This window comes from Eublepharis macularius, chromosome 2 (genome assembly GCF_028583425.1).
Source record: "Eublepharis macularius isolate TG4126 chromosome 2, MPM_Emac_v1.0, whole genome shotgun sequence".
NCBI lineage: Eukaryota > Metazoa > Chordata > Lepidosauria > Squamata > Eublepharidae > Eublepharis > Eublepharis macularius.
The window spans coordinates 181,442,557-181,514,645 of NC_072791.1; positions in this window are offsets into that span (position 1 = coordinate 181,442,557).

Here is a 72,089-nt window from a genome sequence, read left to right on the forward strand (position 1 = left end):
CCTAAAGTTACTAAGGGTGTTTGGCATGACTTCTTGGGTGCATATCCCTTTAAAACAGCGGAGAAAAGGGGGCCCAAAAGCCTCTAAGATGATATTCATTGGATACCAGAGTGGCATGAAGGCCTACAGGTTTACAAATGAAAACAAAAAGGTATCGTACAGCAGGTCCGCCAGTGTATGTGAGCATGGAAGTTGGAAAAGGCTTCACGGGTATGAGAGTGAAAGCCAGATTGTGTTGCCAGTTACCGATGAAATGCCTGAAACAAGTTCAGAGGGGGACGTGAGTGTGAAAGAGGAGATTAGTTCTCCAGCCAGGCAGGTAACACAGGACGCACAGAGGTCTAGTCCTCCTATACGTGTGTCCAGTCGTCCTAATAAAGGTGTCCCACCTCAAAGGTATGGTTTTGAAGCTGCAGCAAACTGTGTGCTGGCTAAAGAGCCAGCTAATTATTCTGAGCTTCTCACTTATGAGGGGGAAGAGAAAAAGGCTTGGCTCGAGGCCATGAAGGCCGAATATCAGTCTCTAACTGACCATGAAGTGTTTACAGTTGTACCTAAGCCAAAAGACACAAATATTATTGGTTGTAGGTAGCTGTATAAGGCGAAACGACTTCCCTCAGGTAATGTGCAGAGGAAAGCTCGCTTAGTAGCCCGTGGTTTCTCTCAGGTACAATTCCACGACTATGACCAGGTATTTTCTCCTACTGTTAGGCCTGAAACAGTAAAATTAGCCTTATGTAAGGCAGGGGCTCAACACAAAAACATAGATCATTTTTGATGTCTGTACAGCCTATCTCCATGCTCCTATACAGGAATGTTTATACATGGAGCAGATACCAAGGTATGAGGTGTCAAATAAACATATGGTGCTCAAACTAAACCGAGCCTTGTATGGGTTGCGTCAATCAGCACGAGCTTGGTTTCAATACCTGTCACAATCACTAAAAGCAGCAGGTTTTGAGCAGGGCAAAGGTGATGCCTGCATTTTTACAAGAATGGTAGGAGGTTCAGAAGTCCAACTCCTTATTTTTGTAGATGACATATTGTGTACATATGAAACAGAAGAACAATTATGTTGGTTTAAACAAATAGCTAAGGATATTTGCAAAGTGAAACATTTGGGTCCTATCTCCAATTATTTGGGAGTGCAAGTGTCCAAAACTGAGGATGGATTTTTCCAACTGAATCAGAGAGATAAAATTACAAAGTTGCTCTCAGAGTATGGATTAACTGAAGCACATGGTGTGTCCACTCCTATGACTACAGGGTATATCAGGGAGCCAGATGATTTTCCCTGGGAAGATGTACAAAGATATCAGTCATTGGTGGGCAGTCTTTTGTATCTCTCATGTTGGGGCCGTCCAGATATAACACAAGCAGTAAACATGCTATGCCAAAGGTGTGCTAAGCCTTTCCATAGGGATTGGATAGCAGCAAAACGCGTCTTGAAATATCTTAAGGCTACTTTCAATTTCTCTTTGGTTCTAAAAGCCACTGAACCTATGCAGATCACTATGTTTTGTGATGCTAGTTGGGCAGATCGCCCTGACGGTAAATCCACTACAGGACTAGCCATATTTGTAGGAGGTGCTCTCATTGCACATAAGACATTAAAACAGTCTTTGTTAGCACATTCATCGTGTGAGGCCGAGTTTGCTGCCTTGAGTCAAGGTATCTTAGAGCTGGAAGTAATACAACAGCTCATGTCTGACATGAAAATGCATTGTGCAGTACCTATTGCTGTTTATGGAGATAATACAGCAGCACAACAGTTAGCCCAAGATGGTGGAACCAAAACACGCAGTAAACACATCTTAATCAGGTATTTGAACGTAAGATGTGCTGTAGAGCAAGGATTCATAAGATTGTTTAGATGTACATCTGGTGACAATATTGCAGACATGTTTACTAAAAGTCTGTATGCTGTACCATTTGAACGATTACGTGATGCCTTAAACTGCTCTCATACTGGCTTGGAGGAGTGTTGATATCTAAGTGTCAAAAGCCAGTGTGCAGAGGCTTTAGATCAGAACGATCAGTATGACAGGTAGACACATCAGGTGACATAGAGTCAGATGGTTAACATAAGGGTCAGGAGACCATGAAGTGAATGACTCAGCTAAACTCATGCATGTATCTGATTGGGTGTCTACATGTATATATAGCTACCATGTACAGTATGGTTGGGGCTTCTTGCTAGTCCAGGTGTAGGCGAAGCACTTTGTCTCTCTGGACTGTAAACTTGTATATATTGCTCTTTATCCACCTATAAATAAATTGTATTATACACCTTTGCTAAACTAACAAGGTGTGGACTCTTTGTGGATCCTCCTTAAGCTGGTGCAGTCACGCTGAATACACACCATCCAACAACCAGGAGCAATTCATATACATGGATTAATTCATAAGCATAAGATTAAAAGCAAAGGCAATTCATGGGTACATTCATGAATGCAAGAATAAAAGCAGGCTACTTCATAGGAAGTTAAAAGCAGAATTCATAGGTGAGGGAACAATTCATATAAGGTGAGAAAGTGCAAGTCAGGCATAGACCGATTCATAGAGGGTGGAGCAATTCATAGATGGTTAAAATCATAAATACATATATCTATATAGGATAAAAGCAATGATCTAGGGAGTTAAAACCAATTCATAGAGATAGCAGCAATAAAAGCAAGTGCGGGGAAACAATTCATGAGGGTAAGCGGCGGAAGGGCTCATGGGGGGGTAGAAAAATAAACTCTGCAATTAAAAGGCCAACTCATGCAGCCAGATTAAAACCAAATTCATAGAGTTTAAAATCAGGAATAAAATAACCTTTAAAAGAGACCGTTCATGAGAGGTCCCGGTTAAAACCAAATTCATAGGATGATAAACAGGCTAAAATCACTTCGGCGGAGGGAGCCAGGTTGAGAGGGCGATTCATAAGGTTAAAAGCAAATTCATGGGAAAGAAAAATTGATAGGGGATGATTAAAGGGTCCCAGTTCATGGGAAGATCATGGGTGCACTTGCAGCAAATAGAGGGAGGGACTAGTTCGGGGCTAAATTCATGGGAGTAAAATTCATAAAAAGCAATGGCAAGAAACTCATAAGACCATAAAGCAACAAAGATCACAGATGGCTCAGTCCGCAGTACAGCTGCTGGACTGGGTTGCATATTTACAGAAACAAGCAAACTTAGTCCATGTGTTCCAAAACACGCTTCCACCCCCCCTTGCTGTCTGCGTCAATCTGCAGAGCAGGGTCGGCGGGCGGCGAGAAGGGCTTCAGGCACACAGTACTAGTCCTCATGGAGGTAGTGCCGCTGGCGGTCGTTTGTAGGCGGGCCGTGGGCTGGGAGGCGGGAAAATACGTCCCCCCCTAGTCCACAAGAGGGCCTCGGAGCGGTGTCCGGCAGCAGAGCGTCCATGGGGCCGGTTTAGGATCCATACACATAATCATGAAGACACAAGCATAGTTCATAACAGCACAAGCAATAAAATAAACAAGGGCTAAAAACGGGGCACCAAGAACAACCCTTAAGGCAAGAGGAGGTCGGGATTGTAATGATCCAAATGGTAGGGCAGTTGGAGTTGCTGGAGCTGTCGGCGGCCCCAACAGCCCAAATAAAGTAGTGAGGCACACAACAAAACTTGGAAGGCCAGAATAACAACGATCGGGTGCAGAGCCAAATTGTAAATTCCAGTGGCAGTGGGGCTCCAGCCAAAGAGGGTTTCCCACCATGAGTGCTCTCCAGTGGTCTTGATCTGTTGGGCAAGATCCAAAATCTCCTTGCCGTTGTGGGACACAACCAAAGCAGTAGTATCTCCGTCCCTCTGGATGCTCTGGAGGGTGCGGTGGAGCTGCGGGTGGGCCAGGAGCTCGTGGATTAGCTCCAGACCGATGCCGAGGGAAATGGGCTTCACATAACGATAGATGGAGGGCGCCACCAGGGTCTCTTCTTGGGTCCAGACCGGTACCGTGTAGGTGAAGTCGCAGGCTGCCACCGAGGACAGGTTGCAGAAGCAGCGGTTGACTCCCGGGATCACGGGCTTGAGCTGGAACGAGTTCAGGATCACAAAGTCGCAGGCCGTTCGCATGCAGGCACATCCTTTCCCAAGGTAGACCACAGCGGAGCTGTTCTCCTGGACGACCTTGAAAGGGCATTCGTTGAGGGCGTCGACTTGCGGGGCTACACAGGGATGATGCGGTGCAAAGGCTTGGTCTTGGCAAATGAAGCCGGTCTGGTCTCGATGCTGGCACCCTTGGAGGCTGACGAGCTGCCATCTGGTCGGGGTGAAGCGGGCCCAATGGTCGGGGTGTCTGGCGTAGAGGACTTCGGTGTCACTGACTTGGAGTCCCAGAGGCACGACTGGATACACATGGAATGACTCGTGCGCACTGGCCGTTAATAAAAATAATTTAAGCTCCTGGGTGGTCGGTGAGAATGAGGAATTTACAAGAGACCACCAGGATTCAAGCTCCAGTTCTATGGGTGACAATTTGGGCATAATCAATCTTTTAATTTCCAGGGGCAAGTGCCCATCTGTGGCTTGCCGAATTAGCCCCATGGCCACAGCCTGATTTAATTGTTGGGCTTGCATACATGCCATGGCTATTGACACGTTGCGTTCAAAAGACTGTGTTCCTTTGAGCAGCAGAGAAAAATCTCTTTCAATTTGACTCTCCCAGTTAACTAAAATGGAGCTGATCTCATGTTGCCCATTCGAAATGGAATTTAGGGACTGCACCACCGGTTTACCTAAGTCGGAGATGCTAGTCGTGACATGGGCAAACTTATTAGCGAGAGTCTCAATGTTGACCGAATCCATGATTGCTAAGCCTCCGGCTGCAGGAGCAGTCCAGTCGGCAATGCTTCGTCTGGCACGCGAGAGAGAGAGAGGGAGGGATCGATCCACAGTTGTAGCCATGCATTCCAACCCTTGCTACCGGCCTCCAGATAGGGAGCGCACTGCGGCAGCCTCTGGGTTACATTTAGCTCAGCTAAGTCTATGCGGATCTCTTTTAAAGACATTTGCGGGCGGACTAGAACTCTCTCTCAAATGTCAGTTTTCAAAACATGGGAGCCCACTATATGCGTGCCGCCTTGGCTTAATTGTTCATTGCTAGCAATCAAAGGGTCAATTTGGATGGCGTGGGTCTCCTGGGTCCGGATCAGCAGGGAGTAATTGCCTGGTTCGTGAGTCAAATTTACAAAGAGCAGCCCAAGCCGGTGAAATTTCTCTACTAGGGGCTTGGTTTGGCATTCGGGCGTCTGTTGAACCAGTATCCAATCGGGTGGGCCGTGTTTGGCTAGGTCTTCCTCTTTTACAATCCAGGTCAGGTTCTCCCAGCGTTCTATAGCAAAGGAGAGAACTGCGCCTGAAGGGGGCGTGATAGTGGCTGATGCAGACTCAGTGGCAGTGGTGCCTAGTAGGATGGTCATTCTAAAGGGGTCTCCTGCCTTCCATACTGCGGCCGACACTAAAATAACTTCACAGTATGGTCCGAAAGCCTCAGTAACAAATGGCGAGGTTTCGAAATTGGTAGGGGTGGTATATTTGTCTACCACCGGGACTGCGGTGGGGGCTGGCCTGATATGGGGAAGGAACATACATGGAATTGGAGCAAGTGGTGAAACCGTATCAGTGGGCGAGTAACACACTAGTTCTTGGGACATGGTTTTGACTCCCACGCATAAAATAACAAGCTCTGGGGGTCGGATCCACTGCTCTTCGCAACTGCGGAAGTTTGTGCAATCCGTGGGGGTGGTCATATTGCTCTGCTGCACAACCTTGCAGACCATCATTTCATTCCCTGCTAGGGTATTGATACATCTCCAGTGGGGGTAGGGCATTAATTTGGACGGGCGTCCCTCTGTTAGGGTGCCTGCCAGCACGAGCAAACACAGAGTAGCCAGGTGCCTCATCTCCTGGCCTTCTTTTCCTTTCTGTAGTGAAAATATCCTGGGGAGACCTGCGGATATAAGTACAGGTCCCCTGAGTTTGTTGCAGCAAAATAAATGAAGTGAAGCGGGGGGAAAAAGAAGGAGGGTGTTTTTCTGCCAGCACAGTATATTAAGCGGGGTTCGAACGAGAAGTCCCAGGGGCACTAAGCGAGCCTTCCAACTTGTTGCTCTGGGGAACTCCTGTGCGGGGGCTTCTTCCTAAAGCATGTATATTTCAGAGGGTAACGTCTTTGCGTCGGGCAAGGGTCGTCTGTGCGTTAGGCGGGATTATGCAAACTCGCCCCAGGGGTCCCTGGGTGCTTAGACTATGTGGCCTCCAGGTGCCCCTTGCTCGGTGGCGGGCTGCTTTTATTTTGCGGGCTGAGGGCTATCGGTCCGGCTCGGCCTGGCCTTGCCGTTTTAAAAGGAAAAAAAAAACTAGAGAGCGGTTTCCATTAACTATAAGGGTTGCTGCTAAAGGAGACCTTCGTTCTATTTTTCTAAAATAATTTTTAAGTAGATGAGGTTAGGGTTGAAGGTATGTTCCATGATGGTCCGCTTCCGCCTTGCCTCTTTCCCTCCACTTTTCTGCAGGACCTCATGTATGTATTTCAGCGGACCATTTTTTCCTAGGATCAATTTTTGGAGGGACTCCCTCGGGAGGCCCCAATTTCATGTTAAAAGAAAGAAACACACAAAGCAAAAGCACACGGGCGTGGGTTACTTTCAGGTTGCCCTCACTTGGGGTGCCTGGCAGGGCTTCATTATATCTTCGATATGTCTCCCCCCCTTCTTTTCCCTTGTACGGTACGGGCAAGGGAAAAGATCACCTTAGATGGGGCGAGCGGCTGCTGGCGGAAAGGGCCGAAGTGGAGCCGAAGGTGCTCGGCGGCGTTTATCGAAAAGCGGCGGAGGCGGCCGAGATCTGCCGGCGCCACTGGGTCTGGGTTATTCGGGGGTCATCTTGGCGCGGGGGATCCTGGCTATGTAAATGAGGCACGTTGCTCCTTGTGCGTAGCGAACGCACCTCAATAACACATTCCAGAGGGCACATGTCTACAAAATACTGGCGGGTCTTTTACCTTTGCACTAAAGCGTACTAGATGGTGGCGCCGTATAGCAACTCACCATGACGAATATGAACATTAGTACAAGAGGGGCTTGACAGGCTTGACGGGGGTTTCCTTCAGGAGAGGCACGGCCCTCAAAGCCAAAGCCGACCATCATGCGAAAGCGTGGGTCTGGCAGGTGAGACCCCGAATCTACGTAGATGCGGGATCTTCACCAGCACGGCGGGTGATATATTTTCGAATACAGGGATCACCTTTTTTGGTGGTTCCACTATGTTCGAAAGAATGTATTCACCTCTGGGCTAAAGCCTCTCCAAACACTTTCACACACAGCAAATCTCTTTTGCCTGTGCAATTTTTTTCCGAACATGCGGCTTACAATCCAATTAAGAATCACTCTCGGTGGTGGTCCTATTTGGCTTTGGTTGCCGTGTTTCCCCCTAGGGTCCCAACTGTGGGGCCCGCCTAATAAAGTTAAAGAATAGAACTGGAAAAACTTTTGACATTCACATCTACATCTACATATTCTGCTGTTTCTTTTATACTAGAGCTACAAAGGTCTGGTCTAAGGGGACACAGGGTATCTCTGGCCCAGGGTAAAGGGACGTCTGGCGAATCACTGGGCAGAGGGGGGCTGGGCTGGCGGCGGCTCCCCCAGGGTCATACACAGGCGGGGCGGTTTGGAGCGGCTTCCCTTTCCATTCCTTTAATTGAGAGGCGTGGAAGTATTTTAGCCAAGTGCCTCCTGTCTTCCTCTGGATGGCTACCTGATAGACGGCTGGAGAGACTCTTTTCGTGATTGGGACGGGGCCTTGCCATTTGGCGGCTAGTGAATGCGCCTTTTGCGAGAACTTCCTATATAAAACGAGCTGTCCTTCCTCCCACTGCCTGGGGTTCCTGACCCATCCTAGTTTGCGGTCCATATCCTTCTGGGCTGTGCCTAACTTCTGGGCCACCTGCATGTGGACGGCGTGTATGGATGAGATGAGGTCCTGAACCCAGGCGTCATTAATTACTACGGGCTGCATATCAGAAGGGAGCTGCGTGTCTAGCCAGAAGGCTTCTGGGAGCTGCATTTTCCGTCCTGTCATGACCATATGGGGCGTGAGTCCATGAACTGCGGTGGTGCCTCTGATGGCCATTAGAATTATGGGGAGTTTTTCATCCCAGTCTCTCCCGGAGGAGCGAACCATCTTGCGGAGAGCCTCCTTGAGGGTCCGGTTGGTTCTTTCTATGGCGCCGGAAGCCTGGGGATGGCCGGCTATGTGAAAGCGTTGTTGGATGCCTAATGCCTTGCAAAGTTCCTGGGTTACTTCTCCAATGAAGTGTGAGCCCAAATCGGAATCCATGACTCGCACAGTGCCCCATCTCGAAAATACATTATTGAACAGTAGCTTGGCCGTGGTGGCTGCAGTGTTATGCTTACACGGGAATGCCTCGACCCATTTACTAAAGGGATCTATGACAGTGAGACAGTAGCGATTGCCACGGGGAGTGGGAGGAAGGGGACCGATAAAGTCAATCTGTATACGAGCCCAGGGTCCATCAATTCTCTGATGCTGGAGGGGAGCTCTAGGTCCAGTTGGGTCTGCATTGACCATGGCACAAGACAGACAGTTGTCCACCCATTGTGCTACTTCGGTATGCATGCTAGGCCACCAACCAACCTCTTTGACCCTCTCCAGAGTCAGATCCTTGCCTCGGTGTCCCTGCTCGTGGACAAACTGAATCAGGTCGGCCCTGACTTCCAGTGGCACTACCCAGTGGCGTTCACCGGCTGCATCTACTGCCCAAACTATGCCTTCCTCTTCTCGGATCATTAGTCTTCCTGTCTGATCTCTTCCTGCGGCTAGGAGGTCAGCTACTTCTGGGTCAGATATCTGCAGTTGTGCTAGGTCTAGTGTTCCTGCGATGCCCTGAGCCTGGCTGCGGGCTTGTGCCCGGGTGGTGACAGGGTGGAGGGGACAATCGGTGGCTGGTTCCGGTAAGGGAGCATTCTCCGTGGCGGCCGCCTTGGCTGCGAGGTCTGCCTGGTCATTCCAATAAGCGGTCTCTGAGTTTGTCTTTTGGTGTCCTTTAACATGGGTAACCTGTGTTGGGCCTGTGCGGGACTGAAGGAGTGCGGCTACTTGCTGCCATAGCTGTAGGTGGGCTACGGGTTTCCCATCACTGGCTCTCCACCCCTGATTCTGCCATATCGGGAGCCAGACCGTGGCGGCTTTGGCCGTCCAATCCGAGTCTGTGTAAATGGCAAGTGGGCTTTCTGGGGGCTCAAACTCAAGCACTGCCAGAAGCGCTTGCACCTCAGCCGATTGGCTGGAATGGGGGCGGGCTGGACCCTTTAGAGTGCATGCGTCGCTCACTCGCACGGCACCGTAGCCTGTCCGAGGGGAGCCTCCAACGTGAAAGGAGGAGCCGTCGCAGAACCAGCATGTGAAGCTGTTCAGTCGGGCTTCCTCTAGCGGGACTCCCCAAGTGACTGGCCAAACAACCTGCGGTGGCGGGTCCAGGGGGCACTCGTGCTCGGTCCCGGTTACTAACAGGCCATAGGGGGCTGGTGGCTCAGTGGTTTCCTTTTTAAATTCTACTCCGCGGTTAACCAATGCCAGGGTCCATTGTGCTATGCGGGCGTTTGATACTTGTCCATCTTGTATTTTGCCAGACAGAATATATTTGAGGGGCGTGTGAGTGGTTTGAACTATTGTGCGTGAGCCTCCTATGATAAATTCCCAGTGGGTCAGGCTCCAAACTAGAGCAAGGCAAGTCTTTTCGCATGGGCTGAACTTGGTCTCGACCGGAGTTAAATTTCGAGAGGCATAGGCTACTACTCTTGCGGTTCCGGCTTGCTGCTGGGTGAGCGTGGCTCCTATGCTCTTGTCTGACACGGCTAACTGAATAAAGAATGGCTGGGTAACATCTGGATGGGCTAGGGCCGGGGCTGCAGCTAGGCTGCGCTTCAGTTCGGCTAAGGCTGTCTGTTGATCCGGTCCCCACTCCCAGGGAGTGTTCTTCTTAAGGAGAGCATAAAGGGGGCGAGCCTTGTCTGCAAAGGACTCGATGAAATCTCGGGAAAAGTTGAAGGTTCCTAGAAGGGCTCTAAGGGAGGGGACGTCGGTGGGTGCAGGCAGCTTGGAAATGACCTCCATTCGCTGGGCATCCGGGGTGCGACCCTCGGGTCCCAGGGTCAGACCCAGGTACTTAACACTGGTCTGAACCAATTGAGCCTTTTCCCTGCTTGCCTTGAACCCAGTCTCGCGGAGGAGCTCCAGGACTTCCCTGGTGATCTGGCGGGCTAATTCTTCCGTAGGGGCGTGGACTAAAATGTCATCCACGTAGCTCAGTACGTGGGGCCTCGAGGAAGGTTGGAGGCGTTTCCACATCTGAACCACGTGGGCATGACAAATACTGGGGCTGGAGTGGAATCCCTGGGGTGTCCGCTTGAATGCGTATTGCTGGCCGCGGAAAGTGAACGCGAACTTGTACCAGCAAGACTCATGCAACCGGATGGAGTGGAAAGCGTTGGCCAGGTCTATGACTGAGTAGAACCGGGACCCAGCGGCAATGGCCGTCAGGATCTCGTTGTACGTAGCCACAACTGGGGCAACGGGAGGGGTGGTTGCATTCAGGGCACGGAAGTCGACCGTCATTCTCCAGGTCACTCCATCTGCTTTTAGAACTGGCCACAATGGTGCGTTGCAGATGGACTGCATCGGGAGTATGACGTCCCACTCAAGGAGTCCTTCTATAGTCTTGGCTATCCCTGCTTCAGCTTCCGCTGGGTACTTGTACTGTCTTTGGGGAGGGGGGTCCTTTCCTTCAATCAGGACGCAGGCGCCCTTCACTGTCCCACACTCGGCCTTATCTGTCACCCAAACTTCGGGAAAGTCCTGAACCCAGGGGTCTCCTGTGATGGGGGCGAGAGGCAGAGGGGCCTTAAGGGCTGCACATCGATGGACTGCATTGACAAAGTCTGGGCCTCCTGGGATGCGCCACAGGAGCCCATTTGCTAGGTCAATGGTCAGTCCCTCGGCTCGGAAAAACGGCATGCCCAAGAGCCCGTCGTCTTCTCCCCGGTTTGCGCATGCCGAAATCCGGGTGGCCAGGTTCCCAACGGAGAGGGGGATATCCTGCCAGACCGGGGATTCCTGCATGCCGCCTCCAAAACCGGTGAGCTGCATGGTAGTAGAGGTCTGAGTTCCCTTCGTAACTAAGGTGGGCCGGAGTATATTAAGCGAAGCTCCGGTATCTATGAGGAGGGTGGCAGGCTTCTTCTTTTCCCCAGGAGTCCCGATCCCTGCCTTTACTGTCGGTCTCCCCCATGTGTCCGGCTTTAGTTTGGCAACTATGCCCATGGAAGGAGACTGGGACTCGGGGCGACCGTATTCTGATCCTGCGCCCTGGTCGGTGAAAGTGGCACTTTCTCTAAAGGGGTTGTTGGGGCTCGGGCGTTCCCGGACCGCAGCTATTGGGGGACTCGAGAAGGGAGGGTCTGGCGGTAAAGGGGGCGCCGACGGGGGTACTGGGGGCTGCTGCTGGTCTTCCCACTCCATGATCACCCTCATTAGAACGGACATGGGCTTCCCATCGAATAGCTCCATGTTCGCTCCAATGTTTTTGAGGCGCATCCACAGTTCCCAACGGAGGGGGTCCCTGGACTGGGGCGTGCTGCCGCGGTTCCGGTAGCCCTCGTGGTCGCCCTGCGATGCTCCCCAAGCGTTAGACTGATCTGGAGGTGGGTAGACCTGATGGTTGTACGGGTGCGATGCTCGAGAATGGGAAGGGGCTAGGGGCGCATCTTGCGGTCGGGGCTCGTGGGGTCCCTGCTGGGAGGAGGAACCGTAACTCGGGGTGGGTGCAAAGGAAACTCCTGGGCGGTAGTCCCTTGGCCCTCTTCCCCGGTTAAAACTGCTGCTCCTTCCCCTCAGGATTCCTCCCCTTGCCTCCGAGTACGAGCTGCGTCCCTGCGGTCTGTACTGAGAGTGGGGGCCATGATTGGCATAAGTGACTGCACTAATCGGCTCGCTCTCCTTCCTACGAGAGGCCGGGGACTTCACATGGCGGATCGCTCCGGTCTCTCGCAATAGGCCAGCAATGCTCCTGATGCGAGCTTCCAGGTCTCCCCATGAGATGCTCCCAGGTTCTACTCCTGCCAGGGCTAGGCGAGTGGTGCTGTTGAGCCCATCTATGACTGCCCTTCTGAATTCTAGCTCATCGAAGTCGGGTACATCGCTTGCATCTATGTCCACTTCGTCTGCTAGCTCAGCAAGAAGCTGCTTCCTAGCTAAGTATGCCTCTGGGTCCTCTCCGGGCTTTTGGGACTCTGCAATATACAGGGCCTTTAAACTCTTGGTGGGCCATAGGAATGCGCACAATTCTTTAATTGCTCCATACTGACTTCGGGTGGCCAGCCTCCGGTTAGAGATATAGGCGTTCAGGGCTGAAACTATCTCAGAGGCGGTGCATTGGCGGGCCAGTTGGGCCACATCGGAGCCACTAGCGGAGGGCTGAGAGGTGGTTACGTGGGTGAACCATTGGATAGCCGTGTCTCGGTTTAGGGGCCCCATGCGATCGGCTATGGCTTGGAGCTCATCGGGCCTCCAATTGCGGGTTTCCTTAACTACCTGGTCTGTCTTTTTGCCGTCCTCATCCATGGATACAATTTCCTTAGTAGCTATCGGATGGAGGGGCTGTGGGGCTTCCTCGGGCTGGGGCGACTGAGATGCCCAGCTATCCTTACTATCTTCCGGGAGGGCCAAGAGGGCTGAGGGGTGCACGGCGGAGATTACGGCCTGTTGCATCCCCAAGTGTCGCTTCAGGGCCTCTAGCTCCCTCTTACAAGCTGAATGGTCCGCGGCTGCGGTTTTAGACTGGTTGTGGTCCGCCATGTACTCCCAAACGAGGTGCGCTCAAGAGTTCAAACAACTCCCAAGCAAAAGTGCCCAAGAGTCCCACTGACTCCCAAGCGAGGTGCGCTCACGAGTCTGACTTAAAACTCGCAAGCACGGTGCGGCCGGCTGCCGCGGGGCTTCAGGAACCTGGCTTTAGATTCCCAAAGCTAACTAAACGAACAAACGGACTATCGATCCCTTCACGTTTCCTCCGGAGCGGGGATTGAAGCCTAAGTGCTGGCAGGAACGGGGTTTGGACGGACTTAGGAGAGACGGGGGAGGGCAGAAGAGAGTTTTATATGTGCTGCTTCAGGATGTATATATGCGTATATATCTAGAGCCTACTTCTGGGATCCCACCCACATAGACGCGTTTAGGCGGCCCGGAAGGTGGCCAGGAACTTCACCAGTTCAGAGGTCCTCACCCACAGTACACCGGTTATAACGGCTGGAGGGCCTCGCGGTGCACCACAAAAGGCAAGTAGTCCAAAGCTGGCTGAAGGAGGAAATGGGGAAAAGCCAACCCACAAGATAGAGATGCTCGCTAGAGCCACACACACTCACACCTTTAATTCCCTGAGCTAAATTGCGCTCTTTACACTGAGGTCTGGAAAATTTTCCTCTAAGTCAGTTCGCTGAAAACACGCGTGTCGACTCACGTGTACCCACACGAACTGGGTTATGCCCGCATCCTCCACCAGTAAACTGTTACCAGAACTGCTCTTTATTATAATGGGGAATTAGCTGTAGCAGTCTGTAACTTAAAATTAGCACGGATCTTAACCTATGTCTACGGAGGTCCCGATCCCAGACACTCTAGTGAAAAAGAGGCAGACTACAAATAGGTTCCAAACACGTGTATTTAGTGTGGCGTAAGCCTAAACTTGCACAAGCATACAAAGAAACACACAAGATCTAGGAAATACAGAGTATGAAATACAGAGACGTTTGCATTAGCTGGTTCCCAACGATGATAGGGGGAATACTCACTTATCCTGGAGTGAAGCAGAGACACAGCAACAAGGGGGGTGGCCCAGTGCCAGCACTGGGACCACAGACGGACAGCGAGGGGTTCTGGATAGGATGGCACGCGCACCATGCGGTCTGAGAGACCAGCTTAAATACCCCAAAACGTACCCTGAGGCTGGTGCTGTACTTGGTGGTTCTCACAGTTTAAAACAAAGGTTCTAATGGGTTACTGAATGGCTTGGATGGGCCACTTTGGTAATCAGATCGTGATAAGTGACACCTCAGGAAGAGGGGACAAAAGAGGGAGGGGGAAATCCAAGTGGGCTGAAAGGATGTTCCAGCGGACAGGGCTTGTCCTGATGTCATCGGCTCTGGAATGCGGAGGTTTCTTTGAGATGCATTCTCTAAGTGCTTGGGATGGTCGGCACTTAGTTCCTTCTCCTGGGCGGCTCCTAAGATATGCAGAGCGGGGCGAGGTACTCTCGCTGCGGACGTGGTGTGCCCGCTTCGCCGAAATGGCTTCCCAAAGCAGTCTTTTCCTCTGGGTCTTCTGGCTGCCTAAGAACATGGATGCCGGTTGGGCATAGCTGGGGCTGGATAGCAGGCTGCCCGGTAGCGAGGGCAAGCTCGGCGACCGACCCGCGGGAGACTCCAGGCGGGAACTGACCAGGGAGCGCCTAGCCAGGCTCGCTGGAGGTTTCCCCGGCAGGCGCCCGGCTGCTAGCAGCGGCTTGGGCCCATATGAGGCAGGCTTCCATGGAGGCAGGGGGAACAACACTTTAAAACACAGTCCAAAGCAGGGAACAGGCACGGTCCGTGGCAGATGGCAGTGCAGGCACGGGGCACACTTGTAATAAAGTCCAAACACACACTAGGAAGTCCAGATACAAGTCAGGGCAGGGCTGCCCAGAAATAGAGTCCTTTGTGCAGTTATCCAAACATGGAGTCAGGGAACTACACAGTCTATTGCAGCAGCAAGGTAATTGACACGCAGGCAGGAAACTGACACGTGTATTAACACACACACGTGCAAAGCAATCTTTGTGCAGCAGTGAAACAGTAATGCAGGAAACTTTAACACAGTCCATGGCAGGCCTTAAAGCAGGGGAGGGGGCCTACTTGGCAACACCGAGGGGCTTTCATCACATGGCGGGATGGATCTCACAGCAATATGTCAGCTGCTATGAAGGGGGGAGGGCCCTGCTGGATTTGTGGCCACCTTTATTATTTAACAGCGATTCACCTTGATAACAGCAAGGATTGAAAGAGAACCTGTTATATAGAATCTTGTACATTCACTGCTATCCCACATAACTTAGGACCCATTCTTAGGTTTCTTTAGCAGTTGCTTCTTAAGCCACTTCGGTAATGAATATAATAGGGAGGGCAGAAAAGTAGGAGACATCATGTGGTCACTGTTCATATTAGCAATTGTTGTTTCCCAGGGAGAGGGGCACTGCAGGGATGGAGAAGAACTACATCATCTGCCCTTCCCACATGGACTCCTTTTCAAATGCTGCTCACATGGTTTGGAAATCATAGAATCATAGAATCACAGGGTTGGAAGGGACCTCTAGGGTCATCTAGTCCAACACCCTGCACAATGCAGGAAATTCACAACTACCTCCCCTCCCCACATCTCCAGTGACCCCTGCTCCATACTCAGAAGATGGCAAAACACCATCAGGATCCCTAGCCAAACCAGCCTGGGTGGCAGTCAGCCTTACCCTGGTCATTTAAGAAAGGGCTACGAGAACTAAGCACTGATGCAGTAGAAATCAGCCTTAACAAAGCAATTAGCTACAGAAATCAGCCACAACGAAGCAGTAGCTACTTTGTTAAAGTTCACACTGACATAAACTGGAATCATAATTGCCCCAATCTCATCTAAGACTGCATGCATCCATGCTTTTCTCTCCTGCTTTTGGAGTACATGTGTGAAGAACACAAAGGTAATTCTAAATGCATGACCATCTGGCTTTGGAACTGATGGATGGCCATCAGAGGTGTCTTAGTGGTTCTGGGACCTTGGGCAAAAGTCAATGGTGATCCTCCCACAACCCCTTTATTCCACCAAATACAATGATTTTAACCCTCCTCGTAGGGTGGTTGTGAGGAAATAATGGAGAAACGGGAGAATGTATTGTCGAAGGCTTTCACGGCCGGAGAACGATGGTTGTTGTGGGTTTTCCGGGCTGTATTGCCGTGGTCTTGGCATTGTAGTTCTTGACGTTTCACCAGCAGCTGTGGCTGGCACAGCTGCTGGTGAAACGTCAGGAACTACAATGCCAAGACCACGGCAATACAGTCCGGAAAACCCACAACAACCAAATGGGAGAATGTTGTAAAGCACTCTGGATTCCCATTGGGGAGAATAATATTTACATTCTCTTCTTCCTCTAAAGAGCTCTGGAACTGGGAGATGAATATGAGGTGTGCTCCCATTTGATTCTTACAGTAACCCCTCAAAGTAGGTGAAGTTGGAAGAGAATAATTGCCCCAAGGTGATCCAAGGAACTTCAAGGCTGAACAGGGGCAACTCAGGTTTCTCCAACTTTCTATTTGCCATTCTCCATACATGGTTCACTCTGGGTGAAACTAGATGAGACAGTGGCTACGGGTTTATCCCGATGGCTGCTGACCTAATTGTGCATGGGAATGCAGAGGAATTGTAGTTTTGTAAGACAGAGCTGTGCAAGTTCACAGGGGAATAAGGAGGGGAAGGATTGCCTCTCAGCCCTTTGCCCAATCGCTGTTGGTTGCTTGACTGGCTCCCTCCCACCCACCCACATGCTCTAGGTTGGGGTGCCTGGGCAGAAAGTGAACCTTCTAGCTGCTTTCTCATTTTGGCACACTCAAATTCCACTGGCAGCAGCTCTCCAAGTTCTTTCCCAGCTTTGCTACTGCAGATCCTTTCTTGCTGGAGGTGCACCAGGCTGGATCAAACCTTCTTCCCATGCTGCCACCGTCTTCCTCCTGCCCTCACTTCCTCCTCTGTGCTTTAGGTGGCTGCATGCTCACAGCCCCAGATGCGCAGCCACTACCATGCCACATCACAGAGCATGTCCTCTTCTGGTCAAGATTAGTTGAAGGGTGATTTTCTTGTTTATAGTCTGCCTTTCCCACTGAAACTCAAGGTGTAAGTCCATAAATCAATGGTTTACACAGTGTAAGTCCATAAAACAATGGTTGCAACATTAAAGAAACAATACAATAAGGTATGAATAGCAGAAATGTGAAAAAACAAGCATAAATTGGAAAACAGAGCTCAAAGCAATGATATAACAAAACATAAGCAATTTGGCATGACTGCAACACCGGTCTTCTCTGAAGGTCTTCCATCCAATTACTAACCAAGCCTGATCCTGCTTAGCTTCGGAGATTTGATAAGATCAGGCTTGCCCAGGCTATTTTTAAAAAGCCCTCCTGAATAATTCAGTTTTGCACTTTGCAGAAAGCCAGGAGAGTGGAAGCTTTCCTGACTTTTTCAGGCAGGACATTCCATTAGATGGAGGCCATCACCAAGAATGTGCATGTACAGGTAGTTGTTATGAACTTAATGGGCTGTTGTTGATTTGGCCCATGTGCAGGGTGGTGCCTAGGGCTGCCAATCCCTGGTGGGGATAGGAACCCCCTGTTTCCAGCCTCCACCTCCCCATTACCACTCACCTGGCCAGTGGGGGGAAAATGCACAGAATACGGACCCTGGAGGCAAAATACCTCCTAAGTGAGCCCACAGTGGGCGTACTTGTGGTGGGGCATGACAATGTCACTTTTAGCAGTGATGTCATCATGCTGGCTGCGGGAATGCTCCCATGCTTCGCTTGAGGCTGATTTGGGCAAAGCGCAGGAGCATTCCCGCAGCCATTGTGATGATGTTACTCCTGAAACTGATGTCATTGCATCAGTGCCAGGAGCACTTACGCACTTTGCCAGGTCCTCCTCTCCCACTGGGAGGGTAATAGGACCTGGCAACTCTAGTGGTACCTGCAAAAAGCCCTGCTCAAATAAGCAAAGCTGCTGTGGCAGAGCACAAGGGGAAAGGCGCTTCCATAGTTATTAAAGTTTTGGGCTAGGTTATGAGAGACCAAGCTTCAAATTCCTATTCTGTTGTTAAGCTTGCTGGGAGGCCTTGGGCCAGTCACTCTTTCTTAGCCTACTGTATCTCCACAGAGCTGTGAGAATGTCATGGAAGGGAAAATAATGTCTACTGTTCAGAGGTCCTTGCAGGAAGGATAGGTAAAAATGTACTAAACAAATACATCAGTTTCAGGATCTGAGTGTGCCAAATTGCAGATGGGGAAGAAAAAATTCCTTTCTTTGTGCATTATTTGTAGCAATTAGGGCTGTGCTCTGGGTTGGGATATTCCTGGAGATTCTGGAGGTGGATCCTGAGGAGGGCAGGATTTGTGGAGGGGAGGGAGTTGAGCAGGATGTGATGCCATTGTCCGGAGTCTGGGGCCCAGCCCCCAGACTTGCCAGAAGAAGGGGATGGGAGGCAGCTGGGGGACAGCTACCCAGACAAACCAATGGACACCCAGGACCAGACCATGCTGACAACAGGAGAGAGACGCCCCAGTCTCAGGAGGGCAGAGCAGCACCCAAGCCCCAGAGAGTCAGGTGGGGCAGGTGGAAGCCAGCTAGCCCCACCCTCTGGTGGAAGGCCCAAGGGACGGGCCAGGAGAATGAGGATCACCAGGGAGGGAACAGCCCCAAGGGAGAAGGCTCAGAAAGCAAGGACAGTCAGCCAGCAAGCCAGCCAGCAACCTTTCCCAGCAGGGGAGGAAAAGCAGCAGCAAAGGCAGCTCAAGACCATGCCCCAGCCTCCAGGCAAGATAGAGGGGATTAGCCAGCACCAGGAAAAACTGGGAGCAAAGCCATCCCAGGTGTGGTGACCAGAGGCACTCAGCAGGGAAAACTTGGCAGCCAGCCAGGAAAGCACAGCTGTGGCTGATCAGGGCAGCTAGTAGAGAAAACCCAGGTGTAGCTGCCTGAGATATTGAAGGCTGTGGCTAGAGTGCAGGGGAGGGCGTGGCTGGCAGGTGGAGCTGGGAATAGGGGAAAGGATATAAGGAGAATCCACCCACAGGGCATGGTGGGTTGTGTAGGAGAATGGTGTTGTTGAGAAGAGCGAGCGAAGCTGAGAGGAGGAAGAGGATGGAAGATGAAGGAGAGGAAGGGACAGGAGTCTGGGTGCTGCAGAAGGTGTGGAGGAAGGGAAGGCAGCCAGGACTCTGTCAGGTGGAGCAGGACTGTGAGGGGAATGAGAGGGAGCGAGGGTAATATAGACCCCCCCCTCCGTCAACAGAGCGGGAACCTGCTTATTCCCTGATGGCATCCCCATATCAAGGTCAGGTGGGCTGGCACCTCACAGGGCGGCATGCAAGACAGAACCTGACAGCCATAAAGTCTGCCCTCCAAAGCTGCCATTTTCTCTAGGGGGACTGGTCTCTGTTGTATGGAAATTAGTTGTAATTCTGGGTGATCTCTAGGCCCCAGCAGCAGCTAGAAACCTTAGGAAAGACCTATTTCATCTCTCCCCTTTCCATTCCCTAGAGGGCGGAGTTGTAATTAAGATGCATCTCCACCCTTCAGCAAACCAGCGGTGATTTTTTCCCCCATCTGGGTGAAGGAGGAATTTGGCTTCAAGAAGTATGAACTTCACTGAATTTTCACTCAGATGTAAAACCTTTTTCCAGGCCAACTTCTTTGTTAATGTGGAGTTCTTATGGGATGCACACTGCACTCTCCCTCTCTCTCTCTCTCTCTTCCTCTCTGTCTGTGTCTTTCTCTCTCACACACACCCACATGCACACACACACTAAAGTTGCCAGGTCTCTATTCCCTCCAGGCAGGAGTGGGGGACCTGGCACTTCGCTTCCGGAAGTGATATCATCACACCAGCCACAGGAGTGCTCCTGCACTCCATGCAAGGACAATATGGCCTGTTTGGGGCCAAAATTGGCCCCAAAGGAATCATGGGAGTGCTACTGTGGCCGGCATGACAACATCACTTCCAAGAGTGATGTCGTCATGCCCCCTGGGCGTGTGCATGTCATGTATGTTCCCGGGGAGCCTGCTGGTGGCCAATGATCTCTGGGGCCTTGCCAACTCCTGCCAATTCCCAGGGTACCTGGGTACCCTAGTTGCCAGCCTCCAGGTGGGGTCTGGAGATCTTTTGGAATTACAACTGATCTCAAGACATCAGAGATTAGGCTGCTTTGGAGGGTGAATTCTATACCATTTACTCTGCTGAGGTCCCCTTCCAGGATCCACTCCACCAAACTTTCCATTCCCAAACCCCATCTTCCCCAGGATCCATCTCCAGAATCTTTAGGAATTTTCCAACCCAGAGTGGGCAACTCTATGAGATCATTTGAGGTTATACAACATATCCTATTTGACTTTGAAAAAGGAAACTCAGTGGGCACAATCCATGCTCACTCAGTTGCTTATGTGTGAGGAGACTGTGCATTTTTGTTATAATCCCATTTGCGGTCTCTTTTGTGATAACACTCTGCTATCTGAGAACCTTGTTATTCCCTCTGGTGGTGCTTTGGATCTGGCTCATATAATCTACCTTTATCTCTTTGGAAAGCTGTACTTAAAATGTTTCTTTGTCTTTTACAACAGATTAGACTAAAGTGTAGCTGTTCAACAGGTAAATTATTACGGGAAGGTCTTTGAGGGGCTGGCTGCCATTCATCAGGTCAAAGAGCAATACTTTGGCCATATTCTGTGAAACTGCCATGAGAGATTGTTTAGAAGGTTTACTGTCAGTGTCCTTTCTTTTCAGTTATTTTATTATTATTTTTTTTGCCTGAGCAGGATGTGAATATCTCTGGTGCATGGAGGTTAGCTAAGTAAGTCATGCATAGATGGAATTTATTAAGTTTGCACGGTAGTGACAGCTGTGAGTGGGAACTGTAACTCTGAGTGTGCCAGGGGCTTGAAGAGAAAGAATTTTCATATGTGCGTCTTAAAGGAAAACGGCAGTGTAATTATGAAAGCTGTTCTAACCACTGCATCCAATTACAGAGGGAATTCACTAAATACGATTTTAAAATTGTAATAATTTGACAGAAGGCTGCCATTTTGAGTCTCACGAGGCAGATTAGGACAGAGAAGAGTCAAGTTTCATTAAGAACCACTGGAAATCAGACAGTTTAAGGTAAATTCATTTAATTAGAGAAACATATAACTCTCTCTCCATCACTAAATATCTGCTTTAAGAACTCTGTTAAATTATCTAATATGACTCCTTTTGAATGAAGAATGTCCCACTTTTCAAACATTGTCTTCTAGCATAAAGATTTATTTGGCCTTAATGTACTCTGCCTTGTGAGATGAAGTGACTTGGATGGTTTGCATCATTTTAAAAGTCATTTTCTTTTAGTTCCATTTGCAGTCTTTGAACCAGCAGATAATAATAATAATAATAACATTCAATTTATATGCCGCCCTTCAGGATGACTTAACACCCACTCAGAGCAGTTTACAAACTATGTCATTATTATCCTCACAACAAAATACCCTGTGAGGTGGGTGGGGCTGAGAGAGTTCCAGAGAGCCATGACTAGCCCAAGGCCACCCAGCTGACTTCAAGTGGAGGAGTGAGGAATCAAACCCAGTTCTCCAGATTAGAGTCGCGCGCTCTTAACCACTACACCAAACTGGCTCTCTGATACACACAAGATCTGATGCACTCAAGTAATTTTCTTTCATAATTTGGACGTGGGCAAAATAAGGTACAGAGTCTTACCCACTTTTAGCCTACCCTGTGCATTTCTCTGAAGTATCTGTATAGAACCCATCCAGGAGCTCATTATTTCAGTATAGAGAAGTGAAACCTATGGACCTAGGAGACAAGAATTAGAGTCATAGTTGTACATAGAGAGGTACTGAGTCATACGTGTGCATAGACAGCAAGCAATACTCTATACAGTATTGCTTCCCCAGTTATATTAGCATACTCTGCAACCCTTTTAAGTGAAAAATCAGAAAGTTGAGAGATGTGATCTCCTGTGCTTCTTCTAGTTTGGCCTTTAGAACAGCTGTCTGTGTTTTGGTTAGGTTCTGTTGCACAGCTGGGAGCATAGGAAATATCCATGGGAAAAGGCAGGAAATCCCAGTATTCACTGTGGAAGCCAGCCAAGGAGGCTACATAACCATAAGGTGATCTATGGAATCTGGGCAGACTATTAACAACGAGCATAGGTGAATTTATGTCCATTGGAATCAGATGTACTACTGAACATTACATCTGAACCCACTCGAAGTTGGAGCCACATAGATGTGTCTTGAAAATTATATATGTATAAGCACACTTGTGTGTGCATGCACACCCACACAAAATTAAACATGGATTATGCTAGAGGAAAACTTTTGACAGGCATTCAGCTTCCAAATCTGTTTGTTCAAGCTTTGAGCAGAAGACTGAAATCCATCCATCCATTCAAATTTTAGCTCATTGCACTTGTGCTGTTGTCAGTCGCCTGCTCACAGTCACACTACATCATGTTATTTTGAAAATGAATGGATCAAGGGATAAGATCATGGGGAATGATGTGCTGAGGGGTAGAAATGCTGTGTGGCATAACAATATTGAATACTTTTTGCTTTAACACTATAAAATGGCACTGGATAGATGGATGGATGGATGGATAGATGGATATATTTAATGGGAAAACTGCAGAGTCCAGTACATGTACAAGTTCTTTTATTCGTGTACTGTCTTAATGAAAGTGCTCATTTTAATTAGATTACATAGATTTTTTTAGCAGAAATTGGCGGTAACTTTAGTGATAAATAGAACATTATGAAGGTATGCTACGATGTACCAGTTTTGTTTGCTGCAGCAAGTAACTTCAGCAGTGTGATGGCACATATTTTACAAACTGATGTGGCAATAATTTCCTGTTTCCAAGGAACCCTGGGAACTGTAGTTCTCTCTGTATATAGGGGCATGTGTGTATCTGATCTGTAACAGCAGCTTCAGCAAACTACAACTCTTAGGATTTGGGTGGGTGGGAGAAGTGATGACAGCTGAAGTAATGGAAAGCTAAAACAAGATTACAATGCAGGTATATTCACAGCCCTGCCACTTTCAATCCATCCCTTTCTAAAGCAAGCAGTTATTCAACCATTCAAAGAATTATGTGCAGTGTCTGGTCACCACACCATTCTGTTTCATGTAGTTAAAAAAGCTGATGGGCAGGAAATACAAATCATGAGTAGAGTTTAGCAAGCCAGGGTTTTCGCTCTCTTTTGTCTGATAATTTTGGACAGACACCCTGCTCTTTCTAACTTAGCTGCATCCTGTTTTAGAGAGCTTTCCAAAAAGAATTAAATTATTTTTGATTTTACTGAGCTCTTTAGGTGGCATCTTTTAATTTTCACCTTTTCTGGGACTTTTCTTGCAACCTAAGATTTAACATGCAGCAGGTTAATTCCACTGTTTTTAATGAAGCACTTCATTTCTCTCTCTTTTTTTCGTTGTTAGACCACATGGGATATGTTCTCTTGATGTGCAGAGAGTTATGATTAGATGAAAATATACCTCTGAGGAAGCTTGCATATCACACACAAAACATCAGAATCAGAAAAAAGTATGTGTGGAATCATGCAAAATAATGGTTTTTAATCAAATTTCCCTTAATCATCCTCCAGTATCACTGTGGTGGCAAAAGTGGTTGGAAGACTTGCCAAGATCTCTGGACTGATAAGAAAAGGAACAAAGGATAATATAAAAGAGTTCTTCCACATTCAGCAGTGCAGAATCCACAATTTGTGTTGCCCAACTAGCAATGAGAATGAGGTATGTGGGGCAGATTGATGTATCTGTAAGTCGCCAGCACAGATACAATTTTTAAAGAATGACAAAGTCTCCGTTCAGCCTTTGGTGTCACCTTTCTCTTTATCAATCCTGCCTGATATTAGTTCACTAAAGCTGGTGTGGCAGCCCATCTGTGTCCGTCTGAGAGTCCATCTGCTCACAGAGAGGTAGTGTAAGCCCGGTGGTGAAGAGAATGCACTAGGAAGCTTTGGTTCAACTATCACCTCACTGGGGGTCCTCCTGAGGCTGCTCAGCATCTGACCTTTGTTTGTAACCCGAGTACAATAACACTGGCTTAATTTACAGAAGAGGCGGGCAGTCTTTTGGGCCCAAGTACTCCCCCCCCCTTCAAAAGCAACATCTACCTGAGAAGACTTAGAGTCTTCTGTTAGTTCTTAACCTTTGGAGTGGGGTAACACCATTTGTAAGTGGTCACAAGCCTTCTCTCTTGCTTTTTCAAATACCTCAAACCTCTTTAAGTATGCTTGTGCAGACTACGGTATTGCTGGACGCAGGGGCCAAGCTTTATTTTTTCAGGTTGGGTACAGACTTGGAACATGGGCTTCCCACACACACTGATTTCTTCCATACTTCCAATCTCATGAGCAATGTAAAAAGTTTATTTTAATTCTGAAATTACTGTTATATAGTCTGCATTTCTGAAAAAAAGCCTTGCCTTTGCTATTTTTAATAACACCAGGCCTGAGAATCTTACAAGTTTCCTAACCATTTTGTTACTTTTTGGTCACTAAAAAGAAATTAACCTGTCATTGTCTTGATTATTTTCAAATCTAATGGACCAATGTGGATCCAAAGATTAGGCCAATTAACTTTAAAGTTTTATTTTTCTAATCCCTTTTATTGCAAAATCATGAATTAGCTCCCAAAAGCCAATTGTTCTTGCAAGTTCACACTCAACAGACAAGATGGCTTGGTGGCTTAATTGTTCTTGCCCCGTTGCAGAATGCCTGAAGTTTTTGAGAAGCCAGTTTGGTGTAGTGGTTAAGAGTGACAGGACTCTAATTGGGAGAACCGAGTTTGATTCCCCACTCCTCTTCTTGAAGCCAGCTGGATGACCTTGGGACAGTCACAGCTCTCTCAGAGCTCTCTCAGCCCCATCCACCTCAAAGGGTGATTGTTGTGGGGATAATAATAACATACTTTGTGACTTCCTGTTTGGGATCCATGGAGGTCTAACGCAGCTCCACTTGCGGAGCTGACCGGACTGCCGTTTTAACCGGCCGGCGGGGTGAAAATAGCCCGCGGCCGACTGCTCTCAGGCGGGGAGCAGGCAAAGAACGCTCAAGACCCTAGGGTGAGCTAGATCTCGGACGAGGGGGGGCTCTACACAACGAGTCTCCCCCCGATCCTTGAGGTCCCACCTTGCGACGGGTCGGCTATAATCTCTGCGGCAGTTTTGGGGCCAATTCGGCTGGCATAAGACCTACATACCCAAGCATCGATTGGGGGAAGAAGCTGAGAGGAGAACTTAAAATCGAAACAGCGATTACAACCCGAGAAAAGTGAAGAGAAGGTAAAGATCATTATCTTCTGAGACGGGACAGATTGATAAAAACAGAGAGGAAAAAAAGTAGATTTTTAAACTGCAACAGACTAGTGAAAAGGAGGGGAAGACTCGGCAGGAATCGAATTTAAAAAGAGACTAAGTTTAAAGAAGTTATTAAAGAAATGGGACTATTGTTTTGAATACCTGTGGCTTTGGAGCTGTGAGAAAAAGACACCATCGCGAGATCTGCTGTGGGAAGACGGGAGACAGGAAGTGCGTAATAACAATAGAGTGGCTGGAGAGAAGCGGCCCTTGCTGGAGGGCAGGAAGTAGGGAATCGCCATTTTTGAAAGGGGAAGGGTCGCGGCTTCAGCGGAAGAGGAAGTAGGCCATCTTGGATTACAAAATCATAGAGAAACCATAGAGAAAAGACGCCCGACATTTTGGACTCTTTAAAATTTAATTTCTATAAGAAGACCGGGACATTTAAAATAGAAAAACGTTAAATTTTACGCCACGGAGTTAAGGAAGAGAGCGGATTCGTGGGAGCGAGCTAAAGCAAGCCCCACGATGTCAAAAAAGAGTGGCAATCGGCAATAGAAAACCTGGATAAAAACCTGGACAAAAAACTTTTAGATATGATTAAAGAACTTAAGGACACGAAATTGGAGCTGATAAAAGAGGTTAAAGAGGTTACACAGACAGTAAAATCGGAGCTGTCAGAAGTGAAAAAAGGTATGGAAACAATACGAAGTGAATTACAAGGAACGCAGCAGAGAGTTAAAACAGTAGAAGACGCGATGGAGAATTTAGCAGACACGCAACAAACAGAGATGAGATTGGTGAAGGGGAGAATGTCAGTTGCAGAAACTAAACATATGGAGAAGCAGCTACGTTTTCGTGGCTTGCCAGAAGTGGAAGGAAAGTCAGCGCAAGAACAGATGACTGAGGTGTTGGCTGAGTACCTGGGGAAGGAGGAGGAGGAAGTTGTGGCTATCCTAGATGTGGCATACCGTGTGAATTCGAGAATAGCAACCCAGAGGAAACTACCAAGAGATGTGATTGTGCAGTTTACAACACGAAATATGAAAGAGAGGATTGTGACAAAACAGTTTCAAGATCCATTGGAGATTGATGGCAAGACGATTATTATAATGAAGGAACTGCCCAGATCAGTGTTACTGGACCGGAAAAAATATAAAGTGCTAATTCAGATTTTGAAGGACATGAAAATCAGGTACAGATGGGAGTTACCGGAAGGAGTGTCCTTTGAGTTTGGAGGGGCCAAAAAACGCATCAGATCTGAGCGAGAGATGGAGCGATTTATTAAGGACAATGAAAAAGACTTACCAACAAGATCATGAGTATGGAGTGTAAAGTATTATCTTGGAATGTAAATGGACTAAACTCACCGAATAAGAGGAAAAATACTTTTCACTGGCTACTAAAACAAAAATGTGACATTGTTTGTTTGCAAGAGACCCATATCAGAAAGCAGGATGTAAAATATTTAAAATCTGGAAAATTGGGCAAAGAATATGTAGCGGCCTCCAACAAGAAAAAAAGAGGAGTGGTGTTGTACATAAAAGAGGAGCTACAGCCAAAATTTGTTATGAGAGATGTGGAAGCTAGATTTGTAGCAGTGGAATGTATTTGGAATTTAAAGAGAGTGTTGGTAGTCGGACTTTATGCACCTAACGGTGCAAAAGAAAGCTTCTTTGAGGATTTAAGGAAGCATTTAGACGATTTTGTATACGACCAGATAATTCTTGCTGGAGACTTCAATGGAGTGACAGACTTGGAACTAGACAAAAAGACTACAACGGCACAAAAGAAAAGAGGACTATTACCAAAGCTTTTTTTTGAGTTGATTCAACAAGAGACTCTTGAAGATGTATGGAGGAGAGAATATCCTAAAAGCAGACAGTTTACTTTTTATTCTGCAAGGCATTCTACATTATCAAGAATTGATATGATCTGGGCCTCAAAAGACTTAGCATTATGGACTAAGGAGGTAGAAATAATGCTTATGGTAGGCTCAGATCACAACCCAATTATGTGGAAATTTGGAAAAAAGAGAAAAAGGAAAGCATGGAGAATAAATGAGGACTTGTTACAGGAAAGAGAGAATATGGAAATACTGAGAAGAGAGACAAAGTTTTTTATACAATACAACGTGAATAAAGAAGTACCAACCAATAAAGTTTGGGATGCTTACAAGGCGGTTGTAAGGGGCATACTAATGGACTTAAATGGTAGAGCAAGAAAGAAGAAAGAGGAGAAAAGACAAGAGATTGAGGAGAAAATAAAAGCCAAAGAAATACAGCTAAAAAAGAGACCAGGGAAAAAGAAGGTATACCAGGAAATTAAAATACTTCAAGAACAGCTAACAGCAATGAGCAATAAAGAATTGGAGTGGAATCTCAAAAGACTGAATCAAAAAGCGTTTGAGGGTGCTAATAAACCTGGGAAGCACCTGGCATGGCAATTGAAGAAGAAAAGGGAAAAGAAGATAATAAATAAAATTTGCGAAGATAACAAAACGTATTTGGAGCAGGCTACCATTAGTAGAGCCTTTTATAAATTTTACGCTAAGCTGTATAATAAAAAAGAAGTAAACAAAGAATCAATAGCGTCATATTTGGAGAAAACCAAACTTCCAGAAATCTCGGAAGCTTGGAGAAATAAGTTGAATAGTGAAGTAACTGACGAGGAAATAAGTAAGGCAATACAATCTGCAAATCTAGGAAAGGCGCCAGGGCCAGATGGACTTACGGCTAAATTCTATAAGACAATGGCTAATGAACTGGCACCATTCCTAAAAGAGGTGATGAATGGGGTTTTAAGGGATCAAAGGATTCCAGAAACTTGGAGTGAAGCGAATATATCATTGATCCCAAAAGAGGGCCAAGACCTGACTAATGTGAAAAATTATAGACCTATATCGCTACTCAACAATGACTATAAAATTTTTGCGAAGATATTGGCGGAGAGATTGAAGGGGTGGCTCTCGGAAGTCATAGAGGAGGAACAAGCAGGCTTTTTGCCAGACAGACAAATAAGAGACAACTTAAGGACAGTGATCAATGCTATTGAATATTATGACAAGCGTTGTGACAAAGAGGTTGGTTTCTTCTTTGTTGACGCTGAAAAAGCGTTTGACAATTTAAACTGGGACTTTATGTTTGCCACTATGGAAAAGCTACAATTGGGAGAAAGGTTCATCAGAGCAATTAAGGAAATTTATAGAGACCAGACTGCAGCAATTGTGGTGAATGATGAATTGACCAAGAAATTGACGATAAGTAAAGGAACAAGACAAGGTTGCCCGTTATCTCCATTGTTGTTCATTTTAGTATTGGAGATTCTGATGATACAAATACGTCAAGATGATGAAATTCGTGGAATAAAAATAAAGGACTATTCATACAAGGTCAGAGCATTTGCGGATGACATAATGTTAATTGTAGAGGACCCATTGGAGAACATGCCAAGAGTGATAGATAAGATCAAGGAGTTTGGAGACTTGGCAGGTTTCTTCATCAACAAAAAGAAGTCAAAGATATTATGCAAAAATATGACTAAGCAGAAACAACAATTGTTAATGGAAACAACGGATTGTGAAGTAACAAGTAAAGTGAAATATTTGGGAGTCGAATTAACTGCAAAGAACATAGATCTATTCAAAAACAATTATGAAAAACTATGGACTCAGATAGAGAGAGACTTGATTAAATGGAATAGATTGAATTTGTCATGGTTGGGCAGGATTGCAGCAGTTAAGATGAATGTGTTACCAAGAGTAATGTTTTTGCTACAGACAATACCAATCATCAGAGACTCCAAACAATTTGAAAAATGGCAGAGGAAAATATCAGATTTTGTTTGGGCAGGCAAGAAGCCTCGAGTGAAAGTGAAAGATGGTTGTTGGGGGTTTTCCGGGCTGTATTGCCGTGGTCTTGGCATTGTAGTTCCTGACGTTTCGCCAGCAGCTGTGGCTGGCATCTTCAGAGGTGTAGCACCAAAAGATGGAGATCTCTCACACTGAGAGATCTCCATCTTTTGGTGCTACACCTCTGAAGATGCCAGCCACAGCTGCTGGCGAAACGTCAGGAACTACAATGCCAAGACCACGGCAATACAGCCCGGAAAACCCCCAACAACCATCGTTCTCCGGCCGTGAAAGCCTTCGACAATACATGAAAGTGAAAGTTTTACAAGATGCAAAGGAAAGAGGCGGAATGCAACTGCCCAATCTGAGACTTTATCATGATGCAATCTGCCTAGTTTGGTTGAAAGAATGGATGACATTAAAGAACAAGAAACTATTAGCCCTAGAGGGATATAAAAAAATATTTGGATGGCACGCATATTTATGGCATGACAAAGTAAAGGTCAACTCGATGTTCCTGCATCACTTTGTTCGGAGAAGTTTATACATAATCTGGAAGAAGTACAGAATTTATCTACAAGAAGGAACCCCTTTGTGGGTGGTTCCATATGAGGTGATAGACCCGAGAGCTGTTGATAATGAACAACAATGTTTAACGTATAAAGAAATAACTAAAACTGAAGCATCCAAACTTAGAATAAAGACACAAGAGGAACTATCACCTAACTACGATTGGTTCCAGTATAGACAGATCAGAGACTTATATAATTCGGACTCTGTAAAGGGAGGTATACGAATAGAGAATTCGGAACTAGAGCAGACCCTTCTTAAAGAAGATAAGAAAAGAATATCCAAGGTATACCAAGTACTGTTGAAGTGGTATACCGAGGATGAGATAGTTAAAACACAAATGGTGAAATGGGCTATAAACTTTAATAAAGAAATAACAATGGAGGCATGGGAATACTTGTGGAAAACTACAATGAAGACAACGACATGTATTAATATCAAAGAGAACATTTATAAAATGATCTATCGTTGGTACATGACACCAAAGAAGATTGCGCTAGGGAATTTGAATACTTCTAATAAATGCTGGAAATGTAAGAAGCATGAGGGCTCCCTCTATCATATGTGGTGGTCGTGTGAGGTAGCCAGGCAGTACTGGGGTGAAATAATAAGAGAAATGAGTGAAATTTTACAATTTCAAATTAATAAGAACCCAGAACTCCTGCTACTGAACTTGGGAATGGAGGGAATTCCAGCCCAACACAGGACGTTGATATTTTATATGACAGCAGCAGCTAGACTTTTGTATGCGCAAAAATGGAAAGTACAAGAAGTGCCAACTATTGAAGATTGGACTTACAAATTGCTGTATATGGCTGAAATGGACAAGATGACAAGAAAATTGAGAGATCTGGACTCAGGGCAGTTCAACACAGACTGGGAGAAGCTGAAACAATACCTGGAGAAGAAATGGGAGGTGGGAGGAAAACTGTGGCAGTTTGAGAACTACTGAAGTATTGAAGTAGAGGGGGGAGACTTTACCGGGGGGAGAAGAGATAAATGTGAATTAATAAGCAGTCAGATTAATAGATTGACATATATATAGATATATATAGGTTAACAAACAGAACATAGAGAAAATAATTAATTATAAGGACTAAATATAAGGAGCGATTAACTAACAATATTTTCTTTTTTTTCTGACAAGTTTTGTACCAAACTGAATGTCTGAAGATATAGATGGGTCAAATTGATTGACTACGTGAGGAGAGATATATAGAACTATTATAAAAAGATAGAATGAGTAATATATATAGAGAATAAGTCAAATTGTTTGATATAAACGAATGTATGATCTATATGGTTTATGATATATAGAAATACCTGAAATTGAAAAATTGGGATAAATTGTTTATCTAAGATGGAAACAAAGGCTTACAGTTTGGGCATATAATGTTAAAAATAGTTAAGGATGTACTGCTTAGAATAATGGAAAATATATATTTGTTTTAGATAGAGGAAGCTAATAAAAGTAAGGGAAAGGGGACAAAGGGTTGGAAAGCTGTTGGAAGTCAACAAAAAGGGGGGGGGAAAGGGAGGGGGTTAGAGATGAAAAAATTGGGGAAAATTGAATGTAAATGTGGAAATAATGGATTCTAACCCAATAAAAATTTTTCAAAAAAAAAAAAAATAACATACTTTGTAAAGTGCTCTGAGTGGGCATTAAGTTGTTCTGATGGGTGGTATATAAATCGAATGCAGTTATTATTGCTGTTATTGATGATGAGTGCTTCCTTGCTAAAACTTCTTGCAGCATCTGCCACAGTCTGCGTTGTGTACACCGTCTGTAGGGCTATGCACACTTCACTGAAAATTACTTGCCACAGTCTCTATATTGAAATAATTTCCCTCTTGATTTTGTTCATATGTTCCCTAGTTACTGTATTGTTGCCCAACTCCAGAAAAACTGGAGGATTGTTGCCTCTTAGCTACTTTTTGTTCTCTTTCTTCTACATTCCTGGCTGCCTGATTTGTATTTATAGCCACCACCAGTCCTGGCAGCAGGGGTTTGTGTGTGAGACGGAGACTGTGAGTGAATTAGAGACTTACATATATTTTGGGTTTGTAGATCCTACCAGAAGAAGCAGCTGCCCTTGCTCCCTTTGTCTTATGGTTGACTGCTTTGCCCTTCCCACCGAGTGTCCCTCCCTCCTGCCTATACAAAAGGAACTCCGAGGACTTGTATTTCTTGTTATGATGAACCATGTCAAAAACAAGCAAACAAATTTGTTAGCCTCACTTACACACAGGGATGTCTGGCCACCACTTGGGACCCTGGGAAGATTTGGGGGGGGGGGTTGAAGGTGGAGAGAGGTGTGCTAGTGTCACGCCAGCCAGTGTGATGTCACTTCTGGTGAAAAAAAAGAAGTGACATCAAGACATCGGGATGACACTCTAGGATTCATCAAAACTCTATGGCATACCCTTTATTTTTCTCCTGCAGGCCTTTGAGATGCTGGTAGGCAACAGAGGAGATGCCCAGGAGACTTGGGACATGCCATAGAGCCTGGGTGAATCCTAAAGGAGACCTAGCATCACTACTTACAGTCATTGTTTCACTTTGCAAGCACACTTCCTTTATTTTATAGAGAAGGTGAATGTTGGTACCCGCCCTCCTGCCAAGATGGTAAGGGGGCCTGGTAATCCTATCTCCAGCTACTTGGAGGCTGGTGACCATACCAACAGTTCAACATGCTGCTTCAGATTACTGCTCTAACACTACTTCTGAGTGGCTCCAGCAATTCTCACAAGAGATTTGGACAACAGATCAAAGGATACAAAGAAATAAGTTTTTATAAATGTTTTCAGGCACAAGCTACAGTTTCTCCTTGGTGTTTTCCTCACAGTATTGGGGATCACACAATCTGGTCCCTCTGTACCTCTGTACCCCAGAAGATTGTTCCCTTCCCCCCTCCATAAGGGGATCTTGGCTAGTTGCTCCAGATATTCTCAGGGTACCTGAAATACCCTGCTAGTAGGGGAGAGTAAAGCCTAGAGGTTTCAGTCTCCCTTTGTCAGAGCAGTGGAGAATACGGATGCAGATCTTCAGTTTTTGAGTGACAGAGAAACAGGGAAAAAACATAAACAGGAGCAGCCAAAATGTATGGCCTTGAAGATGGTTGCAAAGAAGTGTCAGTGTATCCTGCTGCTTGTCTCCTCCCTTTTTTGGTGCTGAGAATATGAGAGTAAATAGTGATGCCTTCTACCAGACGACTTGACAAAAATATCTAGTGTTACCTGCTGGCAAATCAAGTTGTAACAAATATGCAAGACTTTAAATGGTATGAATTTTATGCCACACGATCATTTGTGAGATGGATTACCTTTGAAAGCTGATCTCAAGCAGGAAGGAGAAATGATTGAAATATGAACATTTCCCAGTAATACTGCATACCAAGGGATAATGAAATAGAAATGTTCCAATTCATGCATTTTTGTCCTGTGAGCAAGATCATTGAGCCTTTATCAGAAAGTATATACTTGCTCCAATTAAATTTTTTTCCCCTCACAGAAAGCTAGTTTTAGGGTATTCTTATGAAGCACTTAACATGTTTTCTCTTAATTTCTGGGTAATGTGGTACTGACAATCACTGAAGACAATACAGGGGATTGGGTATTTTTTTCCAGAGAAGAATGTTTTTCTAGAATATCCTGGTGACACTTGTCTCAGATGAATGTCTTTTGCTGAATTTGATTAATGTAATGCAATAAAAGAGATGTGCACTAAAGTGTCTGAACGTGTCTTGTTAAGTATGTTTGATTCATTATATGTAGTTCTTAGTTCCTTTCTTTTTTCTTCAGTTCATTTTTTAACATTTCAATAATATATCTATAAATATGAAAAAGTTGGCACTTTCCAAGTCCCTGACACATATGGCTACTAATTCATGGCTCTAAAAAATGGTATCTTTCAACTTGTCGTTTTTAAATGTTGTACGTTTTATTGCCGTAAGTAACCTGTGCTAGAAATTAAATGTTGAACTTTAGCAAGGGAATAAATAAAATGGTTGTCAGAGGGGCAATACCAAAGGTACCTGGACATAGAACTAAGATCAAATCATTGCCCTTCGGCCCTGAACTGGTGGCCTGATTTTTGAGGCTTGTCACTTGGTGATGCTCTAAATGAACACAAATAAATGAGACAAAGATGGTAAGGCACTTTGTCTCTAGGAGTGTCACAGATATTATGAATAATAAGCCATAATCTAAGTATAGGATCTCTTGCTTCCGGGTGGGCATTTTTTGTGAGCAAGTGCCTGAACAGCCATTAATGGAAAGCAGGTACATGAACAGCATTGTCATTTTTAAATGCTGGAGTCAGGGGAAACTAAGGCTGTGTCCATGTGTTGCTGGATAGGAATTGTTTACAACTGTGCTGTCCACTCAGAAAAAGTCAGTTACAAATGATTGTTATAACTACAATGATCATGCAATAACAGATAATGTGTGGGTGCAGCCTCAGACACACAGGTAGGGGGCAGGTCAACAAGGAAGTTTTCAGGAAGAGAATGTGTGTGTAGCTGTGGAACCACACCCAAGCAATCTGAATGATAGCTGTTGACCAATTTGCTAATAACCTCTTCCTGCTTCATTTTACAGTAACTACTGGGAGGCTATTCATAGAGAACAGAGACGCCCAAGAGGCCTCAATTGATCTTCATTCTAGTATAGATAGGAAGGAATAAAGACTGAATCCTAACTACAATTCTTTCCTAAGGGTGAATTCTATGCCAGTAGGGCAAGTTTTGTGCACATGGCTTTTGCTTTGGTCTCCAGTTTCCATAGGACAAATGCAATACAAGAAAGTAGGAATTTAACATAGCATAATAAGTAAGTAGGTCAAAAATGCTGGCCATGGTAGGAGTTCTGCAATCTGTGACACTAGAATTGTTCAGGGTGTCAGCTGACATATAACAGAGATCATGTAGTTTAGGGGAGAGTAGTAGTTCACAGTCTACTGACTGATTCTGAGGTCTCCCATCCAATTAGTAACCAAGACCAATCCTGCTTAGCTTCTGAGATCTGACGAGATTAGGTTCGCCTGGGCCATCAAGAGCCAAGCTCCAAGATAGGTAAAAGTTCAGGTTTAGGATTCAGATGTCAAGAGACCTTTAGCCATTGGGATTTTCGTACATCAGCTAATGCAATGGTTGCAGAGAAATAACATTTCTTTGATCCTGTATTGATTTTTTTCACAAGACCCATATGGACCTCAGCATTCAGACTGAACCCCCAAGAGGAGATAGGATTTTTGAAAAAATATTCCTCTTAATCAGGAGTCATCTCCCATTTGGAAGTTTCTGCAAAAGAGGGCAACAGCGAGTCTCTCTACACAAGACATATTTCACGAGGTCGCTCAAGTGACTTACTTTCTGTGTGGTCTTATATTCAAGTATATTCTGTCTCCCTAACAGTGCATGTGTATCCACAATGGGAGCACAAGTGTAAGCTCTTTCACTTGAGCATCCCTGATGTCTTATGTAGAGAGACTCAATAGTGTCTGGCTGATCAGAAAGTGTATTCTTTGGGCACTTGGGAAACATTATCCTAACTTGAAATTAGCTCTTTTACCAATGCCAACTGTGATGGACTCAGCTTCAAATGCTGAGATTGCTGGACAGTAAAGAGGATGATTGACATGTCTCCCCACTCCTTTGTGGCTAGCCTGAAATGGCAGTTGGTGATGGAATGTTGAGGGGTTGACAGTTGGAGTAAACAAAAGAGTGATCAGAATTGGAGTCTGGCTTCTGACCAGACAGATGCTATTTCCACACATGCTGGATAATGCACTTTCAATGCACTTTAGCAATCCTTTGGGATTTTTTGTTTCACATACAAAAACCCAGTTCCAATTGATCGCTAAAGCGCATTGAAAGTGCATTATCCAATGTGTGTGGAAGCAGCCACAATCAGCCAGAGAGTCCTCTGTGTGAGGAAGAAAGGGAAGATGTACCCTTAAAGAGAAATCAGTACATTCATGAAGCACTTTTAGTACTTGGACTAAAGTGTGAAAGACAGCACTAACTCCTGCGTCGACTCAAGAGATCTGGGAATTAGAGTGGGCCAAGGAAGTGGATAGAAAGGAGTCTCCCCTTCGGCACCAGAAACAGGGTTATAGCTCATAACTATAACGCCTTCCCAGTATCTTGAAAGGGTTAGACTCCGTGGAGTACTCTAAGGTTGGGAGAGGAGGGGAAAGTCGTACTGTGTCTCTGTGTTAAAAATGGAGCATTTGTGAAGCAGTGCCAACCTCTGAAAGTACTCACTTTAACATCTTTAAGTCTGATAACACCAACGTCTCTAATACAAGCCAGCAATTTAAGAATCATATCAAGTGTTTTGTGCTTCACACCAGTGAAGTATTCTGTACAAAAACCTCTCTGTTATTTCAGTTTCAAACACTTGCCTACCTGCCATATTCTTTTACCAACTTGTAAATAAACCTTCTGTTACATTTTGAATCTCCTCAAGCCTTGTGTGCCAGTTTCTGTTTAAGGGAAGTGCAAACCCCTGATCTTTCCCCTACTTAGACTGGGTAACTATACCCTTGGCTGCAGGAGCGGTGCCAGGGTTTCTGGTTCCCCCGGCCGGCTGGCTAAGCCTACGCGTGTGTGCATGTGCGTGCGCACACACCTGCCTGTGTGATGATGTTATCACGAGCGTGTGCATGAGCCAGCCTGATTGCTGCAGTGGGCGGCTGGGATGGCGCACGGGTGGCCTCCCAGCTCTCCCGCTCAGTTGCCCTGTGCCACTCCAGATGCTTGCCCACAGCTGCTGTGCCCGGCCAGGGGCATGTGCTGGCGGCGGCGGCAGCGCGGGGCAGGAGGGCTGGGAGGCTGCAGCTCCATGGCACACGCTCCCGCCCCCAGCTCCCTGGCCTCAATGGGTGCGCTGGCCCTGCTTGACTGGGTAACTATACCATTTATATATTCCTAAGGGTGGGACAAGAAAGAAAGTTGAAGCAAAACCTCAACCACACTACTAAAGGCTTCCCATTCCAGTATACAGCTTCATAGGCTTAGAGATGAGAAGTTTTACCTCAGGGTAGGAGAAGATCAGCTCAAGCCTAAGATGAGGGTTTGTGACATCAACATATAACCAAATCTGATCTAATTGTGTAGAATAATTATATCATCACATTTGCCATATGATCCCATTGGCTTGGATCACTCACTGAAGGAAAAAAGGAGCCCTAACTAAGACAAAAATGGTACCAAGAAGCACCAGTAAGAGAAGTGACATGGGAACAATCTTGGGGAGGTGAACACTCTTAGTTATCAAGGGTTCCCCTCCCCCAACATATTTTATCCTCCTGAAAACTATTTTCAGCTCTCAACTCGAAAATGGCATAGGATTTAACAACTCAATGTAGGGTATTTGCAAAAGACACCTAATAGCAGGAGAAAGCAGCTGAACGAATCCATCTTAGCTGAGGGGGCAATATAATATATACTGGAAGAATTTTAGTTTATTTTTGTCTAATTTCCTGTAATAAAATAGGCACCAGGGTTCTTTCCTGATATATTTTTTAAAAAAACACCAATTCAAGAGTTTATAGTAAGGGCTTCTGGAGGGTAAGGATTTCTAGGATAAGAATTACATGACATCACCTGCGTATTTTAAAAGTTTTATGTGTAATTGTGTAACAGTAAGCCACCTTGAACTCTGTATGACAGAAAGGCTGCCTAGACAATCTAAAACAAACAAACAAACAAACAAGCCAGCAAGCAAGCAAGTTCTAGAATATACTAGCCAAGAGTTATACATAAATGTTTTTAAGTATGAAGAAAAATCTTGAAATCTTTTTTTGAAAGACTGTTTTTCTAGTTGGATGATCTTGTGTGTTTAGAGCTAGTTATCCCATGTCTCTGCCTTGACACAGCAACATGCCTTCAGGGTTGCATCTTGAGAAGGTTGTAAAGGTTTCTAAGCAAAGAAGACATGACGCTGACCACATGAAAAACTAGGCGGTTTGAGGACTTGATTGCAAGGTGCAGTGAGAGATGGGTGGTGGGTTTGTTGGCAGAGAAGAAAACAGAAGTTAGGGTTACTGATCCAGGAACAATGGAAAACCACACAATGTAACTGCCAAAGATGTTTTCAAAACCATCCTGCGCTTGAGATGGCTTAGAAAACCAGCACAGGATATGTGTTGGGGACAGAAGTACAAAATCAAAGCTTTCAACTGCAGGCAGAGGAGCTTGTCAGAAGACATAGGCAGGGTATGGGTGAGAAGCATCCAGAATGTAAGACACGGGTTCTGTGTTGCCATAATGACAATAGATTCTTGGTGTTCATGTGGACTTTCTGTACTCATGATGATACACTGCTGTGTTACCTGCAAATAAGTTGATGGACGGTACTTTTTAAAAATGTAAGTATTGGCTCTAATGTGCTGCATCTAATATGAGTCAAGATATCCCCGGTGCAACTTTCTCCTCAGTTATACTTTATTTGGTGGCTTAAGACAAACAAACACCTCTCGGTCTCTCACTGGAGTACTGTTTCTGATCTAATTTATAAGGCTATTTTATGGAGATAGTACACATTAAGAAGTGCCAGATTTACTACATACTACTTTGATATCAGAGCTCCTGACAGCTCCTAGCACTGGCAAAGAAACTTTCCATATGGTTGTTCCACTTCATGTAGTAAACAACTAATGAGCATTATGGCTACCTGCTGTGGAGTATTGCTAACAAAGAGCCATTTTAGACAGCGTTCACTGGTGGGGGGCAATGTTTGTATCAATCCTGAAAGGTAGTCAGTGGTGGTAGATAGAGATGGGCACGAACAGGAAAAAAAAATGAACACGATGTTCGTTATTCGTTGCCATCCATGAACAGGGAATCACGAACAACCATGAACATGACCCTGTTCACAAACATGTTCATGGTTGGCTGTTCGTGGGAGGGAGGGGGGAGACTTGGAAGGGAAGAAAGTTCCCTGTGCCATTTGCAAATGGCGTGGGGAACCTCTTTCCCTTCAAAGTCTCCCTCCTTCCAGCTGGCAGGAGGGAGGGGAGACTCTGAAGGGAAGAAGGTTCCCCACACATTTTGCAAATGGCGTGGGGAACATCCTTGCCTTCAAAGTTTCCCTCCTTCCAGCCGGCTGAAGGGAGGGGTGAGACTTTGTCAGGAAATTCCTGACAAGCGGCTGAGTCAGGGGTGAAGTGCCCCTCTCCCTGCTGCTGTGCAGTAGCAGGCAGAAGGGCACTTCGCCCAGGCAGGCTGCTCTCAGCAGCAGCAGGGAGAGGGAAATTTAAACCACGGCAGGCCCCTGACAAGTGGCTGAGTTGGGGGTGAAGTGCCTTTCTCCCTGCTGCTGTGCAGCAGCAGGGAGAAGGGCATTTCCTCCCAGCAGGCTGCACTCAGCCGCTTGTCAGGTGTTTCCCTGATAAGCAGCTGAGTGGGGGATTTAAATGTCCCTCTTCCTGCGCTGAGCAGCAGCAGGGAGAGGGAAATTTAAACCCCAGCAGGCTACAATCAGCCCTTGTCAGGGTTTTCCCTGACAAGCGGCTGAGTCGGGGGTGAAGTGCCCCTGGGCTTAGATTGGGGTTTCCAGGGCAACAGGATTTCAGACAGAGTTCACAAGGTCCGTGCCTACTGTTGCCAAGGGAATTGATTGAAAGGTGCCAGACTGTCTGGCTTGACGAAAGGCTGATGGACACCATGAACAGGGCTTGGAACAAACACATGTTCGTTGGGAACAGGGCCTCACGAACAGCTTGCTCGTGAACAGCTGATCGGGCTGTTTGTGGCTTTTTTTTTCATATTGCTGTTCGTGCCCACCTCTAGTGGTAGACACTGATGCTGTACACAGTTGCTTCACCAGGTGTAGGAATATGACAAGGGATCCATTTAATCAGGTTCAACATCTATCTAGGCCAGCACTCTCTTTTCAGTAGAGGCTTGCCAGTTACATAGAATCTCAGCCCAGATGCAGTCAATCCATATTTCATAGACACCTGTCTATGCAGAGTAGCAGTGGTGAGCTGACTTGTGTACTTAGAATAGCTGTAGGAGGCAATTTTATCAAAACGTGATGATACTACCTCAGGTGCACTTCACGATATTTTAGTCTGCTTGTGTTACCTTATTGCAGTCATGAGGCACCATGTCTCTTTCCATGTCTTCCTTTGAATGTTTGGCATCATGGTGGTCTTACCCCACCTTGGCTTCACATCATTGGTTACTTGCAACCAGAATGAATGGGAAAAGGCACAAAAGGGCAGCAGCTCCATGTGTCTTGTCAAGTCTGTTCTGCCCTGTTCCTGGAGGAAGAATGGAACAAAATAAACCTTAATGAGTAATACTCCTGTTCTCTGTAAGGACTAAGAAATTGCAATGCCTGTTGTAGTCTTTGCATTTGTATGGTTCAAAAAGCCAAAATAACCTTTCACATGCATGCTGTCCGTGCAGACCACAGGCACAGATGATCCCCCCCCAAAACTTGCAGACTGAGGCAACCATGGTTTTAAGACAGCAGTGGCTTGTGATGAGGGCTGACAGGAGCAAGAAGCTGTGCTTAAGAGGAGCCATTATTAGCATGTGTTGCTTGTAAGCTACTGAAGCTGGGAAAGGGTACTATAAAGCTGTATGACCATTGAAGGGCCAGAAGCACCTAGCATGAATTGGTGATATCATCAACACATGATTGAACAGGTACAGCTGGGTACATGTATGATGCTGCCCCATCTGCCCCTGCTGCTGCCACTAAGCAACGTTCTCTGGTAAGGATTTGTTTAACAATCTGCTTTGCTGGCCACCATTCAATAGCAGCATCAGCAGCAGTCTCTTACTTCTGTCTGCTCTACATCATGGTGCTTCTTACAACTCAAAATGGGAAGCCGTGTTAGTTCATCTGTAGCAGTAGAAAAGAGCAAGAGCCCAGTAGCACCAGTAACAACATTTGTGGTAAGGTATGAGCTTTCATGAGTCACAGCTCACAGATCTGAAGAAGTGAGCTCACTCATGAAAGCTCATTCCCTACCAATTTTGTTAGTCTTATAGGTGCTTTTGGACTCTTGCTCTTTTCCTCTTATGACTGTTAGTTACCACTGATTTATGAGGTCTGAATCATATATACTATAGCTTTCACCATGCAAAAAAAGGGACTGTGGCTCAGTAGTAGAGAATGTGCTTTGCATGCAGAAGGTCCCTGGTTCAATCCCTTGTCAAAAAACAAAAACTCAAAGTAACTGGAAACTCACTGGCACATGTGTACGGGCTGCTGTGCCCTTTAACAGGAGGTGAGTCAGCAGTTTTTTCTGACAGGTTTACACCTGATCATTTAGCTGAGTTGCAGCTAGATTGCATCAGCCTTGTGCTGATTGGCTGACCCTACCTCTCCCTATAGGCTGGTAGACAGTTAAAGGTCCAGCCACAGGTCTGCATTTCGCTGATCTGCTCAGCTTGGTGCCTGGTGCAAACCTTTGTCACTCTACACGAGAAAACTTGGATACTTGTGGACTTGACCTAAGGACTGGACTCTGGATTCGCTCTCTCATTCTGTCAGGCTGTGACTCTGCTAGTTGCTGCAGTCTGCTGTTTGTATGCTGAGCACATTTTTGCACTTGTTAATATGGACTTGTAAATACACCATCTGCACTACTTCTCACAACGTCTTGGCTCCAGTGTTTTTTGTTGTTGGGCTAACCGGGGCGCTTGGAAGCACTAATTACAGACGACTTTCCGTCATCCCTGGCATCTACACAGGAGCTGATGTGAAAGATCACTGTGGAGACTATGAGACTATGGAAATCCAAGACTATGAAGACATACTAGACAATACCAACTCAATATAAGGCATCTCCGTGTGTTCATACCTATTTATAACTTCTTCAGTGCTGGAGCAGATGCCATATATTCAGAACATCTCACAGATATGGAGCCATTAAGAGTACAGGAACCATCTTCAAATCATGGTGCATTGGCAGACCTAGGCCATTTCCACACAGATTGTTTGCCCTGGATTTTATGCTTTGGTGAAGGGGTTTTCCCCCTGCTTCCCAATACCATCATGTTACATATGTGCACCTCCCAGGGTTTCCCCCCAGTCTTTCCCAAACCTGGTTTGCTCAAAAGTTTTGGGAAAGAGAGTATAAAGCCTGAATGCCTGTTGTGTGGGAAGGAAAGTATGAGTTTTTCTGGTCTACCCACACAGCAGTCATTTTTCCTACAGTGCCCCCAACTAAGATTTTTTTTTAAAAAAATTGGCAATTGAATATTATATCAATATTATAATTTGTGTACCAGGTTCTCTGAATCCCCAGCTTTTATTTTAAAAAGTTTCTAGTATCTTTCATTGCAGTGATGTAAGGGAAAAGGCACATTGCAGTGAAAGAGACTTGCTTTTTTTAAAAAAAAAATGAAAACTGGGAACCTGTTATATGTATTACCATAATGTTCTATCAATATTATGATATTAAACTGTCAATTTTTAAAAAAAACTTTTAAAACGCTGGTGGTGTGGGGTGTGTGACAGGGAATGACTGCTGCCGGGGGATCGGGACAGGAAAACCTGCCATGTGGAAGCCCCATTGCTGATGTGCTGTATTGGTAGCTGCAGCAGCAACTGGGAAACTACACATGCCTGTCTCCTGGTGGAAAACACCCCATTGTGTTTTGATGTAGGTAGGCTGTGTGGTTGAATTTGCAGAAACAAACCTTAGCAGGGCAATAATAACTGAATGGTGGGGAAGGAATTGAGAGCAAAAACTGGCAGGTAGGAGAAGAGTTCAGCAGCACCTCCCTCTCATTCATCTTCCCTGCTTTGTGCAAATTATTATCGTTGATATTGTTATTTATAGTCCACTTTTCTCACTGAGATTCAAGGCAGATTACACAGAGTAAATCAACATGAACTGTGGCTGGGACATTCACATAGACAATACATTAGAGTATGGTGGTAGACAGGTCCTTCAAGTCACAGCTGACTTATGGCAACCCCTAGTGAGGTTTTCATGGCAAGAGACTAAGAGTCAAGCTACAAGTGACGCCTGACACAGGTTGGACACTTGTCAGCTTCCCTCGAGTTTTGATGGGAAATATAGGCATCCTGGTCTTGCAGCTGTAATGGAGAGCCAAGCTGTAAAACCAGGATGCCTACATTTCCCATCAAAACTTGAGGTAAGCTGACAAGTGTCCAACCTGTGTAAGGCGTCACTTGTAGCTTGGCTCTAAGAGGTGGTTTGCCATTGCCTACCTCTGCAACCCTGGTCTTCATCAGAGGTCTCCCATCCAAATATTAACCAAGATCAACACTGCTTAGCTTCTGAAATCTGACACGATCAGGCTTGTCTAGGTTGTCCAGTCAGGGTACTTTGGAGTATAAACTGCAGAAATTTGAAAACAACCAGGAGATAAGATACAGAGTTGATACAATGCTGAAACATAGAAGGGGTCTCCTGAATTGTTACTTTATATTATAGTTCAAATTATTTTTATTAATAATGCCTCCTGAACGTTTCTGTTTTGCACATTTTGTGAAGTTGGGAGGAGGGGTGTCCTGATCTACCCTGAGGGGATTCTTGACATTCTCAGGAGGGATTTGGCACAACCCACATTCTAACATGTGGCTCATGCAACTACCAAGTTACTAGCCCCTCAAAGGCTGTCTCTTGGAGCCAAGCTGCTTGCTGACTCGGTTACCTCAGTTCTAGGCATGCTGAGTCAATAATATGTCTGCCACCCAGGAGCCTCTGGGCCCAGGGGATTCTGGTAAAATCCTGATAGCTCAAGTGGCAGCTCAGGAACTAGAAAGCTCAGTGTATGTGACATGGTCTACATGTTTGTCATCAAAATCCCTGCCCTGTGGATTAGCAATCACATAAGTGTGGAGGAAGCTGTTGTCTCTGGACTCAGCCTTGGGACATTTTTGTATGAGAGATTTGACTAGCCTTTAAGTCTCTCTGGAGCTATTTATGAGAATGTGTGATCCTTGCGCACAAGTGGAGGACAAGCATTTGTACTGTGAATGAGCATTCTGGCTAATATAATTTACATTTCTACCCAGATGAAGAAAGAACTGCTTTAAGCCTCACATGCAAAAACACATCTTTGTTCTCTTTGAAGATAGCCAGCAACCTTGAGTCTCTCTACATGGGTTGCCTAAGTGTGTGTTCATCAAGTGTTGGGAGATGCAATGTTAGCTGGGAAGCATAGTTTTGAAAGACAGAGCCAACGGAGATCGATCTGGAGGGGACGTATTCTCTCACAGCCCTCAGCTGCCTCTGGCATGCTGGACTGTCTCCCCTTACAGAACTTTTACCCTGCCGCCCTCGCTGCTTAAAATTTTGAATTAACTGAGCCTCTGGAAGGGGAGACACCAGAGGCAGTGGAGGGCTGTGAGAGAATCTGGCCCCTCTGGAGCAATTTCCACTGGCTCTGTTTTTCAAAACTATGCTTCCTGGCTAACATTGCATCTCCTAACGTGAAAAACATGTGTCAGATGTCTTGTACAGAGAGACTCACTCATGGGTTGGAAAGGATAGACCATGTTGTTTGAGGAAACATTGCTCTCAAGGTTCCTCAAGACATAAAAAAATTCTGTGATGTAACATGGAAGTCTATTAGAGGAGGCGTTTTTATTCCCTCACTCTCATAAAAAATGGCAGGAGACAACAGGAGATTATGAAATGCCCTTTGAGGACAAGAGATTAAGTATAGAGCACTTATGTCCGAGAAACTGTGCGGCTGAGAAAATATGATCAAACTCAGTCGAGAAGGAGAGAGAAAAAGTGTAACAGATTGCTGGATTCCCCTCTGCAAGGCCAGTCACTGCAGCTGATTGCTGAGAAAATATGGCTGAGAAAAACAATCATCAGAGGAAAAAAGGGAAGAAAGTGTTTGTTTGTATCATAATCTCAAAATGCAAAATTCTAACAAGGAAGCAAATAAGGAAGGGATGTCGCCGGGTGTGGATTGCATGCTGGAGACAGGAGAAAGAAGTACCACGAGATCTCATCTGAGAAAAACCCCCCACTATGCAATTGACAAAGTAAGCACTTTGTAGAATAGGCTGTTTCCTTCCCTGTTTCTTCTTCGGTGCTGAGACAGGGAATTGTCATTTTTATCACCAGTTCTCGCAACATGTGTGCCATCATCCCAGATTTTACTGCTCTCTGTATGTTTTAATGCTACATCAAAATTTCAGAAGCAAGGGAAGGGGCGATGTTGCAGGGGTTTTGTTGTTTGCAGGCTTTTTTAAAATGGAAGATGCTCCATTCACTACAGCAAAGTTGTAATTCTGGAATGAGAGGCAGAGATGTGAAAGTTTTGTATTTTGATTCACAGAGGCACATGAATGCCATCCGCTTGTATTGAGGATAATTCCCTTCCAATTCGGTAACTCTGTATATTTGTCAGGGATGCTTTAGGCTCATCCTGCATTGGGCGGGGGGTTGGACTAGAAGGTCTGTATGGCCCCTTCCAAGTCTGTGATTCTGTGATTCTGTATAATTGAAGTATAAAGACTCATGCAGACAGGCAAGTGGGCATGCTTCACTAGGTAAATACCTACTTTCTTCCTAGAGTGGTGGCCATCATAGGACGGGCTCTATAGCTGAATCTGGCATCTCATGGAGCCATGTCTTAATTAAATTAACGGTGCTTAGTGCGATTGTCTGAATGCTGTTCACTTCATTAATGATGGTTTATTGGGGTCCATCAAAGCTGGGTCTGAAGGCAGGATCTGAATTTGGTTTATTAACCACAGTTCATTACGTCTGAGTGTAGCTAACCTGGCTTAATCTTGGCTTAACCCAGGCATGTTCTCTGGCAACACCCTCCCAGACTACAGAGAGAAAAAAATGAAACCAACATTTGTAAAAGGCAAACTAGGATTTCATTGATGGATTTTTTTTAACAAAGTAACAGAGGTACAGTAAATAAAGATAACAGAAATCATGGTTGCCTTGACCGATCTCATCAGATCTCAGGAGCTAAGTAGGGTCAGCCTTGGCTAGTAATTGGGTAGAAGACCTCCAAAGAAGACCAGGGTCGCTATGAAGAGGCAGGCAGTGGCAAACCACCTCTGTTAGCCTCTTGGCCTTGAAAACCCTAGGGAGGAGGGGCCACCATATATCAGATATGACTTGATGGCACTCTCCACCACAAAATCATGGTTTCTCATTATAACTGAACTGAATGTTAGAAAAAGAATCAACCAGCCCTGCCACTCATGGTTATACTACTCTACAAGCAAAAGAGGCATCATAATCAACTAACCAAAGGTTAAATAGATCTCTTCAGGCAAACGCAGCATTTTCATAGCAATGGATGTGTGAGGAAAAATGACCCCTCGCCCAATCCCAATTGAAATGGGAAACTGTCCTTTTAAAAAAAAAAGTCTTTTTTTTTTTTTGCAAGAGGCAACAAATGAATATTTTACTGATGCTCTGTATTTTTAGCATGAGAAGAGAGATTATATGAAATCCGGGATTATTCCAGGCAGTGTTAGGAATCAGCAAAAATAATAATAATAAAAAAAAACCCTATCCCTGGGATCAGACTGACCCAGTTGGAATTCGATAAGCTTTTTGGTACTCCTCTCAGAATAACTTCTTGGAAGAAGATAGTGCAGGAAGTCAAGATGGTGGAAAATCTGGGGACACGATACCATGCCTCTGTTTCAAAACAGAGAGGACACCTTTCCTTCCCACAATGGTGAGGGTTTTCTGTAAATGAAACCACTTCCAGAGTACGGTTGTAATGCGAATGCCATTTTTGCAATCTGGGCTGTGTAATCAGAAGTAAGCCTTTGATTTCATGCTAAAAAAAGGGGGGATTTATAGATGGAATGACTCTAGCAGCTAGAGAGTGAGGATGAACTTCAGCACTGGCTTCTGGGCTGACTAAACCATGCCTGCCCACTTCTAGAGGCATAGCACCAAGAATGGCCTTGCATGCTGTTTCTGTGTGTGTGGTATTGTATCCAAGTTGTGCTCCAGCATTCTATATAGCATGATGGGATGTTAAAGCACATCCTAAAGACTCATGTATGGCTGCACAACTGTGACTCAGCTGTATATACACTTATAATTCAAAGCACACATAAAGTTGATACTGATTGGCACTGTGTATTCAACGCAAAATTATGGTGTGGTTTATTTGTATTTTGAGAGAAGACAAAGGAAATATCCCACAGAGTACATCAGCCTTCAGTAAGGAGAATGATTCTTGAAGCAATTGCTTTAACACTGGCAAATGTCTCTGTGAAGTAATATCTTCTAACACATTCTCTCTCTTTCCTCTCTCTGCCTTCACTGCCTCAAGAAGCGGAAGTACCATCATTGATCTAGCAGAGAATATACAGAGGAGAAATGTCTCCCCTCATTATTTCTGTATATTGATGATTTTACTATTTTGATTAGTTACAGTATTTAACAAAGTGGACCTGTTTGGATCAGAATTTATCCAAAAGTCTGTGTCTGACAATGAGAGAAGGTATAGCTGAGCAATCTGATGTATTACCTCCCTTCAATAGCTTTTATACTTTCCTCATACCACAGTATACAAAGGAAATACACATTTGAAAGCATGACAGAAACGGGAGCCCATCTTTTTATACGTAATATTTGCAAATGCTGAAGCCTGCTATTTGGCAGTACTGGACCACTCCTGTTCTCATACTTGTACACTGAATGGAAACCACAGGAACTGGGTTTAATTGTGTGGCCAATTCAATTTTTATCTTGCTGGAATCAACATTATACAGTATAGCTTATGAAAACAAAAATTATATTTCATAAAGGACATGAAGTCATATAATGGAGACGTCAAATGAAATAAACGCGTGGGGGAGGGACTAGATTATTTTGTCACTTTCAAGCTAATCCTTTCAGTTCACTTCAATACATTTACGGAAGTATCAGGGAAAAGAGACTAAAAATGTGCTTTGATATGCTAGATCAAGCAATAGGGTTCCCCCCCTCTTTTTGTACACCATTTATAATGCAAATCTCAATTTGGTGGATTTGGGCTCAGTTTATGAGACAAAGAAGAATCTAAACACACGAAGATGGCAATATAGAGGGTGATTCCCCAAAGACAGTGCAGCTTTGATAATTTTAGAAGAATTTTAAACTATTTTGTTTTGCTAAATACTTTTTGCCTCCTCTGTGGGGATAATATAATATAATATTACATCTCAGAGAGACTTCTGATGCACAGAACTCTCACGCCATAAGGACAGCAGTTTAGCATCCGCTAAAGTATGCTGCTTTTATGAGCAGGATATCCTTTTTTATTTTCAGAAGGAAACCATAACTGTGTACACTTGGAAAAGTGAACACCTGAACTGGCCTCCTGCTTCACAAACAAACACATTTTAAGAGCCAAGTTTCTGAAACATCTGTTCGGTTTTCCAATCCCTCTGTTTCAGGGGAGGGAGAAAGTTTCTCAATAGTAATACACTGAGGAAAGAATTGAGACTTCTTGTGGTTTGGGGTTTGAAATCTCTTGGTGTTTAAGCCATCTGATGTTGGCTTTAGTTTTTAAAGGATAAAAAGAAAAGTCAAGGTAAAAAAGAATTTTAATAAATGTTGCACACTGTAATTTCAGCAAAAGATTGGTAAAACATATTAACACATTTTTAAAACGTAAGCACATCATTCTTTTGTTAGCAAGACTTTCAAAGTTTATTTCAAACTTTCTGCACAGCTATCTTATACTGTAAATGCACATTTGCTTTTTAGGTCATTGTTCTGCACATACTGGAGAGCAGATATGTTTCTTTCCAAGAACTCCTACAACCAACACTGGAAAATAGGAGTCTTTCTAGCTGTTACCCATCTGACTGGGAATGGATGCTTGTAAGGCATCTGATCCTTCCCATGTGTAGTAATTCCATTGTTGGAGATTAGAGATATTGTTAGGATTTAGCTGACAGGACCATATCTCAACAACACTTGCTGCCAGTGAGAGTCTTTCTGTACGAGATGCCTCAGCATGCGTTTGTCAAGTGTAAGGAGACACAATGTTAGCCGGGAAGCATAGTTTAAAAAGACAGAGCCAGCAGAGATTGCTCCTTAGAGGGTTTGTTTAGTTCATCTTCACCTTCCTGAAGGTTCTGTCAGTTTCACCTCACCAGTCTAAAACTGTGAGATTGCAACCAGAGGACTGCGAGGAATGAAAATGGGCTGAAGTTTCTCTTCTGCCATTTCACAGCTCCTTCTCACAGCTCCAGTGTATAGCAAAGCCTTTGCCCTGCTGCTGGCTCTGTCTTTTTAAACTACCCTTTCTGGCTAACATTGCATCTCCCAACACATGTTCTTCATGTGTCAGATGTCTTATGTAGAAAGACTCTTTGTGTCTGAGTTCAATTCAAGGTGCTGGTTATGGCCTTGAAAGCACTTCTCAGGTCAGGAGCCACAAATCTAAAGGACTGTCTCTGCCTATATGTGCACCAATTGCAACCCTCAGATTGCCTCCTTCTTGTTGGCTTTTGCTTAGGGTAGCCCTCATGGCACCAACCATAGCCCAAACCTATTCCATTAGAGCTCCCACTTTGTCAAACAGACTCCTGGGGGAGGGGAGGGAGAGGAGGCGGAGCTGCAGCAAGGCCATTTGATTTACCAGTGTTTTTAATGGGGGGCAGACTGCAGGCACTTTTTTGGAGGGGTGGCATCATCTGAGGTTTTATTGTATGTTTTAAACTGTGGTTTGTAAGCTGCCTTGAGCCATATGGAAAAGTAGGGAAATAATACATGAACAAATATCTGGAAGCTCCCTAATGTGCAGTTAAGTTCATCCCTGATACTTGCCCATTAGTTTGTTGCCAGGGAAACTCCATCTTGGCTGGTCTTCACCCTCCCCCCCTGCCCCATCCATCTTGATGTGGGACCAACTTCTCTTCTGTCTATCTTTGTATGGGCTAGTTTTGGCCCATTACCGCAACAAAGAAAGATGAACTAGCAGAGCAAGCAGAACCACACCCAATTTCCTCACATTTACTAAGAAAAATAGCTTTCTTATAAAGAAACCAAGACTTACGCAGTATTTGGTTATCAGATCATTAATCAAGGATCCTGTTGTATTAGCGTTTCAAGAAAGAAAGAACAGTATGCATTTTTACATTCTTACATACAGCTCAGACTGTCCTATTAACATAATTAAAATGATTTAGAGTTGCTTCCCACCAGGACTGATCATGGTAATTTTTATTGTGTAATCTGCCTTGAGTTTCAGTGAGAAAGATGGGCTATAAACATAAACTCCTGCCTGAAGATTGCTCCTTGACCCTCTTCAACCAGGCAGCCTGGATTATTTTAGTGATAGTTTTGAGAGCATTATTGATTTTAATGTATTATAATATTGCATTATAATGGTATTTATTATAACTAATTTATTGTATTTTATGATGATGTGAGCCGCCCTGAGCCCCTTTGTGGGGAGGGCAGGATATAAATCAAATAAATCAAATAAATAAATAAATAAATAAATAAATAAATAAAATGCCTGACCATTCACCTTTCCCCCTCTCCTCTCTCAAATCCTGGGGGGAAAACCTTTGTTTAAAATTACTTATTCATATTGGAAGGATTACATGTTATGGATTACTCTTTCCCCTACTGGGGAAAGCCATGTATGCCCTTGGATACACACAGGTGTCCATAACAGGCTGGAACCTTTTCCGGTTAGGAAAACGGGATGAAGCCTCTTTTCCATGGATTTTGCAGTTCCAAACTGCTCTTGTGGAAGTTGAGGAGAATCCGCAACTCATGTCTGACTGTTACAGAGGGTGGGGACTCCAGACCCAACCTGTGTAATCTGTAATGTGTTAACAGCCCCCCCAACCTCTTGCCCTGTAATTGGGGCCAGAATCTGTCCCCATATATAGCAGCAATAGCCCTAGTTTCACCATCTTGCTGCACTTTAACCTCGTGCTCCACCCTTTCATGGAATACCTTGTACAGTGTTGGGAGGATTGGAGTGAGTTGATGTGAGCTTTTGCTCAACATCTGGTATTATTTTGATTGCTTGAGGTTGCTAGCTCTCCACTTCAGATATTACTCGTCTCAGCACCTTTGTTTCTGATTTTGCTCTATCAAGATTTTCAGTATCTTGTAGAGGTGCCTTGCCCCTTTGTCAAAGATCCCTCATCATCGCTTGGGTCACTGCCCAATACAGAGACACTCCTTTAACTGGGGAGAGAACTCAGACCAGTAGCCCTGTCAGCATAGGGGTAAGAGAAGATGAAAAGAAGTCTTTCTTACTTTTGCTCAGTCTAGTTGAGTGTGGATTTGAGATCAAACTGGAAACTGTACCACAATATTCACACTGACACACATCTTAGGATACACATACCTTCCTGTCTACACATAGTAATGGATTTGGGTGTGCGTGTATGTGTAGTTTAGCCCTCTTCCTTCTCCTTCATCTTATTGAATCTTTTCCTGTGGGTTATTTTCTTTTTTAAAAGTCACATACTATAAATCTGTAATCACTTTGCAAAATAAAGGTGAAAACATTTAGAACCGCTTGAGCCTTTGACAATAATGCAATTTTCAGACATGTTGCTTTTCAAAGTATTACAATAGAAACTACAATTCTGCTGCAGGACTATGTAATGATAAAACGCCGCTGTCCAGATTGCTGGTGGAGAAAACTCAGCGAGGATGGGAAGGGAGGCAATGATATATATATATATATATATATATTTATATATCATGCCCGAGCACTCAAACCACAAACCACTGATCTGTACGTTAAGCCTATTGGCACATACAGGACAATTTCATTGCATGACCTACTGGTTAAAAACATCAAAAAATAGAAGTCAAATCACTTGAAGAACTGCTGTTTAGTGAGTTAGAATGAATGAAGTCTTTCGTGAGTCGGTGCTCTCAGATTCATCACTGCTTCTGTTCTCGTCAGACCCTAGCCAGTCTCAATTGGCCCCAGGCAGTCTTTTTGAGGACACTTGACCTGTCAGTCATATTTCAGAAACTACTGATATGGTACTTGCTGATTTAGTTTAGATTCCAAACAGGCTAGCTGCTGGATTTCAGACTAATGACCCATCCAACGCTAAAGGCAAAGGCTTAAAGTGCAGGAGTGAATTAAGCCTCCACATTGTCTGTAGGGGGAGAATTTATTATGTCATTAAATTTGATTCAATAAATTTTCTTTCTTTTAGATGCATCAGGCACCAAGACAAAAAAAAAATCAAGGAGTGAATTCTAGCTACAAAAATGCAGGTACATCGTTGCTGTGATATGCAGAAAAGCCCAGACTATGTGCAGTGGTTTTTTTTAAAGTATCATTATTACTAAGGATAGATTGGGAGAATGGCATGGTTGATTAACCAGGGTTAGATGTCTACAACTCAGACTCATTTGAATACATGCTCCAGTTGGTAAATACATAGCAGAGTGAAGCTTGGCTTTTTTGATGATCCCTTAGGTGTTGTTTCAGGCCGATCGTCTGTCAAATACCAAAGCCTCCGAGGTGTAAAGATATTAGCAATAAGTTATAGATAGTCCTTACAAACTAAAGGAAGGCAAATAACCAGATGAGTCACATAAGGATTCTGGGTTGCTTCGCAGGAGATGATGGAAGTATACAAACGGTATAGCTTTCTTTGATCATATGAGAATGTTCAACATTTGGTGTTTTATCTGCCTACATATGTCTCATCTCTGTTTTACAGCAACAGATAGAGTGTTTATAAATAATAACAAATAGATCTCAGAAAAAAAGAATTGCATGATTTGTTGTTGTTGATTAGTGTGCATTACATCCAATTCTTTGGGGGAAATGCAAGGCCACACTTGCAATTGTAAAATGAAGCATGAAACTGGGTGCTGATTAACCTCTTAGCCGTGTTCCTTGTTTCACCTGCAGACTCTTGAGGCTTGCCATAACTCTGCAAAAGGTCACACGGCCATTGATTTCAGGTGGCTTAATTTTGTGCTGTACTGTGGTAAAAGGGAATCGAGTCAGAGCTCAAAAGCCTCATTCAGACCTTTTAATCAGATTAGTACGTGATTTCACCTGAAGCATATAATATTCCAGGCTCGAAATTAATAGTGAATTAATGCATGGAATCTTATTTTCTTTTTACAAGCATTGACCTACATCCAAAGCTGAGTAGGCACTCTAATGGGCACACAGATGCCTATCTTACTCGTTTCAATGGATACGGAATCTGCATCCACACATCTCTTTGTGTGAAACTGGGGGTCTCACCACACGAGACAAAATACACTCGAATTACACGGGTAATTCGAGTGTGGTTTGTAATTCGAGGGTATTTGGGTATAATTCGAGAGTAATTCAAGTGTATTTTGTCTCGTGTGGCTTGACCCTGAGTCATCTGTCAGAGTTAATGGGGAAAGCTTTGCATGAAGAACAGCTTTGTGTTTTTCACCAACTTCTACAAGAAACTGCTAGCTGGGACAATTAATTGGGTCCCTTCATGATGACCTCTCACTACTAAAACAGCATGTTTGTTTCAGTGGGAGATACTGCAATTGTTTCTCCAAGCTCCACAGCAATATGGAAGCTGAACAGAGTCCTGAATGAAGATTTCTCCCACCCATTTTTATCTTGCCCTTCCTCCAAGTCATTCAGGGTGGCAGACACAGTACTCCCATTTATCTTCACAACATCCCTATGAGGTAGGCTGAATGGCTGGCCCAAAGTTGCTTTGTGCCTAAGTACAGACTAGAACGTTGACCTTGTCAATCATAATCTGCGACTCTAGCCATTATATAGCACACTGGAAGATTTGCATCTGTTCTTTCGAACGTAGAATCCATTTTCTGTAAACCAGAAAAGTTATCATTAAATCTTTCTGATTTATAGCTCTAAATGGCTCAAATGTTTTTCCCCCCTCCCTGGAGACTGGGAAAGATAAAGTTCACTCATACTTTTACATTGAAACAAAACCTCCGTTGTGCTCTGGACAATTAAGAGACCTTTCAGACTGCTTGCTGGTTATGCCCTATTAGGGTAACAGTAGTTTTATAACATTCATGTGACAACCACACTTCATCCCAGGCAGACCATCATGGCTCGCAGCACTGCCACGGCCCTACTCGAAAATGACTGCTTCTACCAACCAGTAGATGGAGAAGGTTTAAAAAAGAAACTGGTAGCCTAACAGTGCAATCCTATGCAGAGTAACACCTTTCTAAATCCATTGAAATCAGTGGGTTTAAAAGGCTGTCACTATACTTATGATGGAACTGTTAACCGTTCTTTGCTGATTTCTGCCTCCAATTCAAAATTATTGTAGTTACTTGAAAGGAAAGTGAGCTTGAATGTAAGACACGCCCCCCCCCACATAAATGTTATAGCCCCAAAATGTATATTACTGGACTTAACTTGTAAGCAAATGTAAAGACCCCCCCTCCATTTTTTTTTGATGGCAGAAACTCCCTTGTGGACTCTGCGTCCTGGGCACATTGAGGTAAAACCTAATGTCTCAATGGAAAACTGGTTGACGTGCCTGTTAATTACTTGATGACTGCAAGGTCAGGTGGTAAGAATCTAAGAAGAGTCCTGCTGGATCATACCTGTGGTCTATCTATTCCTGCATCCTCTTTCTTACAGTGGCCAACCAGTTTCCCTGGAGGGCCAACAATCAAAACACAGAGACCAAGGCTTGCTTCCTAGCACTGCTTCCTGCCACTAGACGGGAAGATTCTTTTTAGCCACCGTGGCTAGTAGTCATTGGTGGACCTACACGTTTCTCATTAATGTGCCACTCCAGATACAATGCCACAGTTCTAGCATTATATTTATTTTTTCTTTGTTTCTTTGTATCCCACCTGTCCTTCTAACGCAAAGCTTTTCAGGGCAGTCAAGTGCCAGGGTCACCTTCCAGTCACAAGTTGTAGATGAAGTGATTGATCAAAAGACACATATTTGTACAGGTCAAGCTCACATATGAATGACTCGGACCCTGCGCCTTCCTTAAGTGAGCAGAAGGCATTTCTTCTCAGGCATGAAAGCTATGTGATTTCAGCAGATTTTCTTCACATGAGATTCTATGCATTCCAAAGGCTCCTTCAGAAGCAGCTTTCTGGGCATGGGGGAAGGAGAAGATCCATCTTGTGAGGAGATTGGTTGGTGATTCTTAGGATCTAGCCCAGCATCTCTTAGCAGTTGTTATGCATTGTTATGCATTTGCATTCCCTCAGGAGTGCAGATTGGGCATGTTTTTCTCATAACCCCCCTCCCCATGTTTGGATGTTCCACGTGAGTAATACAGTACACATCTTTGATACTTTCTGGCATGCCAGCTGGAAGAAGAGGCACACGCTTTGTCTTGAAATGATATTTTGGGTGTTATGAAGTATTTTTCTTTATTTCTCTTTTTAAAAAAGCAAGCTACATTTCAAACTCCGAATGCAGCTGATGATGAAATAGTGTGTTTAAGCAGATTGTGAAAGACAAACCGAGCCTGTATCAAGGCTTCATTTCCTCAAATTCAGAAACTACAGGAGCCACAAGCAAGAGCTTCTCCAATCTCTGTGAATTACTAAACAAACTAAAACTTCCTGAAACTTAGAGATTAATTATTGCAGTTGGGGCTTTTACAAGCATCTGTTTCTTTAAATTTACAGCCAGGTCCAGAATCAAATACATGAATCAATTCAAGTTTACTGAACTGTGGCTCAGAAGGATCCTATATCTGATCTCTTTCACTTCATATATACCCCACCTTTCTTACCAATGCAGGCCCAAAGCAGCTTATATAATTCTCCTCTCCTCAACTGTATTATTTTTTTTCCTCATAACAGCTCTGTGAGGTCGATTAGCCTGAATGTGTATGAATGAGCTAAGGGTACCCAGAAAGCTTACAGGGCAGAGTAGGAATTGAACCCGGGTCTCCCAGACCACTACACCACACTGGATCTCATCTTCTGTGCTAATGCTCACAAAATCCTGTGCAGTAAATGTACAGGCCAATGCAAAGTCATTTTACACATAAAACTGGGGAACAATACCTGGAAAAAATAAGGTATACATTGCATATTAAACTGCACATGCTTTGAATTACTGAATTATTCACTGTGCATACATAGAAAAATCACATGTACACATACACCCAACCTCTCTCTCTCTCTCTCTCTCTCTCTCTCTGTATGTGTGTGTGTGTATCTGTCTGTCTAGGGCAATAAACATAGAAATAAACATGAATTATCAGTATCTGTAGAGCTCCAGATTTGGTCATTCTTGCACAATGATTTGTTTAATAATACACGTAGTATTTCAATAAAGAAAAATGCCCCAGTGGATTACCCTGCCTTGATGGCAACCACCATTAAGTAGATGTGTTACTGGTAGAACATCACCATGGGGTCATGTTCATTAAGTTCACCATGGCACACATACATTGGCATCAACCTCAAGCATCTGGTTTTACATTTTTTTGCTACCACAGATATCACTTATGTTGAAGCAATGGTATCAGACTTCATGTTTTTGTATTTCTGGACAGGTAGAGAAACTGCTTGCATTAATAATAAGGGATTTCACAGTACGTTATGGGAGATCACAAGGAAGCTTGTGTTTGGTTGGCCAACCTTGTTCCAGACCACTTTGCTGTGACTATCAGTTTAAAAGGTTTCCTCTGCCTGAGAAATGTCCATTCATTCCTCCCCTTTCTCACTGCATACAACTTGTGCCTGCAATTGAGCAATGAGGGAGGAGGTAAGTGAGAGGGAAAATGAAGAAACATTCTCCTTGTCATATTTTACTGTCCCTTTGCAACAAAAAAGTATAAATGTGGTGTTGCGAGCAGAGGCAAAAGTCAAGCTCCTGTGTCTTATTAAACACAGTTGCATATTTCCTGCTTCAAGACCATTTGCACAACAGTCTCTGTCTTTGAATCTGGGGCTAAGGGGGAAAATCTAAATAAGAAAGGTATTTGGTAATGCTTGGTAGTAAAACTGGCTGTGAAAATGCTCTTTAACGGATAGTTTTATAGCTCTTTTAGACTGGGCTCTTAAACATATATCTGCTTGGATGTAGTTTTCATTGAAATTACAGCCTATCTTCAACTGCATGTTTGGAAATTTGGTCCTGGCAGGGCAAGTTTCTTGTAAATCTGGGGGCGAGGCTGATCATATGGGTCTTTCCTACAAAAACAGCACAAGTCCTTTAAGGTCAGGACTGAATATAACCTCTAGAGTACTATACTGTTCTTTCCCCATCTTTACCTCTGACTGCATGGAAGAGGTACAGCTGCAGTGGATGGGAGGACATGTGGCTGAGATGGAGGTGGTGGGTGGGTGGGGGGAAGGTGCCACACAGCCCATAGTCCGGATGGACAGAGCAGCAGGAGGAATCCAGGCTCCATTCATTTTCCTGGCCAAACTAACAGTGAATGGGAATGGTTAAAGCATCTCCTTTGAAGATTCTGGTTGTTTTCTCTTCCCTTCTAACATGTTTCCCAAATGACAAACCTCAAGATTCCAAGGGAGCCAGTGCGGTGTAGTGCTTAGAATGACAAACCAGAAGCTGGGTGACCGGCTTCAATCCCCTACTCTGCCATGGAAGCTCACTGGGTGGCCGTGGGCCAGTCACAAATTTTTGGCCTAACCTATGAGTTTGGTGTAGTGGTTAAAGAGTGGCAGGACTCTAATCTGGAGACCTGGGTTTGATTCCCCACTCCTCCGCTTGAAGCCAGCTGGGTGACCTTGGGTCAGTCACAGCTCTCTCAGAGCTCTCTCAGCCCCATCCACCTCACAGGGTTATTGTTGTGGGGATAATAACAACACACTTCGTAAAGTGCTCTGAGTGGGCATTAAGTTGTTCTGGTTGGTGGTATATAACTCGAATGTTGTTGTTGTTACCTCATAGGGTTTGTTGTGAGGAAAAAATGGGGAGAGGAATGGAGGAGGAGAATGATGTAAGCTGTTTTTGGTCCCCATTGGGGAGAAAGGCAGGGTATAAATGAAGTATATAAAATAAAATAATAAAATAAAGAGAGTGGAGGATGTATTAATGAATCATTGCATGATGACAGTTGTGCTCCACATATTAGACGGAAATTTGTTACTTATGAAAACTGCTGCTGGTAGCCCACTCCTTTTCAATCTATCAGTACAATCCTGTTCTACCTTCCTGTCTTGGATTTTCAAGGTGGGGCAAGGAGCCAGCTCATGTTTTGGGAGTCTGCACAGTGCACTGGTTAGGGTTTAAACCGGTAATGTGGTACTGCTGTTTCCCATCTTTGCTGCTTCTGAATACATAGTTGAAAAGGGAGACCAGTGCAATGAAGGCAGATGTGGTGAGAAAGGCAGCAGTGTAGAAGGAAGGTGTATGGGTGGGGGACTAAATGGAATTGCAGCTAGAGTTAAAAAGCGATTGCTCATAGTTTGGTGTGTTTGGTTACTAGGCAATCCCAGGACGTTTGGAAAACTTGTACACAGAACCCCTGGGGAGGGGAACAGACAAAAAAAGCTTCCAAGTGACAGTGAAAAAGGGAAAAATTCATCTACGGACACCAGCGCTTAAGCGATTTCTCGATAATCAGCCAGGAAGTTTGTGGCAAATCCAAACTCCCTGACTCATATTCTAACCATGCAGTAGAAGTAAGATTCTCTCCGCACCCCCCCCCCACCTTTGTGTGCTTGTGTGGGAGCGAAGAGGCGGCTGGAGGGATACAAAAATCCTTTCTCCAGTCTGGTTTACTCTCCTGTTAATATCTTCTGTGACATTAACTAAGCTCCCACTCATTTTACAAGCCTTGGGAGCCTGTGTAAAAACACCGCTCTTAATTGTCAGGTGAGTTATCTCTTCCAACTCCACTGCGCAGGCTGATTTTATTACCTGTCAAGTCCTTGGTGATGGGAGGCAAACCAAACACACAGAGGGAACACAGCGTCAGCAAGAAATGTGTTTTTCATACCGGCTGGTTTAAGTTTCAAAGGTGGGAGTCTCTGTTACCTATTCTAGAATGCCTCACTTCACTGCAGGTATTTCAGGTAGATTAATAGCTTACTATACAGAGCGCCCAGTACAAAGTCAGTGATGCAAGAAATGTTATCGTGGGTGCCACAGGTACAAGGTACAAACTTCAAACCCTACAAACTCCTGGTTTCCCCCCCTCCCCCTCTTCTCTTTGCCTCATAACTTAGCATTTTGGCAAAATGTAAACAACCATGGCAAATCCAACTGTAATCTGAGAGCAATCCTTTGTCTTTTCTGATGTGACTAGATCCTGTAATAGCAAGTGGATCACAGCCACAGTGGTATCCTGGCTCTGGCGCATTGTTTCTAAACTAGTGTCACACCAGCATCAATTGCATCCTTCAGAGACATGAATCCAGGGACCCAGATGCGAACAAACCCAGATACCAATTCTGTCCACTCTGCCAACACTATTACATGATTTACTAAATCAGCCGCACGATCAGAGGTTCATTTACCTGCACAGGCTCCAGCATGAGATGTATAATCATCTGCCAACAGTGATCTTCTGCTATCTACATAGGAGAGACTCTTCACAAAAGAATAAATAGACACAAATTTCATGTAAAAATGGGGAAACATTTCAGTCTGCCAGGATACTTTGCTGCTGTCCATTCTTCAACAAAAAAGGGAATTCTTCAAAGGGAAACTCCAACATGAAACTAGGAAATTAGAATGTGTCAAGAAATGTGACTATTTCTCAAGAACCGAATGGAGACCAGACATTTCTTTTCACTATACAGGTATTAATTGGCTTAGCCAAGCCAGGAAGATTGTATTATCACAAGTTATTTGTTGTTCTGAATGGCCACTGTGCTTGTGAATATGTAGAAATATCATAGTGTGTACCTCTTGCATTTCAAGGCCTTATTATGACTTCCCGTTTACATTTCCCCCTCTATAATTAAATATAGATATTTCTTCCAACTGAGGATACATTATCTGCATTTAGTGAAGTGGACTCTAGTCCAGAAATATTTGGCCAAAACTAAATCAGTTAGTGTTTAAGGTGCCACAAAGCTCCTTTTTTTTGTGCAACAGAACAATACAGCTATCCTCCTGAAACATTCAAGGCAAGGGTGTGCATATACACACATAGATACACACCGTACCATAAGGTAGATGCAACCAATTGGAGAGCTGGTTGTTAATAAAAACTAGCCATAGTATGATGAATTTTATCCTGTAAGTATATAAAAATGTGATCAACCAGGAGCATGGTCACACTGGCTTCACTGTATGGCCAGACACACTGGTTCTCTTGGTGGTTTTATGTGGCATGTGGTAAGATTTCTAAGCAGTCTCTCTGTAATAAGTGATCTTTTTAAGGCTTGGTTTATAAAATTACAAGCACCCGGCACATAGGAAAGCTAATCAACAAGCGTGATTTATGCATATGATTCAGACAGCCAGTGGGCATTCATAACATCCAGTGGCCATCAAGACATGTTAGACTGTTCTGTGTGGCAATGAACTCTTATAGAAGTCTAACTTTGCTCATCTGAACAGGGCTTTCTGAGAGTGCCATCTTGCACAAAGTCAACAGCTGCCTGTACATATCTATTCTCTGTTGTGGCTCCCACCTTTTGGAACAGCCTACCTGAAGAAGTCAGGAAAGCTCCCACTCTCCTGGCTTTCTGCAAACTATGCAAAACAGAATTAGACAAGAGGGCTTTTTTCTCACATAGGAAGGCTGTACGATAAGGAAGTGGTCTCAAAGCAATGCATTAGTAAAGGGATAGGGACTGCAGACTTTACTACTATGTAGTTGCTGCAAGTATGATCTACTAGGTAGTTTCTATGTTTTTAAATATATCAGTCTTAGAATTGCTTATGCTCTTTTCAGCATTTCTTTAACTCTATTGGATTTCTGCTGGCTTGAAACTTTACAAACTTGCATTTGTATACCCTATTACATTGTTTATTGAAATGTCTCTGAAATTGTACTGACTTACACTGTGTGTCTGCCTTGATTCTCAGCGAGAAAGGTGGACTATAAATAAATAAATAAATAAATTTGTTCATTTAGATAAATGGCCTATCCTCTTGCAAGGCTCAAGGTGAGTAATGGGATTGCATCACTATTAAAACAACAACAACAACAACAACAACAACAACAACAACAACAACAACAAAACTGTCTCAAATGCTCATGGTCTAAACCTATAATATAGAGTATCATGACAAAAAAGTAACAGCTGTTAGAAAGTCATGAAAACTAACATTACATTTGATTTAATAATAAAACTTGATTTATATACCACCCTTCAGGATGACTTAACACCTACTCAGAGCGGTTTACAAAGTATGTTATTATTATCCCCACAACAAAACACCCTGTGGGGTGGGTGGGGCTGAGAGAGCTCCAGTGACTAGCCCAAGCTCACCCAGCTGGCTTCAAGATTAGAGTCCCGCGCTCCTAACCACTACACCAAACTGGCTGTCCTACACCAAACTGTGAAAAGCTTCTCAATGTGTATAATATATCCTAATACAGCTTTCACAAAAAATATTCTTTCTGTTATGCTTTCATACTTACAATTATTATTATTTAATAATTACACATAATACAACTGTGTATTCAATCCAGTCACCGTCTTGAAACAAAGTAGTAAAGTAGCCTCTGGCTGACCCTTCACTTAATGGCTACTCAACCTGACTCACGAGTAGACTCAACTGCTAAAGTGCTAGTGCAAAGTAAACATTTTTTTCTTTTCAACAGTTGGATTCAACCTTACTTTTTGCACTAGCCTGATACAATACATTCAAACATCAAGGAAATTGGTAACAACAGGCATAAAGATAAAGTATCTTTGTGCATATGATTCATAAATACTTTCATAAATATTCAATAACAATTATGTCCATAAATTCTGCTGGTACTGTAGAAATAGCAGTTGGTCTGAAGGACGTCTTTTGGATGGAGCAGATTCCCCTATGATCACAACGGGTCATCTAGATTATGATTTCCGTTTTCCACAGCTCTTTTTCAAAGCAATCACAGATTGTGAATCATATTAAGTGAAAAATATATCAATAGCCAACTACAACAATACAACAAAAGCCTGACATCTATTAAATTAGCATTCTCTCCACCTGCCCTCCAACGGGGTGTTAACATCTTAAAGGGACACACAGCCACTATCGGATCTCAATGGAGACCTCATAAAAAACAGGTAAGATCATTATTAACATTTAAACCCTCAGGAACCAAACTACACAATCTGAAAATCCAAAATGCCTCCTTTCTCCATAACTCATTTACAACCGCTTTGGAACCTTACTCTTATGATCTGCATGCTGAGTAGTGGGTTTTATGAAAGAGGGGACTTCTGGTGGAATTCCTCTCCTGCATTGGTTATGCCTATGTTTTGAGAAACACAACAAAAGGAGAGGCTGCATTAGATTGGCACCACAGAAATTAGTGCTACATTTTTAAAAGAATTTTTTTCAAAGGAGGACCTATAAGGCTAACATTATTTGTGGTAGGGTATGAGCTTTTGTGATTTACACCTCACTTCATCAGATACAGCTAGAATGAAGAAGTGAGCTGTGAGTCATGAAAGCTCATACCTTACTACAAATTATGTTAGTTTTACAGGTGCTACTGAACTCTTTTCTACTGCTACAGACAGAATAACATGGCTACCCATCTTGCTCTATCTTCAAAGGAGGAGTTAGGGACAAATATCGACTTACTTGGCCATGCCTATTGTTGGTTCTGGCTCTGTTACCATTGACTACCCTGCCCTCTACCACAATTGCTTGAAGAACCAGCAGCACTTATCCCCACTATCTTACGGTGCTTTGCTTTGCCTTTCTCTCTAGACGTCCTTCCTTCCTTCCTATGCAAAAGGAACTCTGGGACAGATAGTTCTTGATCTGATAGACTCAGGGGGCCCAACAGTTCAGAATGTTTCTTCAGATTGCTGCTCTAACACTGCTTCTGATTGGCTCCATCAGATTTCACAAAATCCAGGCAATACATAGATACATGGCTACAAGGAAATAAGTTTCTGTAAATATTTTTAGGCATGATCTACAGTTTATCCTTAATCTTTTTTCTCATGGTAATGCAGATTGCAGCCTGTACAGGGCCCCTCCAGGCCCCAGTAAGGTGTACCCTTCCTAACCATGTGGACACCCTGAGCCTGCTGTCTCCTACAACCATTGGGTGGTGGTGGGGGGTAGTATTTTGAGCTGCCTCAGGAGATGGGAGACAGGGAAGAACTGTTCCATGGATGGAAATCCCATCTGCAGAAATCTCTGCTGGATCCAAGCCAATTTCTGAACATGCCCTGAACATCTTTACATCTTTAATGAGTTGTTACTTGTACACAGAGGTGAGTCTAGGCTTAATATTAATAGCTAGTGGATTGTGTTTTGGTATTTCTAAACTGCATTAAATATCGATGACCTGGCTTTTATAAGAGGTGCAGCTTCAAGAATGGAACAAGGGACCATGGTAGACATGCTGATCAGGAGAGCTGCAGATCTTGCAGAATTACACCAAAGTGCAGAAGTGAAACTGACTGACTTTCCTTATTTGTTGTATGTGCTTGTATCTTTCTGCATTTACTGCTAGAGATGTAAAACCAAACAATTACAAGGAAGACCTAGTCATAGACACACGATTAGCTAATTTGACTGGAAAGAAAAAAAAGGTATAGAACTAACTGGAAACTATTAATGATGTCTGGATCCCCTTTCTGGAACATTTTCAAGAAGATGAAGTAGTCTAGAACATATCCTTGTTAGATTATTATACTTTTGCTTCACCTAAGCCCTCCTGGATTATGTTCTTCCCTCCCTGGCACTCTTGCTTGTGGCCTCACAGTTTTGTTAGTGTTTGTAGTTCCAATTTTATTGGGATTTAGTCCTGGAGAATATAGAAACAGTATGTGAGGTGGGAGGATTATGTATTATCTCATTAGTTGGATCTCAGAAGGCTTTCTGTCATTCTTGGATGGTAACCAAAGAATGCAATAAAGAGTTAATTTAAAAAGGAAAATACTTGCAATACTAATATTATTTATAGAGAAGCATATTTACATTGCTCAGCGAATATATTAGTAAACTTGGATCTATTGGCTGCATATGAAACTCCTGCATCACTTGTGTTCTCTTGAGAACAGATTAACTTGCAAAATTGGCAGAACTCACATTAAGTGTTACCTGTTGGTGGCTTCAGACCAGATCAAAGCTGTGGCATTCTGTTTGTAAGAACTCAGCAGACCATGAGCAATCTATGAAGTGAATGAGCAATCACCTTGCAAATCGTAGCAAGTTCAGTAAGTCACATGAGCAGTTTTAATAGGTCTAAAGTAGATGTGGCAAGTTTTGAGAATCCTGGTAAACTAACACATGAAGAAAAATAGTTGAGCTTTTACTTACTGGTTTCCTTATACAAACTTTACCCTGTACAATGTACTTTTGTCAGCATGATTGGTCCCAAACGCACTGCAATCTTGTATTCACTTTCCAAGGAGTAAGCTGCACTGAATATAATAGACTTTAGTTCTGACTAAACATGCACAAGAGTGCACTATTACTGTACCATCCTAAGCAGACTTACACCCTTTTAAGTCCATTGATGTCAATTGACTTAGAAGGCTGTAACTCTGCATAGGATAATACTGTTTGTTTCCTAAAACTTGGATATGCAGGCTGCACAAATCAGCGCAATAAATGAAGCAGGATTCTTGCTGTTAATTTCAATGGATTGTGCCCTGAATGTGTGTCAGGCTTTGCTTGCATAGGTTCTAAAGAGTATGATTTTTCAGCTTTAAAATTATATTTAAGTCCCCAAATACATTTTCTTTCTATCTTACGATATAGGAGGAGAACTGTAGCTCAATGGTAGAGTATATACTTGGCAGGCAGAAGGGCCCAGGTTCACTCCCTGGCTTCCCCAGCTATAGGAACAAGTAGTAGGTGATCTGAAAGGCCTCTTCCTGGGATGCTGGAGAATCACCTCACTCACAGCAGGTTATTACGGTTGATAGGCCGATGGTCTGATTGGTATAAGGCAGCATTTATCACTCATTTCAACTGTAGAGAAGTAGGCATATTGTCTTCTGCTACTACTACTACTACTAATAATAATTGCGCTTATATACCACTCTTCTAGAGAGATTAGTGCCTACTCAGAGCAGTGAACATAGTCAGTGTTATTCTTATCCCCACAATACAGCTGGGGAACTGGGACTGTGCCTGCAAAGAAGTATGTGCAAAGGTATAGGATCCAAGCCATTCTGTGTTCTGATTGGCATCATCACACCAATGCAGAAGATTTCCTGATGGGATGGTCACACATGCATGTGCATCACTTGATTGGCCTATTCTTGGTCATTCCATACATTGGATGAGTAATTGCACGGGCTAACCTATTGCACCGAAATGTGTTTCATTAGAAAACGCTTTCTATGGTATGTAAGGCACCACTTTCACAAATCTTGTCACTTGGTGTTACAGTCATCTAGTGGTAAGTAGAGATGGGCACGAACCGGAAAAAAACTGAACCATATGGTTCGTGGTTCGTCAAATTTCACGAACCATGAACCACAAACTTTCACGAACCTGCCCCTGGTTCGTGAACTGGTTGATTTGATTCATGAAAACATCACATCCAGGTCAGAAAACCATCACTTCCGGGCCAGCAGAAAGTCACTTCCGGGCTAGCAGAAGGTCTGCAGGAAGTCCATCCCATGTTGCCTAGGAAACTGATTGATTGGCACCAGGCTGTCTGCAGTGACGAACCAAAAAACCGAACCAAACGAACCAGCCTAAAGTTTGTGGCGGTTCGTCAGAAATGGGATCTGACGAACCGCTGGTTCACGACCCATCAACCGGCCTGGTTCGTGCTTAATTTTGGTTCATATTTTGGTTCATGCCCATCTCTAGTGGTAAGTCATCTAGTGCTAAGTATCTAGTGGTAAGTCATCTAGTGGTAAGTATCTAGTGGTAAGTCATCTAGTGGTAAGTACCCGTCTGAACTGGCTCAAATAAAATAAAAGGAGATATAGCAAGCTGAAACACATGATTGAGTCACACAAGTGCTACAAGATGCAGAGGAGTTAGCCGTGTTAGTTTGTGGTAGCAAAATCAAAAAGAGTCCAGTAGCACCTTTAAGACTAACCAATTTTATTGTAGCATAAGCTTTCGAGAATCAAGTTCTCTTCGCCAGTCTCTGTATCAGGCATCTGACGAAGAGAACTTGATTCTTGAAAGCTTATGCTACAATAAAATTGGTTAGTCTTAAAGGTGCTACTGGACTCTTTTTGACAAGTGCTACAAGGAAGCTTTCTTCTTGGGTCACACAGCCACAGATGTGTCTATGCCAATAATCTTTTAGATGTCAGGTATGGAGCAGCAGGAAAGGTAGCAGCAATACATCCTTTGCACATACGTCTCAGAGCTGGAGCCGGAGTAAGGCCAATGGCTGCTTTGATCCTCCTGGAGCACTGATGCATCCATCCTGTTGGATTTATGACCTGAGAGCTTCAACTGAATGAATGTGAGCTTATTTTCGGAAAAGGAAACTTTCAGGTTACAAAAATACATCAGTAGGTCTGTTTCTTTCCTACAAATGGGGTAGTGCTCCAAATTCCACCCAGCTCTGCTCACCCAAGACTGCCCAGGCTCAAGATGAATGTTTCACACTCGTTATCACTGTTATCCTGCTTAAATCATGGGAACATAATCCCCATTTAACTACTCAAATCTTAATCATGGAAGGTTGCTTCAAAGGGATAATGGGTAATTTAAAGAAGGTATTATTTATTGAAGGAATAAAGTTATCTATGATTACATATAGAACTGTTGTTTCCCCATGTTTCTGATACTAACAGTTCAAAAGCGAAATACACAAAGACACACATGGGCTTGGTGAATGATTTTGTTGATAATGAGGGAATCATCGATCTCTATCATTTATTTCTTTGTGACCCAGTCTGGAGATTTGGCAGCTCCATCTGGCCTAGAAGGCAGGCTACAGCCCTGATGTGATGGCTAATCACTTTGCATATGTAAACAATCCTTTTGAATGTGCTTGTAGTATTCTTTCCCTATATACCTGCAGTTCTAAAAAGAAAGGAACAAATTAATAGGTAGATTTTGTCTTGAAATTACCTTTCTCCCTTGGGGGAGGGGTTTAAAATGTAATCCTTGTCTTCACTCTTGCACATCTTTTGTGGCGTAATTTAATTTTTTTTAAAAAAATTGTGCAATGTGTTCTTTGCCTTTCTGCTTGCCTGCCAACCTTCCGTCTAATCTACGCAACGGAAAGAAGCCTCCTTTTCTTCGAATGTCGCTGTAACAGCAACCAGGCTGAAAGGTAGTTTACCAACTTTGGTTGGCTATTGAAGAGCTTGTAAACAAATTCATAAATTTGTCATGCTGATTATAGTGTTGGCAAACACAATGGCTGATCATGTTATAAATGTTTATCAACACCCGCACTCACCCACCTGCTAAGAGGTGCTACGCTTTAATGAAATTGTTTGACTATCAAGGCTGGTTGCTAAGATACAATGTTCTCGTTACTAGGGATGTGATGCTTACAGATTTCTGTTATCAAATAATGATTAGAGATGCAGTAACCTCAAGGTGTTCCGTGCGGCGAAAGGTTTCCTGAGCCTCAAATTAGTAAACTGTCTGCCTGAGCAGACACTTAAAGAAGGCGCACACAAGCATCAAACTTACAGGGCTGACATTTTAAAAGGAGACAATATCGGTCAGGGGAAGCATCCCTGCATATGATGAAAGGCTCTCTGCAGAAATGTTTACATGATTGGTTGCCAAGCACAATGTCTTGATGACATATTTCCAGCTTGGGATATTCTCTTCTCCCTCCGTCAAATAATTGCATTTCTTTGCTCCCCAACCCATTAAAAACTCCTCTCATCCACTTCTTTCTGTAGCCCGGTGTCTTGTAAATATCAGATCCTTGTTTTGCTGGAGGAAAGAAGATGAAGGTACCAAAGGGATGAAGCCAAATTAGAAGGAGAAAATATATATCAGGCATACAATTATATATTCCTCAATAATACACGTTTGGAGAGGGGCATCAGGCACTTTATTGATATAAAGCCAGTAAGTATTATGGAAGAGAAAAATATCAAATATTGATAACGTTTTCCCTTCTACCTCAGGTAGCACCAATTTGCTTGCAGACATCTTCTGAAGCCAGCATAAATATTACACCTCATTTTATTGTCTCTTAACAAGTATTTTTCAGACTGCTTAATCATCAGACAAGATAATGAACGGCACAATATCAGCGATCACAAGGATTGTGTTCACACTGCCGAAGGAGTAAGTAATCTTTAAGTATAATTGTTGAGCTCATTATTGAATTAAGGGTTCAAGCTGTAGTTACAGTGCCAGCATTAGTGTGAAATTGAGTTGAAAGCTAGCAGTGCTGAATAAATCTAAATCATAAATGTGTAGTTCCCGTTTGCCTGTTGGGACCATATTTAGTAGATATGGCCAATAATTATTCAATTCAGCGTTGTGCATGTTATTGTTCCTTCAGAATCCGGCTCCTGCCACTGCACAGAGCGCTCCCATTGCCATAAAACCACAGAGCTCTAGACAATTAAATTAAATTCAGCATGGCACTATCTATTCAATATACAACAGATAGTGTTAGTAAAGTGGGCCTGCAAAGAGTACAGCAGTAGCAGCAGTTTTATACCTATCAGTTTTTGAAGAGCAGCACAGTGTAATGGCATCAGTCAAACATTTTTTCCTCATGGCTGTTGTGGGTTTTCCGGACTGTATGGCCGTGGTCTTGGCATTGTAGTTCCTGACGTTTCGCCAGCAGCTGTGGCTGGCATCTTCAGAGGTGTAGCACCAAAAGACAGAGATCTCTCAGTCTCAGGACACTGGAGAGATCTCTGTCTTTTGGTGCTACACCTCTGAAGATGCCAGCCACAGCTGCTGGCGAAACGTCAGGAACTACAATGCCAAGACCACGGCAATACAGCCCGAAAAACCCACAACAGCCATCGTTCTCCGGCCGTGAAAGCCTTCGACAATACATTTTTTCCTCAGTTTACATTTCTTTCGGCTTCTGCATCCATTCTTCTGACATGGCATGGTTTCTCTATAAAGGCTTCAAACTCAGGGCCACTTACTCCTGAGACAGACAAACTTCTTTTGAGCAAGTTGGCTGCACATTGAAACTATGACTGATATGTGGATGTGAATACTCTGATCATTACATCAGCTCTTCTAGGACACACCCAAATTGTATGTTACAACAGCAGTTGCCACTCTCTGAAAGTGAATCTGCTGCATTCTGGTCATATCTATCTATCTATCTATCTATCTATCTATCTATCTATCTATCTATCTATCTATCTATCTATCTGTCTGTCTGTCTGTCTGTCTGTCTGTCTGTCTGTCTGTCTGTCTGTCTGTCTGTCTGTCTGTCTGTCTGTCTGTCTGTCTGTCTGTTCCTCCAGGTCAAAGAAATCCAGTACTATTGGTTTGCAGCTGTTGGGTGAACGCAGCACTGATAGGCTGGTAGCTGTGACGTTATATCCACCTCCCCAATATCAGAAGCAGACTTTTTTAAAAAAAGATTGCTTTATTTATTCATACAAAAATATACGATATGTGGACAGCCAAATAAAATAGAGGAGAACAACAAGGCTGATCAATGAAGCCGCATTGAAATCATGGTAAGCATGTTTACCTTTAACAAAGTGAAGAAGAGAGACCATCAGAGCCACTCAATGGGAAAAGACAGGGTGACTACTGTGTTGATGCATATATCCCTAGAATTGCAGGGTTTGGGTCCAGTGGCACATTACAGACCAACATGATTTTCAGGGTATAAGCTTTCGAGATTCAAAGCTCCTTTATGTCTGAAAAAGGGACTTCTAAGGTGCCCTGGACTCAAATCTTGTTGTTGTACTGCAGTACAACTCTGCTACCTAGAATATATCCCTACAACTGTTATGGTGAGATTGTCATACAAATGGACTTTAATGGAAAGATGGGAAGAAAGAAGAAAAGAGAGACTTTTTCAGATTCCCACAAAGGTATGGAGCTCTTGAGTGGTCTTAGCAACTTTAATATAATCCACTGTGATCAGGGACTAGCAAGACCATAGAAGAGCCTGTATCAGTCGCAACAACCCTACCAGAAGGGGATTGGGAACAATGTGGCAATGTAACTATACTACACTTTTGCAGCTTCATCAAGGCCAGGCTGCTCTCAGCAGCCATGCCAACAGGAAGAGTGAAGCCTTTCCACACGGACTCTCAGTCCCTCCCTTACCAGTAAGACTGGCTCCAGGTTTTGGGGGGCCCAGGGCAGAGAGTGCTCAGGGCCCCCCTTTGCCCACTACTAGGCTCCCCTTCCTGCCCTCCCATCCAAATGCCCCTACCTGCCTGGGTGTCTTTCCATTGCCCACTTGCAAGTTCTCCCTCCACCTGCAGTCACAGCTGCCTGCACTGCTTGCATACCCTTTCCCTGATGGTGGTGGGTGGTGGGTGCAGCTAGGAGTGCCCCTGCCATGGCCCCCAGGAAGGCTGATGCTTTGTGCACCACCCACATGCCCTTCTCCAGCAGCACTAGGCAGCATATGCAGCTGGGAGCAAAGGCGACACACAAGCAGGCAATGGGAGGTTTCTTTTCTTTCTGAAACTCTCCTGGGCTTTCTTTCACTGTAGTGTTAGTCGAAATTTTTACTAGAAAATTTTCTGTATACAAGCATACCAATATTGCCTTTAAAACAAAACTTCCTTCAAGATTTATATTAAGACTATTGGTACAAACATGGCTGAAATAACCCTTGCCTCAACTCTGCAGACCTGCTGAACTTTTAGAAGAAATTCTTTGTCTGAATGGTACCTGGGTGTGTGTTTGTATATTAGGGGGATTATGTTTATTGTTACTGCACTGAGTCCTGACTTGGTCAAAAGAAAGGTGGGCATAGATATCTGATGATACACAATAGAGGCTTTCCAGGGAGAGTACAAATACAATAAGCCAAGGACTCCCTTAAAGGATGATATAAATACCCACAGGGCTTTTTTTTCAGCTGGAACACGGGGGAATGGAGTTCCGGAACATCTTGAAAATGGTCACATGGCCCTGCCCCCTGTTCTAAACTCCCCTCTGTCTGGAGATCAGGAGGCGGGGCCACCAGTCATGTGTCCATTTTCTCTGAGGACAACCCACTAAGTTCCACCACCTCTTTTCCCAGAAAAAAGCCCTGAATACCCAATTAACTATTCAACAGTATTTACTCTGAAGTACTAACAGTGAAAAAAGTGCATAGTACTTCTGATAAATATGATACAATAAATACAGTTTCATAAATCATAAATACAATCAATCCATACATATTCATAGTATTACAATGATCATATTCCAATTCATATATCTAAGAAAAGTTCCAGCTCCTAAAAGGCATATTGTACAATAACTCCATAATACATTCCATATGTAGTCAGTTGTCTCAGGTAAGTTTAATAAGCTGAATAGCCCAGTGTTAGATCTGTGACATATTGGTTCACTCCAAAAGCTCTCTACTGCAAACAAAAGAAGACAGCTAGAATTCCTAGGCACGTCCCACCTGGAATCAGGGTGTAGCTTCTTGAAAATAGCCCTACAAATCACTAGCAGTCTTTGTTCCGCTGTATTCGCTTTTTCGGAGGCTATACCATTTTCATATGAAATCTCTTTCTCACCAGATGTACTTGGCTGGGCTCCGACGGATATCTTTCAAAAATACATACATACATACATACATACATACATACATACATACATACATACATACATACATACATACATACATAAATGAGACTGGAGAGTTGTCTGCATACAAAATGAATCCGGGAGGCACTAAACATACACAGAGGAATTATGGTTAATCTGAAATGGGATATACTTAGCTGTGACTTGATTGTACTCTGCTGAGAAGTATCCCTTCATGTATATCAAGATGTAATAGGAAAAGGGGACACATTTCTTTGTAGTCAAAAAATGTCTCTGTTTCAAGAGAAATTTCCTTCACTCTGCAAATGTTGCCTAAGTTTGCATCATGGGTCTAAAAATGTCCTGGAGATGATACTCCAAACATTTTGGTCTACAGTTATGCCCCTGCTCTTCCAAATGCTCTGGGAGTCATATGCAAAAAAACTTGTGGGATCTGATAACCTTTAGTCTCATCTGGTCATTATGCTCTTCTTACTGACAAGTGGTTCTTTCTCTCACAGTAGGAACATTAGCATGACACACACAAAATCTGGAGCTTGCCACAGTTGCCTATTAAAACCACAGGGTTATTGCAGACAGTCCACCAGTTCTACTCCCCTCAGGCCCCAGACACTTTTTCCATGGGAATAGATGCTACAAAATCCCCTTTAGAGCTTGGCTCTGTTATGTCATCTCACTGAGAAGCTCCTGTCCAAAAGCTTTACACATTCTGGTCATGAGAGGCTAGAAGATTGTGCCATGGCTGGCTTCCTGATTTCTTAC